The sequence below is a fragment of the Mastigoproctus giganteus genome, chromosome 9, assembly GCF_048544385.1.
Source record: "Mastigoproctus giganteus isolate SK-2022 chromosome 9, ASM4854438v1, whole genome shotgun sequence".
Taxonomy (NCBI): domain Eukaryota; kingdom Metazoa; phylum Arthropoda; class Arachnida; order Uropygi; family Thelyphonidae; genus Mastigoproctus; species Mastigoproctus giganteus.
Window position 1 is genome coordinate 54,520,983 of NC_143583.1, and position 72,089 is coordinate 54,593,071.

Below are 72,089 nucleotides of genomic sequence, written 5' to 3' on the forward strand. Positions count from 1 at the left end.
ACAAGGAACGGGTCTAAAGATCAATAGGAATATTCATTGGGCCTAAAGTTGTTTGTTCATTAAAACTCTTGTTTCTTCAAGCGTGATAGTATCCAAATACTTTTGGTAGTGTAGTGTTTAACCAAGTATAAAAAAAAAAATGCATGTATTTTAATATTTCGATTATCAAACAAATACTAACACGATGGCACAAAATGTATTAAAGGTCATCATGTAAGAATACGTCAATAAACGAAATAAATTTTACTTTAAAAGTGGTGGTAATCATTTAAACTTAATTTTACGTTTTATGTTTTGAATCAGTATTGTAGAATTGTAGCGTTGTCGAATTACATGCAAATCGTGAAATGTCGAGATGGGAGGAAGGAATTCTCCGGATATTCGATTAATCTAATGAAGAAAATGGCAAATTTATTTCTGGATTTCTCCCGTTAGCAGAATAGAGTTGTTGACGACTTCATAATGCAACGCAGCTCCTCTGGCAACGCACGTGTAGTCTTCCGTGCCATTAAATGTCTTCTTCGATGTTGTCGGAACAGACGCACTCAACATTTTCGTCACCAGCGGCTAACGAGTAGTAATGCTTTTAGTCTACGCTTACGTCACCCGTACGAGGCAGTAAAGGTTTTGGCCTTCCTCCTCACTCTGCCTCTTCCCGTTTTTATTTTCTCTCTTTCTCTCCCTCCTCCTCCTTCCTCCCCCTTCCCTTGTCGATCTGTTCTTTACACGTGGCAACTCCTAAGGTGTCTGTTGATGCTCACTTCAAGGATAGGTGGCCAATTGAAAGTTGCTATATTCAGAACTAACGGAAATGAGTTTGCGCCTTTACAAGAAGGGCACGCTAAGGAGGACAGAAAGAAAAGACAAACACACATATTAGATTTGTGTAGTTCAGATAAGAAGTGATCTTTTGGAAAACAGAGGTCGCGGCAGTGCAACGATCAAATATGTTTGCCTCATCCCCATGCGACGTTGTTGTTGAAGGAGTGAAATCCAATAAGGATGATCTCAGGTAATGTACGCGATTACACGGGTGAGAAGAGAACCCTTCGGACTAAATTGCGTCGATGAACACGACTACTGAAGTGGGGGGGAATGTGATTGGATTCATTTTGTAGCAGTGTCAAGTTTTTCCTTCCTGCCTTTTGCCTTTTTTCCCTATATTTTTTCTTTTATCAGTTCTCTCCTCTCAATTCTCCCATTCTATCCCTCATCTCCGTCTTCTACCTCTTTTTAGATAAAGCATCTACCATTCCCCCATGTCCGTCCGTCCGCATGTAACAACTCGACTTCGAATGGATGAATTCACATTAAATTTTATGTTTGGGCCTTTTAAAAAGATATGACCAAACCATCATAAATTGCATTAAAATCGGGCCAATAGAAATTCGCCCTTTTTTTTTAAAAAAAATAAAGTTATCTTATCTTATCTCTGTACATAAAAAAAAAAAAAAACTACATAAATAAAACGTATCTCTGTGCATAAATGGAAATATGTTTCAGATATATATGGGCATTATTACTCGATAAAAAAAATAAACTGTCATATCAGGCAGGCTACCAAAGAGCTACCTTAACTGCCCATGTTTATTATGTCCATAAATTGCGCGTATTCAGCGCTCACGGTTCCCCGGACAGTCACGCAAACGTCCTGGCCATCAATGTGAAACAGCCCCTCACCTTAACCCCACCTCCTCAGAACATTTCTGTTGGCACAATATACAGCAATATCAGACTTTTTCTGGGAATTTTCCAAACCCATACCAGCCTACCTGATCGGAATAGTACAGAAAAGAATACCAAGTACTGTATTCTTTGCACAATGAAAGGTGGAACTGCTAATTGCAGCTGGTGATCTTTGGCTTATGGGCCACCGCTCTCCCATAAAACACCGAGACACATCACAGGTGCGAAACCTGATGAACTTCTAGAACTGAGGATACCTGAACCCGGTGTGTCATGTTCAGTAACCATGGACGCAGTTGTTGAGAGTACCGAGCGGTTGATCTCCAGAATTAATCAGCTCGAAAATGAATTATTAAACTTCAGGACACCCTCATCAGAAGCAATAGCGAAAATAGATCATGGAAATGAAATCTCAAAAGCGCAACTGGCAGAGCTACAAGATGACATCACAGTGCTACACAAAGAAAACAAGGAGATGAAATTTATACTCCTTGATATCTATAATAAGATCGAACTGAATAAGCTAGCAGATCCGAGCAAACTCACTAACCTTCTGAACTCAGACGATCTTCGTAGATTATATAAAAATTACCCAAAGTCCATTACAGTATCAGTCTGCCCCGAATGTACCAAAAAATCAATCCCCAGTCCTCCATCAGAAGCTCCAGGTAGGAACGAATCTGAAAAACGGCCAAACACTGGACATCGTCGAGGGCCATCTCCTTGCTCCAGCCAGCTTCTAAAAACAGATGGGAAAGGGCAAAAACCACCCACAAAAGCCCATCATTCACGTACGCTCAAGAAGAACCTGAAAAGGGCAACTGATGTTAATCATCACTCAACGAAAGAGAGGTTTCCACAATTACAGAAGCAGGCTCCACCAACGGTCAATAGCACCGCATGTAGAAACTCTCTTACTTGCAATAACGAATTCTCTAACTCTATGCCAATGAGGCAAAAGTCATCATTTCCACCTTCACACCCAACTTCTTGCAATGCCTGTCCTGTCATACCTCACTCGCACTTCTCATCTTCACAAGGCCTGGGACTTAGTGTCGGAGCGAATTCAATATTCAAACCAGCGGATTCTTCCACACTACAATTTCCACTCCCAGTTCACCCCACTGCAAATCCATCCTATCCTATGCAACCAGAGGAAAGTACACGTATGAACATCAGAGTGAGCCAACGAACAAGTACAGCTTCACGTGAATGGCTTCGAATTGACACATCGACCAACTCCAAACTGCAGCCTTCCCACACACCTCCCAGACAGCAGAAGTCCAGACCCTCTAGTGGACTTTTCATATCTCGCTTAGTCCCAAATACCACAGCAAATCGTGTTTCTGAGGTTCTACGTGATCAACTAAACCTTCGACTAAAGGTGCAGCAACTTAGCACCAGGAACCCTCGCTGCGCATCGTTCAGGGTTGAATGCGCATAGGACCTGTTCAATTTAATTGGAACCGAATCTATCTGGCCTATTGGCACCATTATTCGACCCTTCTATAATAGGAGAACCAGTCACCTTCCCCAACCTCCACCTCTGCACCAAAACCAAGTCTGCAACATCACCATCCACAGCTGACTGGACTCACTCCCGGACAACTTCCAAAGATCTCAGCAGTCCTCCTTTCATACCACTGCTCTGTCAAGCCCCACAGTTAAAGCACCACCCCGCCATGAAAAGAGTATCCTGAGGCCCCTGTGACGGTCCCCATAAAATACCAGTCCATATTTCGTTAGGAAGTCGTGCCGTTCGCTCGCGAACATGCCAACTCAGAGCACCTCCAATCAGGACGGAAAGTTCGTCGACCACCTGTCATTAGGGTGTACTTCCAAAATATCAGGTCCATCAGGAACAAACTAGACTCAGCAGAACAGATCTTCCTCTCCCAGGTCGCTGACGTGGTCTGCCTCGCAGAAACGTGGCTTCAACCTAATCAAGACACACACTCTTCTGCTCAGCTATTACTGGTTACCACATGCTGTCTGCCTCCAGGGAGCAATCTAGAGGCGGTGGAGTAGCCATACTGTACAACACCTCCCTATTCTCATATGAGAATTCGACCTCAACTACAACTCAAGCTTTCGAAGCGATTATAGTCTCGCTACGCTTCCACTCCAGCCACATTGATATCGCATCTATGTATGGGCCTACAATTGAAATTATTGAAGATCTAGGGAACTGGCTCTTAAACCATCTTCGTCCGTCTGCACAACGCCTTGTTTGTGGTGATTTTAACCTGTCTACAAACCGACATCACCTCTTTATCAGGCTCTGCGAGTTCTTCAAATCCATCAACATGACACGGGTCAATAAGAACCCCACCAATCCAAGTTAACCTACTGGATCTCGCTTTTGCTTCAACACCATGCACAGCTGAGGATGATCCCATCGCATTCTTCCTGTCCGATCACGAGCCCATAGTTTTGACATGGTCATTGCAGGTGCCAAACTTCAACATCCCTGACAACAAAATAGTCAAATACGTTTCAGCACCTAAATACCTTAATCCTCAACTCTGTGTAGAAGCAGCATCCTGCATTCCTTGGGATGTCCTCATTGACTGCGACCTCAGCCTCGCAGTGACACCCTTGTCTAACTGGTTTAAATCTGTCACCGATTATGCTGCCACCAAACGAGTAACAGTAACTCCCCGTTCCAGATCGTGGTGGACTGCTGACCTCAACAACAGCTTCAAAATGAAACAAGTCCTATATAAGAAATGGAAGCTTACGAATAGCAGTCAAGACAGAATCGCCTTTTCCCGCGCCAGGGCCCACTTTAATCGAAAGAAAGCTGCTGCAATCCAAGTAAATCTTAACCGCACTCCGAGGAAAGGAAAGCCATTCTATGCTGCCCCACATGGTGGATTCAGTCATATGCTTGATCCTCAAGAATGGCTCAAATACATCGCCAGGTTTTCAAATACAACCACAGTTCCATCTACAGTTGTCCAGCCTGACTATGAAAACCTTTCAGATGTCCTAGGGACTATCCAGATCACGAAACAGGAACTCATACGTGCCATCAATTCCCTTCCCACAACAGCCACTGTTGGGGAGGATGGAATTCCGTAATTTATGATCAAATGCTTGAGCACATTCATTACAGACCCAGACCCTCTTCTCTCGATCTACAACAGATGCCTCGCTGAGCATTATTTCCCACCCCAGTGGAATAAGTACAGAGTGTACCCCATCCCTAAAAACCAATTTGCCACAAACGTCAGCCAGTTCAGACCCATATCAGTTGCCTCATTTCTGTTAAAAACTCTTGAAAAGGCTTTGATACCCACAATCACTCAACAAATCCTCCAGACGAAACCACCTGAAATCCACTATGCCATCGCAGGAAAATCATCAATCACTAACTTGGCAGCCACCACAGAACCCATTCTCTCAGCATTCGAACAAAGAGCTGAGCTAGCAGTCACATCTCTCGACATAAGCGCAGCCTTTGATGTCGTGTCGATCCCGGCCTTGCTCCTCCTACTTAAGGAGAAATTTCACATTCGAGGTGATATGCTGTGCTTTTTGGAATCTCTTCTCTGTCACAGAATACTTATTCTCCATCGGCAGCAACACACCCTATCCTGCGACATTACTGCTGGAGTACCACAGGGGGGGTCCCATCCGGTGTCCTGTTCACAGCTATCATCGTGCCCATTATTGCCTCAACGAATGGTCTCCTATGCTATGCCGATGACCTCAAACTGATGACTCAAATTAACCCTGGCGACAACCCCGTTCAGCTCAGCAACAGGATCAATTCCCAACTTAAGGATCTAGAATTGTACCTGGCAAACTTCAATCTAAAAATCAACCCACTGAAGTCTGCTCAGGTTATATTCTCCCTTAAATCCATGCCGACAGTACTCAACGTTTCACTCGCAGGGATACGAATACCAAACGTACCCTCGCACACAGACCTTGGCGTTCTGTTTGACCAAAAGATGTTCTTTGTCAACCAGATTGACAAAATCAGTACCAGATTTTCTTGTCTACGGTGGATCTCAAAGCAACAGCTGCTACACGTCCGACAGCCTGTCACTGTTAAAAGGTTTATCACCTCCACCGTCTACCCCGCCATTCTCTATGGTGCAGAAATATGGGCCTCCGCTGCACATACAAACCTCAAGCCGGTGTACACCGCTGAATACTGGCTACTGAAATGGGCCAATAACAAGCTTCGGCTACCTCCTGCTACCACAACCACCATGATGGCACGAGCACTCGACATCCCGAGGATGAAGTTCCTGATCGTGGAAAAGAAGCTGGTCTTCACAACCAAACTCATCACAAGCTAGATATCATCTCCAAATATTTGGAACGCTTGCTCTTGGAGGATTCCACAGCCAAGCCTAAGGTCGGTACCAGCACTCGTGGCTCACCACAACAGGCTTGTACTCACTGAGAGATTTCTTCCCAAGCAGATGCTCGCTGCCCTCAACCGTGTGGACGCCGACATCGACAGCATAATAAGGAACAAGAAGGACAGACACAACTTTATCAAAGCCCTTGAACCTTGATATTTATTTATTTGTATTTCTTATGTATTTATTTCTGTATTTGTGTATAGCTCTGTGTTTTTATGCTGTTTTTGTATTTCTGTTGCATTTGTGATCGGTATTTGTAGCCCTTTTGTATGTGTTCACTGTATTTTGTAGCCTTTTGTATTTGTACGCCGTACTTATCTTATCTATATGTGAACCCTGGCGCTCGTCGCCATGATGGGATATTGTGCTGTGACTCTACTTCACAATAAAGATTTATTTATTTAACTTCTGTAGCTCATACGCGTCTTTATATACCGGTCTGAGTCACTTCTTTATCTAGTACGGATATATTTTTGGAAGGTAGTGTACGTATCTAGAGTTTTTTGATTTTCAGTTCCCTTGGAGCAGGAAAGTTGTTCATTTGCGAATTAACAATGCAAGGACGATCGACATCTTTACATTTCGATTAGCGAAGGAATTAACCGTGCCTTTATTTACGGGTATTTGAGTCATTACTTAAAGTAGCGCGAGCTGCTGAAGGCGTCCTGCCGAGTCAGTCGTTCGCGTCACCGATTACAATCCAACCACCGGAAGTAGTTAGGAAGTAATTTTCTGTCATGCATTTCACACTTCCGGTTTGTGTGCAGGAAGCTTCCGGGGTTGGAAACAAATCCACTAACCACAGTCCCGAGAGGTTGTAAATTTGAACCGAAGGGAGGGATAGAGTCTCTGTCGCCATCCATCACGGAGTCACTTTCCGCTTGCAAGACAACTGGAGGTCACAGGCATCACCCGAAGGACGAATACGTAAGCCATTAGGCGTTTTTTTTTATTATCTCCGAAGAACTTTTGTAGGCCGCCAGTTGGGTGGGGAATTGATATTTCTCTTCTTGAACGTCACTGGGTTAGTTTCCACTGCTGTTCCTTTCTTTTTTCTTTGTCTTCCCCAGTCCTGTGGCTCTGCGCATCTCAGCAGATCAATTTATAACTTGTTAGTTCCGTTCGCCTTTCGAAAAGTACGCGAACATCCCTTTAATGAGTCTCCCAGTCCCCTTGATGAACATCTCTTTTGTTCGACTGTTACTGTACCTGGTATTTCTTTTTTTACCGCACTTCTAGTCACTTTTTTTCCCATTTTCTTTTTCTATTCTTCGCTGTCTATGCCAGTGTACCACACTCACCAAAATAGAATCTGCAAGACGGAACATAGAGACAACACAATGCTTATTTAAAGAAAAAGAAGGAAATCGGGCTGTCCTTGTTCTTATTGTAGTTATCATATATAGAATCATTATAAAAGAATGTCCATATTTCAATGTGCTGTAGTTTATTGACTAAATATGTCTGGCGTAACAGACGCAACAATTTCAGTGATTCACTCCTTTACGAGTTGAAAATTACAGATTTTTACAGATATAAAATCCAAGTCCCGAGGGACTGGATCAGACTTCTAGTCGTCCAGAAGACCGGTCTATCACTTCCAATCCAACGATTTGGAAAATGACTATTTGAGGCTGTTTGGACATGTTCGCTACAATGCAGTGGGACTCCATCTTGTTTAGCGAAAATTGGCATTGTTCTTCAATTGGAGGAAAGACGTATTTGCCCAACTAGTCCAGACAAGTTAGGCTAATTACAAAACTAACGAAAGATCTTCAACAACCTACAGGATTTCTCTCCATAGTAATTTAAGCAGAAACAAAAGCTATTTGTACAGATACTTCGCAATACATCATGATGGCGACCAAAAAATTTGAGGCATTTCTAGAGATTTTCCAGAGATTTCTCTGTATTTTTGGGAATCATCTATAACCTTCGCTTACAATAAAATGAGTAATATAAAATATATAACACAGTTGACATTATAATGTAATTTATTTATGGAGTGAGAAAGTATTTGTTGATGGTTGGAATTCTGTTTCCGTGAAACTAAAAGTGGCTAGAAAAATAACATGCAGCTTTAATTGATTGCGAAAACAAGACATATTTAAGGCTAGTATAAGAACTATTAAAACGAAGTATTTTATGGCATAGCACGTGACATTAAAAGGGATATTTTCAAGAGCAAAGTTTCATAGTCTTCCTTCCTTAACACTTTTATCCACTTCCACCTTATCTGGATTTAGTTTTCGAGGACTGGCGAACAGTACGGTTTGTTAGACCCTTCCTCACACCTGAAGGACTTTTATTACGTTTCGTTCAATCTCTCGCGTGCATGAGCTCCTGTATGAACCTCTCTGCCGTAAAGTAATTTCGGAGGAGATGGCCAAGGAGGTTCGTTAGAAATAAGCCGAGATAAGGTGTTGACTTACCCCACCATTGTTTGAGGAAGAAGTTCTTGTAAAATGATTAACTTCTGCGTGAATGTAAAGGGAGTTAGGTTTCTTATGAAAAACAAAGCGGGGGGATGTGGATGCTGTGTTTATAACCCCCCACCAAGCTTAAGAGGATAATACCGTTGAGAAACACCTTCTCCAATAAGACAAATCCGATTTTAATACGATTAAAATACAGCTCACGATCTGTGGCTGTTCAGGAGCCTTAATGATTAATAGCGTACACAAAGATCATAAATCCTGCTTAAAAATAGATAAGCAGTAAAGATGGAGGTAATCTTATACGAGACGCGATGCCTACGCAAGGAAGCGCCAGGACGTACCCTCTCAGTTGAAATTAAGTCTACCAAGACAGCACTCTTGACAGATGAGGCAGCGGGCGAATTGTTTAACCAACTCAACCAAGTGCAGTGTTGTTTAGTACTTTAAAACATTAAGCAAATTACTTCATGACTGTTCCACTTAATGATAATGAGCGATTCAGAAAGAATCCTTTAATTAATTATATTCTCAAGACAATGGGTGAACGCACCTCGAAATTAAAATGTGGTGGGGACACCTATAAAAGAGGCTATGTGGCCTGCAGTAATTGAGCCAAGTAATTGGAATACAAGTAAAGCTTGTCACAATAGGAATACGCACTTTAAGAGGGAATTATTTGCGCATGCGTATATTAACCAAGTTTAGAAATGTACGACTCGGATATTTGTATTTATGTATCTTGTTTTTATTTTATTATTCATTTATATTTCGTTTATTATTCAATTTGTTTAGGTAACATATTGTAAGGATCCTGGGCTATACCTTGATATGACTTAACCATCGATTTAGCTGATAAACAAATCCCACCCCGTTTCTCTGTGGAAAACAGGGTGGGATTTGTTTATCAGTTGAAACATATTAGATGGCCCACCTTCACGAGGTAGGGGCGGAAACCAGCATTTGGAATTTCTCTGATACATACTGGGCTAAGAGCCGATCATTCAAAACAAAGAATACTACACTGTACTGCAGTACGAGTGCGTTTTGGCTGTTACAAGATTGGACTTTCTGGGTACAGTGTCTTCACACTTACAAGATTGGATTACCATAGTCTGGCCAGAACTGTCCTCACAAAAACCTTAAAAAACGTGCTCAGGATGTAGGGAATGCGACAACCTTAAGTCAAAACTGGCCTTACTAGTCTGAGTCTCTGAGACAGCGACCGCCATGGAAACTAACAAATTGGAGACTATGCAGTAATTCACGTGTCCCTCACTAAGATAAAGGAATGCTCTCCGATAGGATCGGATGTCAGAAACGGATAGGCAGATGGAGAGTACTCCGGTTCCAAGTGAGGTAATATTAGTAGATATTCAACTGTCAAAGGAACTGGAAATGTATTCTGTAATCGCGACAGATGGAACACAACCACGCAGTCTGTACCAAGTGCTGAAATTGATGTTGTTACTGATCAGTTCTTAAGCGAACTAAAGGGTGTATGGCATGTGGGAACTAATTGCTTAAAACAAAAATAAACTGACGACTTGATTAAGAAATATTAGGTCATGATCTCTTGGGAGCTTCTGCAAGGCTTATAAAGGAAAGTTTTTCCCAGCTTAGCCTGCCCTTAACAGAAGGGATTTTCGTAGGGAAGGAATTAACTTGAACAAAAGAGGTACAAGGATCTTTGCTGCTAACATAGAGAAGGCCTTAAAGGTTCAGGGAAACTGCTAATTGGAGGGATAGGAAAGTAATTCACCACTGGAGAGTGACCAAACATAGGTGTCTCTCCAGCGGTGAATGTCACAGAGAAATGCTTGGATAAATAAATAAATATAAGGGACATATTAAAGTAATCAAGTAAAGAACAAGACACTTCCCAGAACCTGATCAAGTTCAGGTAGCCGTCTGATATGAGATGACTAGTTGTAAAGGAAAGATGATAGTAGGGGTGTTACAGGCCTAATGTGTCCAAAGAATACGATGAAAATTGAATGGATAAGAAAGAGCGAGTGAATCATTCAATTGAATGGTGCACCTTGAGAGACAAGAGCCACAGGACACAATTACTTCTAGGAAGTAATAGCAGAATATATTTTATGATGTGTGCACTGGAATGAGCTGTCTGCAAGGGCGACTCAGGTGTCGAAGAATTCAAGGAGGAATTGGACAGGCACTAATTTGACGACGGGAATAATATGAGAGGTTTTTTTGCAGGTGCAGAATAAATTTCGCATTCTTGCAGCATTAACATTTTATTAGTAACTAGGGGGCTTTGCCCCCTGCTCGCTGCCCTCGCTTCTTTTGATAAAATAAAATACTTACAGAAGCTTTCGACACTGTGTGGGTCTCTTCCTCAGCTATGAATTCATAAATGCATCACACATGGAAATCAAGAATGGTACCGCGTGGTCATGCTGAAAACAAAGCGCGTGCACGAGGTTTATCTAGTATGACCACGCTAAAACAGAAGATTGTTGTTTTACCACAGTAAAACAAGCTTCTGTTACGTATTTTAGTATCTGTTACGTATTACCAAGTAACCTCCATCCCTCTGCTCCCATTGGCCGAATAAATATCATTAGGAGGAAAATTATTTTAATGTATAGAAAGATAGTGTTTGTTTTATTTCATTATTAATTTATTCCGTTTTATTTTTGTTTATTTTATTTTATTTACTGCCTTCATGGACGAAGACAACAATCGGACAATATATAAATAAACCAACAGAAGAAAGTGAGATTTTTATTTTATTTTATTTTTAATGTTTTTTTTTTTGTTTTTTTTTTTTGTCCAACTTGACTGTCAGTTCCATTAATTAAATTTGCGGTCTGGTGGTTTGGTCTTTGTTTAGAACCAATACGAGTTCCTGTTTTGTTTCTTTACTTGAAACCGAGTGCTTCACATAATTATCTTGGAATGGTCCTTCCTTTTGCCAATTCTCGTGCTCTGTCAACAGGCTGATTGGAGTGAGAGAGGGAGAAAGTACTCAACAGAACATGATACCGTTAGAAAGAGAGATCAAGAAATGAAAGTCCACATCACTTAGAATTTAATGAATTTCCTCCTATTCTTCGATTGTAGCCTCATAAAAAAATAATCTAGAAATTACACGATATGTTTTTGCGGTTTTGGTGATGGCGAGAAATATATCTGAAGTAGTATTGATAACTTGATTGATATTTGTGTCTTACTTCTTCTGATGCAGCTTCACCTGGGAGACAAAATGCGCTTGAGAAAGAGGAAATTCAATTTTGCATGGAGTAAAATAAAATCGCATAGAAAGAGAAGCATAGCGATATATTAGTAGCGTTAAGATGGAGATAAGATAGGTTTGAATTCTGCACGTTGATTTTATAGTTCAATAAAATCACAATCTCATCCTAAGCCCATTTGTACTCTAAAAGAAATATTCTTTTTTGTTGCCCAACCGTAAAGACGTTATTCTATCACGACAACACGCTTCCTAATACTACATGGATCACGTGTAGAAAAGCAAAGGAGCTTGAGGAAAAAATCCGCAATATTGAGTAGTTAGTTATCTTATTATTGGGAGGCTTGATGGTCACTGCGCAACTTGCTGATTATGTGGGTCTTGCTGCAAGAACTTCAGGAAGGTATAGCGCAGCAGCTTCAAAAGAGTAAAGGACTTGCCCCCATCACCTATGGAAACAGTTCTGATGTGTCCGCAGTGTATTATCAGACTGGAACTGAATTCATACACTGTTAGCCACTGCAGTGGAAAATAGAGCGTGCCATTTCTTTGAGTTTGTAAATGAGTGTTCTTTGTTCTGATCTTTCAAGAAGGAGAAGTTTAGAAGAGAGCAAACTTCTGCCGAAAATTATATCTTAGCGATGAAATACGCGAATGTATTCGTTACGAGGACAGTGCGCCAGTTCATAACATGCTTTCTGTTTTTGGTAAGCAAATGTCGCTTAAATCGAAAGCATCTTTATCGTTGTCCACTATGACTTCTCTTTCCTGAGCTCCGTTGAAAGTACCAAGAGTGGAAATATACGCTGAAGAAAAGTTATTCCCTTTACGAGAAAAACAGAACCAGAAAACAACAAATTAAACACAAGGGATGAAATGCACTTTGCCTTGCATTTCTTCTTGGATATTTTTGAACCGTTCTAGACAATGATGGCTCGTATTTCGACAGTGAGCAATGATCACAGAAAATGGAGTACAAGAAAAACAACCCCGCTAACCTGACACAATACCGGTGACTTTTGTAATATTAATGTGGAAGAGTGTGATGGAGTGCGAAGAACTGAATATTTTTGTCGGGCTCTCGCTGCAGGCTAGCCATCTATTTTTACATTAAAAAGGAGATGCCAACTGAAAAATCATTCGCAGCCTTCTCGCAAGTGTCTAGGGACTCACGTTAACGGAACATAAAGGCATTTCGAGAGAAACCTGGCATCGAATTTCCGAAGGAAAAATTGTTCCTTGTCTGTTTGCTAGACAAATGGCTTCCTCTGGGTCACACTTTTCTTAACTGTTAGCATTACTCCAGAAGCGGCTAGAAAGTGATTTCCAATACCATATAGAACAAGTTCTGTGTCGAAGTTTGTATTCTTGAGTTGTTCATTAAAGGCCAAGGCAAACCGGGATTCAGTACTTTGGCGATACTAGCAATACAAACAAAACAAGTGATTACTACTAATCGGATCCTTTTTTTGGATCAGTAGTAGTTAAATTAAGATGGTTTCCCTCTATCCAACAACATTACCTATATCTAGAAATATACGATACTGCCAAAAGTACCCGGACACTCCTGCGATTTATAAAAGCATTTGCTACAGATTGGCCGAGGCGTTGATCTTAGTGACTTCCAACAGGGAATCTTCATATGATACTGTATTACCAGTCACTCTGTTCGTGCCATTGCAGTCTACAGCATCTTAAATCAACGTGTCAGATATAATCCCCATATGGAAGAGTCACGGTGATTCTACTCCCAGGAAACGTTCGGGTAGAAGGCAAAAATTGACTGGAAGAAACCGGAAGGCTCTCAGAAGTGTGGTTCATAGATTCCGTGAATCCTCATCGAATGTTGTCGACAACTAGGAGTTCAAGGAGCCTAGAGAAACTGATATCAGTATAAGGACGATACGTAGCGAGCTGCATTGCATCACAGGAAGCAGGGAACAGCGCCGATTAGCATGGTGCACAACTCATTGTAATTGGTACCGTGATCTGAATGCTGTATTTGAGGTGATGTATGGTGAAGTTTAGTGGAAGTACTGTCACAATTTGAGGCTCTTTCTCATGGTCTAGGCCTGGACTATTGGTTATTGTTCCATTAAATATCCAACAACAAACACCATGTAGTGTATTGAATTGAAGCAGTAAAGGTACAGGGACTGGTCCTTTACTGCTTCAGCACGACAATGTACTGCAGAAAACAGGGTCTGTGGTCAGTTGTCTGTGCGGCTGGTTTAAACGGTGCTCTGCATTATTGTGAATTTTAGTGGCGATCTCCTGCTCCTAGCTGTGGAATTTTCATACTGAGAGAGCCGAGATATCCCGCTTGGTTCAGTACAAGTTCCTACAGATGTCCAACTAGGCCAGGTAATTTTTTATATCTATATTTGTTTCTAAATTTGCCATTCAAAAGCACGCATTTCTTCACTATGATTACACAGCAGTTGGAATTGCTTAGTACTATAGCAGTTGGAATTCAGGAGTTCACGTGGAAACCTAAACACTCACCGTACGTGTCACGGCTGCAGAGCTTGACCTTCACTTTCCTCTGAAGAGTAAATACTCTTTCCTAGTGGGAATGTGCTACTTAGTTAAGACAATAAGTATCAACTGATAATAGTGCCTTAGGAGTTTTCATGACATCCCCACTAAGAAAACAGAACACTGGACAGTCTTAGTGTGTAATCTGTCTCGGAGCGAAAGACGAAACCGTTACGTACTTGCATACTTCATAGTTGTGACCTAAACTACTGGAACAATCCTGAACATGACAATCGCAGTATTTCTTGGCATATGTGATCTCTGCAATATTTATACAGATGAAACCCTTAATCGCGCTTATCTGTGAACAAGAGGAAAGGGTTCCTGGGAAAATGTTGCTTGAATTGTAAGATAACAGGATCTGCGAGAACCTCCAATAAGAAGCCTGATTCCCCCCCCCCCCCCAGCAGAGTGATAGATATGCGTCGACGGAGGAATACAATTCATCTAAGGAAGCTGCTATGCCAACCCCTCACCCCTCTGATGATGTACAACACAGTGACTTGGGAAACAACGAAGGATGTAATATTCTTGAAAATAATAGACAAGACAAGAAATGTGATGAAAATGAAAATGATGGCTATAAAGAAACAAATGGCTGAACCGTGGGTGGAAATGAGAAATATGAATTCAGAAGCTATACCTGACACTGATATTCTAAACGTCCTTGGTTGTGAGACGCGTCCCGAGGACTGTCTACATGCAAATCGCTCTGCCCGCTCGCAGTCAAACCCTCCTGAGGCTAGGACTGATCACGGGGACACTGCATACCTCAGTGACCCGAAGTATATGCTTAAAAGAGCAGCAGACGATATATTTGCGGAGTTTTTTTAAAGCTGTTGCCATACAGGCTGAGGAATACATGCATAATCTTGAAGAGAAAATTCTTTTTGAATGCTTATCCACCCTTCTCGTTATCAACCAAGAACTCCGTGCGTAGAATGAAGAAATAAAACAGGAAATTTGATCATTGAGAGACCAGATGACTGACCTAAACAGTAGTGTGAATCTGTGGGGTAAGCCAGCTTACCAAACAAGGCCGCGAACGCCTCGATCCCCCTGAACATCGTCGTGAAGATGATGGCGCTAAACTCAATGGATGCGGAGAAGATATTCAAGCTCGTGCACCCTTCCCAGCTATTAATGCTGAACGAGAATTGCGACATAGACAAAAATGCCGTATTAAACATTCCTTCCGTCACTGTCTATCAGCGGAATAGAGAAACAAGAGGAGTCACTGGGCAACCACCTATGACAGATAATCATGAACAAGACTCCCTGGTAGAATATATTCACCAAAGATCCAAGGCCCAAGCACCTCCATTTACCTTACCTCAGGACCTGTCTCTCCCCTATACCCCGGAATTATGTAAGGCTGATAAGGTGTGCCTTGAAAACTCTCTCAGGTCTATTTATGCGGAAATTACAGCAAACATAAACGGGAATACAAGGAAACCGCAGTTCAGAAGACTCACGGGAGCGCCCAGAATCAGGGACTGTCCAAGGCTACCAACCTACTAGCAGCTTCCAATTTAAATGTTAACAATAGCCAGTTTCAGAATAATAACTCTAATCAGTCTGCGCAATTCCCGAACTACACTCTTAATGCAGATGGGACGCATGTAAACCTCTCAGCGGATGGTAGTTTGGTAAGGAGGTTCCATATTACAGCCGTTAGAACACGAGAGAAAGTCTTCGTTTCCGGGCTTGTCCCGAACACACAAGCAAATCATATAAAAGCCATGTTTTCTCAAGGGTACTGGGTCCACACTGAAGTCAGACAGTTAAAAACAAGGCACCCTTCATATTCGCCATTTGTGCTTACATGCTCTCCTGATGACCTAAATCTGATCCTTGAATACAATACCTGGCCACTAGGGGCATTGATTAAAAGATTTCGGGAAAAGAACACACACACCATACGTACGGAGATCAGACAGTGCGCATCGACATAAATAGCAACTAAAGAAAGAGAATGCCCCTTCTGCAGAGAGCCAAGCCATTTGCATTTTTATTCAGAATGTTAGAAGTGTCGCTAACAAACTGCACACATTACAGACCTTGAAGAATACGACTTTATTTGTATAATGGAGACTTGGCTAAATCATAACAGACAATTAGATCTGCTGGTACAATCCTCTTGTTACGAATTTATTGGGAACAGCAGAAACGAAAAGTGGAGTGGAGGAATTTCAATCCTTTATCGTGAAAGTTTACATCTTACAAGAATTAAACCAAGCCAGTCAGAAAACTTTGAGGCTATAACTGCCTCCTTCCGGAAGCAGACTCAAAAAGTTCAAGTCTGTCTTATCTATCTTCCACCGGTGCACAGTGCAGACACTCGGACCGAGCTTCTTGCTTGGATAACAGAGAATCTTGCCACTGATATTCCTATGGTTGTAACTGGAGATTTTAATATGCCTAGCACAAGACACGGTCATCCTAAAGAACATCTGGATGAGGCTTATAATACCGAGATTCCAGTCATTTTTTCCCGTTTTCAAATACCGGTATTGATATAAAAATACCGGTTTTTTGGTACTAATTAAAAAAAAATTAGTTTATAATATTATCACATAAAGGTTATAAAATCACCTTTATGTGTTTATGACGTCATTATCTCTACTAGCAAATGTTCGATAAATCATCGATAGGACACCATGCAACATTGCAACCTGTCCACAATTCTCGGACAACTTCATGTCTGACCGAATCGTAACTTCCAAGTCCCGTTCCTCCACTACTGACTTTAGCTCAACTCCACCAATGTATAAGTTATTTTGGGGTTGCTATTCCCCATGTGTAAGATCTTGCACTTTGCTGAATTAAAGCATATAGCTGCCACTTTACACATCATTAATTGCATTTTTTTTCAACTTCACTTCCATAATATCTTATTGACACAAAGGGTTTTTTATGTAAATATCGATGTAAAGTAACTGTTGAGTTCATCTGCAACTTCAGCTATGTTATCTAATACTGTCCCACGCCCATTACATAGGGTCCAATCTGATTTGTCCTTATTTTCTTTGCATTTATATACGTGAAGAATTCCTTATCCCCACTCTTTGCTCTCTTCTTTATTCCTTATCCTCACTCTTTGTTCTCTCCCAGACTCAGTAAAGATACTATAGTGAAGATTATACTTCGCTGAATAAAACGTCTTTCTCCTTCATAAAATGATGAACATAATTCAACCATAGAAGACCAACATGGAACAAAACAACAGTGTTCCGCAAATTCTTTCCAAAATAAGAAATTGCCTGACTCCAATGAGATTTTAAAAGATGAACTTGACTCGGAAATTAATGAAATACTTTTAACTATTTTTGCTAAAAAAGTTCAAAGCCTAGAAAATATGGACTGAGATCGTCTACGATTATCTCAGTACCAGAATAGAATCTCAAAGGGCGTTTCCTGCCACCAATCAAATATGTACCAAAATTAGATCCATTTTCAACGATCATACTATTGACTGTTTATGTTTCTTAAGAACTCACTTTATTCGGACAGGTAGTGTGGATGCTTAAAACTTGAATTGAAGTAATTACGGTACTTGTTTTTTCCTTACTTTATTGCACCTTACTATCATCAAAATTTATTTAGAAAAACGTTTGTTTTTGGAATACTGGTATTAATACCGGTATCCCGGTTTCATAAATTAAAAATACCGAAATACTGGTATTAAGATTTTGACCAGTATTGTAAGCCCTAATCTGCTTGCAAGCCTCCAAAACTTAGGACTGACCCTACTGGTTACTCTTCTGACTAGGGCAGAGCAGGACTTGGATCTATTGTACCATAGTATGATTAACGTAAAAAACGTCACCCCTCCAACTAAATTCCAGTCAGATCACTGCCCAATATGTTGTGAAATTTCCCCATCCAATTGTGCAGGTGAGCAATATAGCGATGTGCAAACTCGTCAGACCAAGAAAATATACTCCATTACGTTTATTAGACCTGAAATTATTTTAGAACTTCTAAAAACCTACAACTGGATTGATCTGTAAAATAAACAGGTGGAAGAAGTCACCAACTTGATTGAAAAAGAGCTCTTATTTATTGCTGACCTGGGTGCCTCGAAGGAGATAAGGATCATGGACAAACCTGAACCGTGGTTCAACAAGTATTTAAAACAGGTATTTGTGGCCAAGCAAAGGGCTTACAGGAAATGGAGAAATTTAGGATTTAATGAAGACCTCACGGACTATAAGAAAAAAGTCATGAACAAAAGAACGTAGTTTTCTGCGTGCATGTCCTTTCTTTAAAAAGAAAGGACATGCACGCAAAAAACTACGACATTCAAAACGAATTGTGAGCAAAAAGGCTACTAAATTTGAAATGGAGGAAACCATTTAGCTAAGAATAGAATTTCTCAGCCTGGAATACTGGCTGCTGCGGTGGCTAAATAGGATTGCCGGGAAGCCCTTTACAATTTCAAAATCCACTACTGTATACAAACTTAAATGTAGCTCCGTGGATTCAGATGGTCACGTTACGTAACATCTGCACTCTTCTGAACTTCTGACTGGGAGTTTAGATGAACCTCAAATTGAAAATATTGTGGTCAGGCTCCGCCCAGGACCTCGGCTCCACTACCCTCATAGTCTCCTTAGCGCTCTCCATCATTCGGACAGCTAAGGCGGCTGTTTCCTGCCAATATTAGAAATATTTATTGCAATAATAATAATAATAGTAATACAATGGATACATTGCAATAAGCCCTTCACGGCCACAAGGCCAGGGGTTAACAGTAATATTACAATTTATAAGAAAAGAAATTAATAAATTAAATATAAAATGCATATGTGAACGAATAAAAGTAAATACAGCTCAACACTCAAAGTATAATACAATTATAAACATCACAATGTACAAAGAATATATAGGTGGAAAACTGCAAGGTTGGTTGGTAAGCCATCTTCACGTCATATTTCTGGTTGCGGCATTAAGGTGAGCTTCAAGGAGAAGGATCAGGGACAGGGAAGTACAATTTAAGGATGCGGCGTCTATACTCCTTATCAGAAGAAAACTTATTAAGGTCATCATACAAAGACTGGGCACATGAAAGTAGCTGATATGGCAGAAACCTATCGGATAGGTGGAGACGGCTGAGATGTGGGCACAGAGTTGGAGTCGCTCTGAGGGAAGGCTGAGGGACTCTCCAAGAGCACAGGTCCCAGAATGATGGTGCCGAGATGTCGCCAGTGATCATTTTTACAGTTGTGGTAAGGCATTTCATCCTAATCAGCTTGGGAAACCTGTTAATGTTTATCAAACTGGCCTTTTCCGTTGTCCTTAACCGTGGAGGAAGTTTATGTTTGTTTATGGCCCATTTTAAGGGCCAAAACTCAGTAGAAAAGAGTGGTCGAATTGTGCTAGGGGCAGCAGATGCCCGTACTTCTGCAGCATATAGAAGCGGAGAGTATACTGTGCTTTTTTTTATATCTTCTGGTGGTCGTTACTTCATTAATATAATGCAAATACTATTTGGCCATCCATCGGAGTCGAGCTGCCTGTGTGAATAGCTTTTCCATGTGGTTACCAAAGCAGAGCTTAGGATCAAAACCAACCTCCAAATCAGTATGTTTCTTGACGATGGGAATAGGGGAATTGCATAATGTTGGCTGAATATAGGAAGGCGTTTTATTTAATGAGAATATCATAAATTCAGACTTTTCTGGATTTATTTTTAGTCCAAACTGGTTGAGGTAGTTTGCAAATTCCAGGACTATATTGTTAATTGATGCTATTATCATGAGAAGATCATCATGTGGAGGAATCAGTGTGAGAAGTTTCATATCATCAGCATAACATAAGATATCATGCCTGGACTCAACAAGAGGCGAGATAAGCACTGTGAACAACAGCCCAGATAAGACACCACCCTGTGGCACGCCTGAAGAGAGACACATCGCTCGTGTGTTTGGCCGTGGAGCTATTCTGGAGCTCTTTAGTCTTCAAAATAGACCCTGTATGACAGAACTACCATGACAGAACTACAGGCAGCTCATTGCAGCGGATTTGTACACTAAACTACAAATATAATGAAGAATGCATTTAAAGAAAGAAGTGTTTTCAGAGCAAAAGAGTTCAAACGCCCATGAATTTATAAAAACTATAATGGACGCTTTACAGTGTCTTCAAAAGACTCTTATGGGACTGACGATATTCCATTCAGCAGAATAACTATGACATTCAATTCAGGTGTAAAATGACTGTAGTTATTCTTAATTATTTATGTATTTTCTGACATTTTATTTTATGTAACTATATATGTTCCTATGTAATAAGTTATGTTCGATGTATGCATGAGCCACCATCCTAGATAACTTCTCTACAGGGGTGTTTGATTAGTAAACTAATAATATTGCACCGCCTGTAGAGACATCATTTTAAGACATAGGCGTGCAAAAAACCCATTGGCCTACCCAAATCCCCTATATCTTAAACCCTTCGGGATGAACCGGAACACCTGCTTTCAATAGGTGTTCCAGTTCATCTGACCAGTGCATTAAAGGACCAAAATACGGCCTTCCACTTATGAAAATTTGGTCCAGGGTCTATCGACGAGGATGAAGGGTCTAATTAAGGCCAAAGATGGTCCGATGTGTTCTTTGGAGCATGCAGATGTCGGTGGCTTTTGGAAATTCAGTGCATCAAAAAATACCACTCTTCGGTTGAGATTTTGGTTTTGCATTTTTCACCTTTGAAAATAAAAGCGTTTGCAGTGAGCTGGAAATATCAAAAAGCTGTAAACATAATCCTTCTTTTTTTCTTCTGAGGTAAGTATCATTCCCACCTGCTGGTGACAAAGTATTAAAACCTACGGTTCAGTTACGAGTAAGCCTTGATGGAGTATACGCAGCCATTTAGCCATAGAAAATGTCCACTGCAATCTAGAAGGTGTAAACAACAATCCAGATTTGTCTGTTCAGATGCGCAACTAGCGGTGAAAAGTAGGGTTGGAGGAGGTGGGGAGGAAAGAATTCGCTCAGTCGTCTTTAAGATCAATACACAGACTGCAAAAAAAGAAAGAAAAAGCATCTTAGGGTAGTACGTGGAAAAGGTTGTTACACGAAGGATAAAGAATTTGAAAACTCAAAGAATTTCGCAAGAATCTGAGAGGCGATCACGTGAGGGCTGTTTTAAAATAAAAAGGCGAAAAGTATTTTCTAGAAAATTACTTCGAATTCTAAAAGAATTCCATATTTTGAGACTCACATAAGCGGATTTAAAAACAAACAAACAAACAGTGCCTCAGATACTTCGATTGAATCTGACTAGATTCAATCAAACTATAATCACCGATCATGGATATCTTGGCAACATTAACTATCCAACCAACTAATGCTAACTAAAATGCAAATTATTAATAATAACGAGCATAAAAAGAGAAATAATTAACTTAAAGCTTTGTGAGCCGAGATGATCGAGTTAAATTTTCTTCTTGACTCAGAGAATGAAGCTCTCCTGGAAAAAAAAATGAAGTATTTTTCTTCGCAGAGCTGCGAATATCGACTGAAATTTTATTCATTTTTCTTTTATCTTCTTTTAATAACCCTCTTAAAACTTTGTCGATTTTTATGCCGCAGTAAACTGCTTTGAATGCGTCTTTTATATTTTAATCACTGCAGATATTTGGGCATTTTCTTCTTGTTCGCAGAGCGCCGCCATCTGGACCAACCTCTCGTTCCTCCGCTATTTGACAGAAATTTGCATAACGTCTCTCTAGACGAAGTCATAAACTTTCTTTCTCTCACCCCCTCCCCCCGATCGGCCCCGTCTCCAGTTTCACTCTGAATGCTACACATTGGTTCCATCTGTTATCGGAGAGAGCGAAATATTTATTTCTTTCCAAGTGTAGACTCGAGGTGCCATTTCGTGCGACTTCAATCGTAAAAAAAAGGAAACGCTGTTTGCCTTTTCCTCGCCGGCGTGCTGAGATGACTCTTCACTCTTTACATTAATGTTTCACTCTGAGTGCATCTCAACACGTGGCTGAAACTTTAAGGAACATCAAAGGCCGTTTCGAATGTTAATTCCTTTTCTTGCTGCATTCATTGCGAACCAAGTCTAAACCAGCAACTTTAAATTATGTTTGCGAGGAGATTGGAAGTCCGTCAGAGCCCCCTCAGGTATATCATTAACTTTAAATTATGCCGCTGTCTTTAAAGTTTAATTTCCGTTCTTTGCTCTTCTCTTTTATCGTTGATCCTGCTTTAGCACGTGATCGCGATGGAGATGCTGTTTCATCACACCAAACTGTGCTATCGATTCGCTGATCGGAATAAGCAACTTGCCTGTCAAGGACGATTTTCAATTCATACTCTGTATATATACACTGTGTTGTCCAACTCGTACATCAGCTGGGACATTTGCAGTAATAGCTTGTATAATTCGGAAAACCCTTGTTAGTGATGTCTCCAAACGAGCTGATCATTCTTTTTTTTAGCCTTCGTGGTTGGCCCAATGGTTGCATGGCTTTAATTTGTTTCAGACAAAGTATTATAACGCCGAAACTATTTATAACAGAGGATCAAAAGAAATGCGTACGACTGGAAGAATATTCAAGGAAAATATCTGCAATATTAGAGGAAATAGCCCAATTCAAGGTGTGTTGATACAAGTTAAGTTGAGATCGGAATATATGGATGGTCTGTTGACTTTTATCAGTGGCCGGAATATGGACAGAGAGAGAAAGAGGGTTGTTAAAGTAGGTCTACTAGAATATGTGTGTTGAAGATTTGATGAAGTGTTTGAGAGCTTGTAGAGCCCATGGATTTCAAGGGCCTATAGTCAGAAGCAATGGTATAGTTTCTTGTAGAGGATCATACAATAGAACAATGGTCATCTTTTGGCGAACTAATTTATTAAATGTTTTTTGAACGTCTTTCAGTTGCTGTTTCAGATGACTATGGTATGGATTCCAAAGACAAAGAGGAACACATACAAATTCTATGATTGGATCATGAGCTTTGAAATGAAGAATTGAGAAATGCAGTTTTCTGAACATGTATTGTGCTGTATCCTAAACATAGGGCCTTGTGTTCACTCTTATCAGCTGAAAATAAACGGATACATTGGGCACAGGTATTTTTCCTCTCTGACTATACTTACGTCAGGAGTGGAAAAATACCTCCTTGTCCGACGGATTGCAGCTCACAGTATGACCAGGGCATGGCGAAAGCGAGATGCTTTAGGAAGTATTTTCGTGGTACTGAGGTTTCTCAATACCGGTGGTTCAAATCTGAATATTACAGGTTGCTTGAAACTGGTCAAGTGTGTCCCTTCATACTCACAGTTTTTAGCAGGATCATATCAAGAGGCACGGATCGTTCAGGAATGGTTTTAGGATCATGAGGAGGGCGATTTTACAGTATTTCATTAGCCTTCTTAGGCACGTATAATTCTGAAAGCTAAAGAAAGGGCTGCTCGCTATTAAGTCGGTGTTCCTAATAAAATGATTACTGGGTGTGTGATCAATGCTTAATGCTTTAAGCATCAATCACAAGATGCTTAAACTTACTGCTGTTCGAAAGAAAATCATGAAATTTCTAACGTCTGAGACTATGGCGAGATTTGAACCATCAATTATATAGTTGAAAGCGAAGGAGTCGGTCTTCTAGGACAGCGAATGAGAGAAAGTAGGGTTTACGTGAGTTTATATAGAGCCTTTGTTGGATCACCAATGTCAAACTAAGGTGTAGGGACCTTTTATATATGAAAGCTAAATATTTCTATGATGATGGGAATATCTAATTATTCATGAAACTGCAAGTGCAATAAAAGTTTTATTTTTATTAAAAGTAATGAGAATTTTTATTCTTGTTTAATCAATTTCTAGTACCTATTTGTTGCCTTTAGAATTCTTACATTTAATATACATTTCGGCATCCTGCGGTTGGGAGGATTATTCCTTAGGAGAACACGTCTTTTAAGTCGAATTCTATTAGCGTACAATTCAATCACAAAAACTGAGAAACACCGCGATTGTATACAATAACTCTTTGACCAAATATCCACCTTGTAAACTTCCCCCCCTCCCCAAATGCTATTCCTTCTCTTTTCATGGTTCTGCAAAAGCCATCATTAAGTGCAATGATTGTCACAAGCTTGCCAAATTATGAAACGGTAGATATCTCTTCGACAATTACCGAAAACGTTGGGTAACTATGACAACGGTAGCATCCATGCTGGAGTTCCAGTAATGTTCCTGTTAGCGAGTGGAAAATTGATTGCCCAAACCGCTTATATTACCTTTTCATTATAACAGAAGTGTGTGTGCCAGTAACAAACCTTGCAATTTTATGGAGAACTCGTTGGAGAAAATGATGGCGGTGCATTGTTAGTCTAGCAGCTGTAAATTCTTAGTTAAAAAACCAGACAACCATGCGGGGAAGACACTAAAGTCCAACTATGTTAAGAATGGGCAATTTTATACAGACTTTGGGACGCCAAGTCGACTAAGATGCCCACATCGTTCAGAGGAGCATCTTTCCTTCCCACTGCACTTTCCCAAGTTGTGGCTCTTCCCCTCTTTTGCTTCGGCGTGCATTTAGAGTGATTTATAAGTCTCTCGTTCCCGTTAAATGGATTGCTAAGGAAATCTCGTTGCACAGATGGGTTATTGAGGTCGTAAAGAAACGTTTGCTTAATCTTCACAGATTACTTCGTACTCGGCTTTACCGAGCCTAAAAGGTTGGTGAAAGTTCGGTGTCAACTGGAAATAAAAAACACCACTAGATGGCGTCAGATAACAAGGGTTAAAGATATATCTTCAGGATAGAGACCCATGTCTTTGATACACAACAATATGGACGTAGCTTCCTTGTTTGTTTTTAAAATTACCAATCAGATGGCGTCAACAGCTATAACATTTAATAATAATGGAAGCCTTGTTAGTGTTTTAGTATGTGTTTGGTTTTTGATCTGCAATAGAAACTTCCTCTCCTTCTTAGGAGTTGACTGGGTGTAAGTTAATTTCCATTAATTACGAAAAACGCCAGATAAATACGAAAGTAAAGAGGGCTCTGAAACTGGAATTACTTCTGCGGCACGGCTTAAAAAATCAACTGGAGAAGTGCCTTCAGAACTTTGAGGCATACTGGTTTCAAGACTGTTTGGGATTCTTCGGATTTCTTTCTGTCAAAAAATGAAAGAGGGCATTAAGAGGGATGGGGATGGTTGGGTGCATGAGTAAGAATTGTTCGGGTTGATCCCAGGAATGGATGAAGATAAAATAGAAAATAAAAAGGGTTTCAAAGGGTTTTAGAAAATAAAATTGGTTTTAAAAGAGGTGGAAATACGGATGGACTGAAGTTACCTCATTGGGCTTAGTAACGGATATAAAGCACAGCCATCATTTGGGCTGGAGATAAGTTTTCTCTTCTTGGAATTTTCAACTTTGAATTTTGAAGTTTAGAACGCTAGTGGCTTCAAAATTGCACAACGAGAAAAGCAGTTGAAATGCTATTTCAATTGTACTTAATCGAAATAGTATTTCAACGTATTAATCACCTAATAAATGCAAATCTGCTTTGTTTTGATTTCGAAATCTAAAGAATTTTTAGGATTAAATGATACGAAGAAGGATTAAGTCCTTCTTCGTTGAAGCGCTTTCCTGCATAGTGGTAAACAATAGTGGGAATATTTTTTGATATTCATTCAATTCAATTTCTTGACCACTTTAAGCTTTGACCACTTCTTTCATTTTTGGGACTTTTTATTCTCGGAAATTCAGTGATCGAGCTATATTGGGACAGTCGAAATTAGAAGGAGGAAAAACAAAGACGGTTTCTTTCAAAAACTCATCGCGTATTTCAGACTACCAGCATAAAATGCCAATTAAGGTGATGGAGATGTGTGGCAATCTCGTGAAAATGCCATTTACTGTTGGCCTGAGAATACAGTCAATATTTACAGATGTAAGATTTTACAAATTTTCCATCATTGTCGCTTCTTCAAAGACTCATCACTATCGGCGAGAGAGGTGCTGATTTCCACTTATATTTTTTATCTCATCCAACCTCTGTTTGCATATCGGTAGGCACTTTTTATCTCTCTGATTGCATCATTATACTGTCGCTAAAATGTCTTCTTAGTAACTGGAATGAATAAATTATCTTTAGAAATGGAAAACTTAAAACAGTTAAATTCCTTTAGTTACAGACTGGAATTCATTATTCATGGAACAGTATGGAAATATTGACTTGAAATTCTTCTGGAAAAGATCAAGGAGTTCTAGTTAAAAAAATATGCTACCGATAACATAAATATACATGAAAATAATTGGGTTAATTATAATTCCAAGTCTTATCTTTTGATATCTCATCTAATATGCGACATTCTGATTAATATGAGTGTTCCAATATATAAAAAGGATTACAAAATGGATTTTTTGCCTTTCTCTCTCTCTGACTCCATTATAAATTCATGGCATAATATTTTTTAGCATTAGTATTACCTCATACAGTGCGCAGCAAAACCCAAGGCTTTTGCTGCGTCAACTAAGAGAAATGTTTATTGCAACACAGAGAGTGATGTACATAGTGGTGCAGTTGCAACTGCACATCGCGGCACAGTGGCCAGGGGTTAACAATGTGATGTAAAGACAAATTTGCCTGAAAAAAGCCAAAAAAAAAAAAAAGAAAATTGAAAAATATAGAAATGAATTGGGTATACTAAACATTAAATGAGTGTAGAACATTAGTCACAAAATACATAACATAGGAATATACTGTACATCGAAAAGCATAATTATATACATTGAATTGAATAAGAGAATACATCGGGGCTCAGGTTATAATATTGGAGGCCTTGGCCAATCACTACGGAGTATTCTTTTTCTGTAATGTTGATTCTGACTAAACTTGTTGAAATCTACATCTAGATCTTGCACGCGTAATAACATCTGCTGAGGAAGGAACCGGCCCGACAGGTGAAGGCACTGGGATCCTCCATTCACAGTTATCCCAGAAGGAGGGAGAGGAAATGAGACCAGTCATAAGTTTTACTGTATTGACGATTCTTCTTTCATCAATGAGCCACATGAGCCTTGGGATGTCGAGTTGCTGGCCATAGCGGTGGTTCGGAGCTGGGAAGATAGACTGAGTTTGTGGCAAGCCCATTTCAGGAGCCAATACTCGGAGGAGAACACTGGTTTGGTGGTAGAGGGAGATGCGGAAGCCCAGATCTCTGCAGCATAGAGAAGTGGGGGATAAATAATTGTTGAAATGTATCTGGTAATGGTGGATTTGTCTCTCACATGTTGGAGATGCTGCTTGCATAACCATCTGTCTAGCCGCTTTCGTGACAAGCATGTCTACATGTTGGCTGAACAGAAGCTTTGGGTCGAACCTGATCCCTAGATCAATGTGATTTTGAACAAGCGGGATAGAAGCTCCATTGAGGGCTGGATAGATTTTTGTTTGATTTTGTTTTCGCGAGAAAACCATGGTTTCTGATTTCTCTGGGTTGATGCACAGACCAAATTACTTGAGGTAGGTAGATATTGCTGGGAGATGGATGTAGCTCTTCCGAGATTTGGTGAGGGTTTTGTTTTGTCTTAATTGACGTGAGTATCTTTAGGTCGTCGGAATATATTAGGGTATTCAGCTCTCCGGTTACCAGTGCAGCAATGAGGGCGGTGAAGAGGAGGCCAGACAGTATTTCCCCTTGCGGGACTCCAACCGAGATTACTTTGCAGTATTGGGAGTTCGCATTAGCATTAGCATTAGCATTAGCATTAGTAGAGGCATTTGATGCAAGAAAGCAAGCTTATGCAGCATTAGCCAAAAAAAAAAAAAAAAATAAAGTAAAATAAATAAATAAAAAATAACCACTTCCACCTCACCCCTCTGTTCGTTCGAAATACCTGTCCAGCTGAGCCTTAAACTTATTTAGGCTATCAACTTCCACTACAAGGGATGGAAGTCTGTTCCACCTACCAACCACCCGCTGGCTAAAGGCAAATTTCCGCACATCTATCCTACATCTGTCTTTCCTCAATTTGAATTTATGCCCTCTCAGGTGATTATTCTGAGAAAGAGGAAGAATCCCATCAGCATTGAGCATGCTCAAACCATTCAAGGCTTTGTACACCTCTATCAGATCACCTCGCTGGTGCCTAGTCTCCAGACACCGTAATTCGCAAAACTTAAGCCTTTCTTCGTAAGAGCACCCCTTTGTTCCATTCACTAATCTTGTTGCCCTTCTCTGTACTCGTTCCAGCAGCTCTACATCCTTCTTGAAATGAGGCCTCCAGGCCTGTATACAGTACTCTAGGTGTGGCCTGACCATTGCCTTATACAAGGGAATAATCAACTCCTTATCCCTGCTAGAAAAATTCCTATATATCATTGACAATACACCATGAGCTACTCTTGCAGCCCGTCAGCACTGCTCAGAGAACTTCATATCTGCCTACACAACCACCCCCAGGTCCCTTTCATTCTCTACCACTGTCAGTGTAGTACCACAGAGTTGATACGTTGCTCTGGGGTTGCTGTTTCCCATATGTAGTACTTTACATTTGTCAATGTTAAACTTCATTTGCCACCTCTCAGCCCATCTGCTCAACCTTTCCAGATCTTGTTGCAGCAGCATAGTATCAGTAGTGTCCTTGACAACCCTGCCAACCTTCGTATCGTCTGCAAACTTGGACATTAAGCTTGATATACCATCATCAATATCATTTATAAATACAGAAAACAATAAAGGACCCAATACTGAACCCTGAGGGACTCCACTAATAACATTAGTCCACGACAAAGGCCGCTGTAGCCTAGTGGTCAGGCGCGCGAGTGCATAAGTACACGTGCCTTGAGTGACCGGGGTTCAAGCCCGTGACTGCTGAATACGGTGCTGTTTCTTGTATTCTGTGTATCTTGTAAACTCCTCTGATCGTTTGGTCGTCCCGGAGTATAAAGAGAAAATTTATTTATTTATTTATTTATTTATGAGCAGTGTCCATTGATTACCACTCTCTGTCTTCTCCCCCTCAACCACCCCTTTATCCATAGCAGCAATTTGCCTCCAATGCCACACTGCTCCAATTTGTGCAGCACTCTTCCATGTGCAACAGTATCAAAAGCCTTTCTAAGATCCAAGTATATAATATCAAAGTTATTCCCTGCATCCAGTTCTTTTGTGACTGCATCATAGTATCCAATGAAATTGGTCAGGCAAGACTTCCCCTTAACAAAACCACGCTGTGTCCGAGCTATAACTGAAGTTTTGTCTAGATAATCCTGCAGTGCTTCTTTAACCAGTGCCTCCATTAATTTTCCGGGAACAGAAGTTAAACTCACAGGTCTATAATTACTTGTGTCAGCTTTTGATCCTCCCTTGTGAATTGGGGTCATATTTGCACATCTCTAGTCCATGGGTACCTCCCCCTGAGTCCAAGGAAGCTCTCATAATTATGGCTAAGGGTTTGCTTACTTCCTTTGCTGCCTCCTTTAATATAACTGGATAGATCCCATCCACCCCAGGTGCCTTTCTTGTGTTTATCTTCAACAATTTCTCCTCCACTTTACTCTCAGTTATTACAAGATTATGTAGCTTACTGCCAGAGTTGAATACATCTCTGGCATTCCCCTCGCTGAATAACCCCTCATGTGTGAATGTCGATGCAAAATATTCATTTAGTTTGTTAGCTACCTGAGCAGGGTCATCAACAGTTGACCCATCGATATCAAGTGGACCAATCTGATTCATCCCCTTCCTTCTAGAGTTTACATAAGTAAAGAACTCTTTGCTGTTTTTCTTCGCATCCCTTGCCAAGGATCTCTCGTAATCTGCCTTCGCCTGCCTAACCTCCTTTGTAACTTGGTTACAGATCAACTTGTATCTATCATAGGCGTCCGTGTCACGTGTTAATTTGTATGTATCCCATGCATTTTTCTTCTCTGCCATATGCCTCATTAGTTCATCTGACATCCATTTAGGCCTAAACTTTGAACAATATTTCTTAGTTGGTATGTAAAGCCTAGTAGCTTCCAAGATAAGTTCTTTGAATGCTTCCCATTTTGAATTTGCTGTTGGTAACATCATCAGTTGGTCCCACTGTATAGAATTTAAATACTGTCTCAGTCCATCGTAGTCGCCTTTACGGAAGCAATAACCCTTCCCTTTACCCCTAATGGTAGTTACCTCTTTGAGTAAATCCCACTTCAGCACACTGTGATCTCTGCCACCTAATGGTTCGTTTATCTGCAGATTCTTAATGCATGAAGAATCACTACTGATAATCAGATCAAAGTATTACTCCCTCTAGTTGCCTCCCGAACATGCTGATGTAGAAAACAATCATCCAATAAATCCACAAAAGCCTTGCTAGTGTGTGAGTGACCAGCCCCCAAATTCCAGTCAATATCTGGGAAATTAAAATCCCCCATTATAAGACTCTCTGATTTACTGGCCCACTCTATTTCTCTGTACAGTTTCTTATTATACTCATCAGAGTCATTAGGCCTATAGCACACTCCTACTCTCAATTTTGATCTCCCAATGCTTATGTCACACCAAACCGACTCGACACTGCACTGTCCAGCGATGTCCACTGGCTTCACTTCCTTGGATTTTATGTGTTTCTTAACTAATAGCATAACCCCTCCTCCCTTCCTATCCTGTCTATCCTTTCTGTAGACATTGTATTCCCGAAATTCCAGTTCCGCATTACTTATATCTGTGTGACACCACGTCTCTGAAATCCCAACAATATCTGCCTTTGATGTTTTGAGCAATACCTCAAATTCATCAAATTTATTTACTAAACTCCTAGCATTGGTGTACACGCAAGTATACATGCACCTGCTCTTCCTCTTAGCCACCCTAACACAACCCATGTGTTTACTTGTACCCCCATGATTCCCAGCAGTCTCTGAAATATCCTGCATCTTATTTTCCCGGCTGCTGCTCATTCCAATAGAAGCAGTGCAAGAATCACTTTCTCCTCTGCCAGTGGCTACTGTTAATCTATTAGTCCTTGTATCCCCCCAATCTAGCAGTTTTCCGAATCACCTAACACTGCGTCGATAGCATCAGCAAACATTCTTGCATCCTTTCTATTTAAGTGTATCCCATCCCTGTAGAAGCAATCTCTCCTGTTAACAAGTACAGACCAGGCTGAAAAAAATTCTACCCCTTGAGCCTTGCACAATCTCTCCAGTGCCAAATTGATCGACAAGGCTCTCATCATATACTCCCTCCTATCGTGTCTGGGCAGAATTGTAGACACTTTCAAATTCAACCCTAATTCACCGCTCTTTTTCATCAGTGACCTGTACTTGTTAAGTAATTCGCCGGTCTCCTACTCTTAATATCATTAGTAATCTACAGTTATCTACAGACAGTTGGTGCATAACCGCATCTGCTGCATAACCGCATAGAAACTATGCGGTTATGCAGCAGAGATGTCAGTAAAGCTAAGATGTCACCACCTATCTGATAGTGGTTCTCTAGTAGCTTTAGAAGAAATGGGATATGCACGGCATCGAATGCAGATTCGATATCTACGTAGGCGGCTGCTAGTTCTCTATTCTCAAAGGTTGTGATGATTCTGTTGGTAGTTCCTAGAATATTTGTCACAGTTACGGTTAGTTAACGTTTTCCAGTAATTACCATCTCGCAGGCTAAAAGAAAACTTCCAGCAATCCCGTCTGATTCTGCCTTCCCCATAATTTGAATTTATGGCCCGTAGTTTTGGAATAATGTATAACAGTGAAAATTTCACAATCGTTCGTTTTCTGTTTCTTTTCAAAGCCTGCCTTATAGACATTAATCAGTTCTCTGCTAAGGTGCCTCATTGCCAAGCTCATTCATTAGAACACACCAATCTAAAGTAGGGCGCTCTTTTGCAGATTCCACCAAGCAGGTTGCCCGTCTTTGGACTCTTTCAAGAATCTTTAGGTTCAGCGTCAATATTTGACAAGCATTTCCAGTGCAGGCTTACAGTTGCCTTGTAAGACAGATAAATCATAAGTCTGTCAGTTGATAAATCATCGATAGGACATCGTGGGTCTTCCTTGCCACCTGCCGATATCTACATTGCACGGGAAACTTTAAATGTCCGTCCATGTTGTTACTACCAGATATTTCTGCATCTACTTTTTTAATTCAATCCTGTTTATTGTAACGTTCAAGCTGTTAAAGTTACCCACCTGGCTTTTTCACTCGGGGGGGGGGACATATTGGATTACATATTTTGCAATTTTGCTTTCCAAAAACCAAACTTCGTATGGTCTTTTCAATTTTCTTTTCCAAAAAGGAAAAAAACAAGTATTCCCCAAAAATTAAACTTCATCAGATGTTTACAACTTGGAATCTCCAAATGATATGTCTTGTATCTATGCAAAATGACAAGAAATAAAACACAAAAAAACAGCATCCATTTTGTTGTCATGTATTTGCATATATCATGCTGTGGTGTTAAGCGCAAACTACCATTCCATCTAATAGATCATTTTGCCTTCAAAGTGTTACGCATCTCTAACCCCATCCCCTCAGGGATATTTATTATCATTAAAAGATCAGCGCCTTTGACAAAACAAAAAAAAAGCAGTCTCACTATTTGGTGGTATTTGCCTCCTACAACCAGCAAGAGACAGATGATACCTGTGATGCCAGTAAATCACATGCAAACGAATGAACACATTCTATCTCTCACGGAATCCATTTTAAGCGTGCTTCCATCCTTGTATAACCCAAGACTACTATAAATCTTGGTTACTTCCAGTACACGACGTATTACAGAAAATCTAAAGCACAACTGACAGTATCTCTTGCCACCTATCACAGGATAAATTGGTTGCAAGTGAATAACACTATCAGTTGTTCAACGACCAACCAAGGACAACTGCTTTGTTTTGATTTAAGATTAAAAAACGGTAGGGATGTTTAAATATATTATGTCTGAAAGCTATTAATGGCAAAGGCTGTTGTAATTTGCTTATATTTGATTTCAATCTTTGTTCTATTTACAGTTAAAATTTCAGTTATATGTTTTAGTGTTATTTTAATTTAAAACTAAAATTATATAAATTTATATTTAAGATCAATTATACGTGTTATTAAGTACACTAAATCAATTTATATCAAAATGAAATAAAATTTATTTTTTACACATAATTAAAAATTATATAATATTTTAATATATATAAATAAATATAAATTTGTATATAAATTAAATATCATTATTGTTATAAGTAATTATATAGTAATATAAAATACTATTATTAATATAAAACTGCTAATAAACGCAAGTAATAAATTCATTTATAATTTTATTATCGCATTTATTACAAATATTATATTTGTAATAAACCTATTTTTCTTCTATATAATTCTCCTTTATAAAACGCCTATTTTTGAAAAAGGAGAATTAATTGGTTGAGGATTGCGAAAATGGAAGATACTCATTTACACAGAAACAACAGGAAAGGAAAGGAAAGTTATTAAAGGTAGGTTCTTTTTTCTTTTAAGGACATTCTGTGATTTCTGTGTATTTACACATAAACCACATTTGAATGTGTTCTGGTTTCGCACCCTCAATCCACGCTATTAGAACAGCATAGGCCTGCACACCCTCAAAAAAACACCGATCATTTTTGCTTAATTTATTTTTCTGTTCTCTGGTACGTCGTGTTTCTTTTAACACAGAAATTTTTCTGTGTTAAAAGTTTCTTATGCCTTCCCAACCATAAACCAATCTATGTTGCTAAATTAGCATATGACTTGAGCAAAAATTTCACAGTGGCTATCTTCATTTCTTCGTTCCCTTGCTTTAATTTTCTTTAGGTTACAAACAGTCAAAAAATAAACTCTCATCATCTATTTCCTTTTCTTTCAGGTTCAGTATCAGTAAGTCTATTCTAGCTTCACAAACCTCATCCAATGAATGTTACTAAAACTGTTTATGCTTTCAACAACTTTTAGAGGGCTCGTTGTCATTTCTCTTTCTTTCTTTCTCCTGGTTTCTGTGGGTGTAAGTTGCTTTTGGTTTCCCAACCCTCAAACAATCCATCATTCTAGAACAACATGGGCTTCGAAAGCCTAAAAATAAGACCGCTAATCTTAATTTTTTTCCTTTCCTTCTAGATTTCTTCCTCGTCTTTCTAAATCTGCAACTAACCAATCCAGATAGCTGAAAAACATTGAATTCAAAAGCCCTCTTCCTCCAAAAAAGTATTTTAAAAGTATTTCTTTACATGTTGTCTCCACACTAACGTCCTTTCAAGTAGCAATGTAGTAGTAGTAGTGGCATATGATACAAGACAGCAAGTGTATGAGCTTATGCAGCATCAGCCAAAAAAAAAAAAAAATTACCAAACAATTCCCTCTAATTTGTCCAGTTCCTCCTAAAATTTATTTAACCTATCAACTTTCACAATGACAGATGGAAGTTTGTTCCAGCAATTAACCACCAGCTGGCTAAAGGCAAATTTCCGCACATCTAGTCTCCAGCCGCTGCAATTTGTAGAATTAAGCCTCTCTTGTTAAGAGGATCCCTTCATTCCCCTCACCAATATTGTTGCCCCTCTCTGTACACGCTCAAGCAAATCTACATCCTTCCTAAAATCAGGCCTGCCCTGGCAGCCTGTCTGCATTGCTCAGAAAATTTCATATCTGACTGCACAATTACTCCCAGGTCTTTTTCATTTTCTGCCACCTTAAGTGTAGAACCACACAGTTGGCACGTTTCTCTGGGGTTACTTCTACCCATATGTATTACTTTGCATTTGTCAAGGTTAAATTTCAGTTGCCATTTCTCAGCCCATCTGCCCAAATTTTCTAGACCCTGTTGCAGTAGCGCACTGCCATTACTGACATTAACAACCCTGCCAACCTTTGTATCATCTGCAAACCTTCATCAATATCATTGATAAATATACAAAACAACAGTGGACCCAACACCGAACCCTGTGGGACTCCACTAATAACATTAGTCCACGAAGAGCAGCACCCATTGATTACCACCCTCTGTCTTCTCCCACTCAACCATCCTTTTATCCATCGTAGCAACTTACCCTTAATACCATTCTGCTCCAATTTGTACAATAGTTTTCTATGTGCAACATTGTCAAAAGCTTTCCTGAAATTAAAATATATGATATCAAAATTATTTTTTGCATCCAGTTCCTTTGTAACCACATCATAATATCCTATCAATTTTTTCAGACAAGACTTTCCCTTAACAAACCCATGCTGTGTCTGAATTATTACTGCAGTCTTGTCTAGATTATTCCTGCAATGCATCTTTAACCAGCGACTCCATTATTTTACCCGGAACAGAAGTTAAACTAACTGGTCTGTAATTACTCGTGTCACCCTTCGATCCTCTTTGTGAATTGGGGATACATTTGCACAGGATCCATGCCGTTTGGAAAATGAGGTGGTTTGAATCCCATAACAAAGGAGGAATTTTTATTGGTGGTTGCTTAGTTCACTCCACCATTCTGGTTTTTTATGAACCAAACAAGGGAAATGGACGATAAAATATATGCAATTCACAGACATTATATAAAAACTCCTCACGACCTTAATCACAAAAATAAACCGCCTTTTGACTGCTGTCCTCCATGATAATTAAGTATCTTTTATCGTAGCATCCCTAAATCAGGAATCTAGAGACCTTCCAAGGGTCTTGGTGAAACGCTCCACTGTACCAGAGCGCTTTTCCATGTAGGGGACCCGGACTCCAATTCTGAACACTATACCATCTCCAGAGAAGCTTATTCGCCTACCCTTAAACCGAATGATTGGAAAAGACCTGAGCTCGAGCTCCATCGATGATGGAATTGTTATGGGCCTTTTTCTTAACGTGGCTGAGTTAGTCGGTCTCAGGAGAGGGTAACATGGTTTTATCTCTCAGAAACTCAAGTTTTTCATCCAGCAAACAGAACACACGCAATTTACAGACGGTATACACGGAGCAATATGGCCTTAGTCACCGATGCTCTTAAAAACCCTATTATAACAACACGTAACATGTTTTGCATTTGCAACGCATTGATGAGATCCCTATATTTCGTCATTTATATTTATAACATATTCATTACTTTATTATTTATAATTATGTTATTTAATATTAATTTTATTATTTGTAATTATTTTATTTATTACTAATTTTAATATATTTGTTTATATAAATTTATTTAGTATAAGGAATAACTGTTTAAATGATTTTAAAATGTATTCTTATAGTTCTGTTTAATAATTTAAAAACTCCAAAAAATGCATTTGGCTAAAATTATCCTTTGACGTATTTGAGTATATTAAGGGAAAAGGCTTAACTTTTCTTGAGATGTGCATTCTTAGTTGGTCCATGCCAAGGAATAACCTGAAAGGACATCCGATCAAGCATCTACCGCTGTGCAAATACCGTAACTCTACAAGTTCAACAAAACGACGTGTGGTAATCTTAGAATCGAAGGCCAGGGATCATTAATGTTGACAATGGATGAACCGTTAACGGCTGGAGATGCTCCTGGAGATGATTGCATGAAACTTTTTTTTTTTGTACACGTGAAACAAAACTTTTGATCTTATGTAAAACGTATATATAGATATTAATACTTTTAATGCATTTTGAAAGGAACAATACGTAGTTCGTTCACTAAGAACAACAAAGGCGAAATTCCTGCTCAGAAAATTTTAGAGAAAAAGAAGAAGAATGAAACATACTAAAGGTTGCCCATAAATCATTTGTTGAATTTCTTGGTCATAATAGCACCACCTAGATAGCGAAAAAGAAGTGGAAATTCAATATTGCTTCTTTTAGAGATAGCTCTGACAGCTGGCTTTTGACTTATTTCGTAATGTCAGAGCAGAGAGAGAAAATATTTTCTTTGCTTGGCTGAATGTAGACTTCAGTTTCGTGTGGGATGGATACAAAGATAAAATTCTATAGCCCACACCCTACTGAGTATCTAATACCAGCTTTAATATTAGAAGGAAGAATGCTCGCAGTATCAATAGACATCAGAAATAGCCGAAAGTTCGATATTTTTTTATTACACGGTATTTTATTTAATATATCCTCAAGAGCTAAACCAACGGGTGATCAGATCAAAGATGGGTATATAAATACTATAAAAGGAACTGAAAGATAGATAAATAGGCTAGAAAACTAAACCTGCTACGAAGACGTTTTCCTCATGTGTAACTTCATTTTAACTCTCCGGCTCTGCTGGCAAATTGCTTTTCCGACGGTGATTGATTCGCCAATCAATTTGATGAGCGATTGAGCGATGATCGCTTTGATGAATGATTTTATTCTTTGACGTTACTCTCAGGACTGCTTGGGAATAGATGAATTTACCTGCTTCACTCATAGTAAAGAATAAACAGTATTCAAAGTAAATAAAACGTGAAGGATGCCCAGGTTTTCAGACTTTATTTGCTACGTTATTAATATTGCATTCATCCTCACTTATCTCTAACTCTTATTAAATCTATAAAAGTGGTTTTGATTTCCCCGTGCTGTTAAACTTGAAATAATTCGTTGCACTTCAACAGCTCTTTCTAACCCACCCACCCACCTTTTTTTCTGCTTCAGCTCTTCTAAGCTTCTAATTACTAAACTTGCCAGAGATTACGACGCAAACAGATGCTTAACAAGAGCTTCATTAGTGCCAAACTAATCTTCTTATCTTGCCATAATTTAGAATCCAGTATCGAAGTCGATCGCATTTTACGTCTCAGCATCCTGAGACCACCTCCTCTCCTCATCCCAAGGTGGTCTCAAACTGACAAAGTGTGCGTGAAGGTTACGGCCACACACACACACACAGCTTCTTGATTATCATCTTTTCTTATTCAACTCTGCAGAGAAATCTAATTAGTGTTTCTAGAATAATCCTACTTTAAAGACGAGAGTTCCACAATTCTTAATTAAAAGGCCACTCGACTGTTTGGAATCGTAAAGGTGGGGAGATGGATGTCGAATGTCCTGTGTTCACCTCGCGTTACGTAAGCTCAAGAAGTTCTAAGCCTCTTATCGCAATCTGCCAAGAGATTTGCTGGGTGATCCAGAGTTCGCTTTAAAATTTCAGTATCGTAAATCTTGCGCTTCTTCTTCTGATTTTCTAAACAAATCCGACTTTCCACATTGCCAAAACAATATATCAGAAAATCGATATCTAAATGCCTAATATAAGTGGACTGGGTTATCTCACTTACAAGAGAAGTCTAGGTTTCAGAAACCAGTTTGCCTAAATATCTGTCTCTGGTTACTACAAACATTTAGGAGAATATTTAATTTGAAACCTTTAGCATCTCATACATTCATCTGTAAGTTTAAATGAGTCAACAGTAACTTTTTACAATTGTGAAGCCTATTTTGTAGTATATAATTGTGAAGCCTATTTTGTGGAAAATATTACTCAGATGAAACAGATTGGGATTCAAATTTAAAGCGCTTGTTCAGAAGGAACGTTGACGGAGAAGGGACAAAGAAGGTTGAGATAGTGTCCGTCAAACTCGTTAATCCGGGACTTACATTTATACAATTCAAATCTTCAAGAACCAAGTGGAATCTTTGTGGTCCTAAAGTGACATCAGGATTTGTGAACTTGTTAAAAAATTTAAAAAAATTGAAACTCTCTGGTCACATTAATATGAGGAGGCTTTTATGGTTTAAATTTGGCTATATAGAGGATCGCCTGGGTGGATTTGAAAAGCCAATGACCTTTTGTCATAACAAGTTCGGCTGTCAACACAGCATTTCCCCGATGCTCCTAGTATTAGGAATATCTATGCTACCAGCATAAATCGCCTTTTTTGTATTGCAGTCTATAACGTTTGCAATTTTCTTGTGACCAAGTATGCGTCTATAATCGTCAGCCCATAAACCTACGTATAGGTACTTAGGTACAAAAGTTCTATTGAAAAAAATACCCACGAAAATTCTCCTGAGGCAAAGATTACCTCCGTTGTCAGTTTAATTCCCACGCAAGGACTTATGGAACACACTGAATATAAACCAAGCTTAACTCTTCGAACTAGACCGTATTACCTTTTTATGTCCATTCTTGAAGTATTCCTCGAGAATACCTCAGTATATCAGTGGCATGTATCGATTCCTCTCTCCCTCTCTTTTCTGTGGCAGGTATCGATTCCTCTCTCCCTTTCTCAAGACAAAAACGAAAGGATAAGTTTTTAAATTCCCGAAGACTCTTCTCACATTATTTGGTTAAATGTTTCTCTAAGCGTAATTTTCTTATCAATAATCTTCACATATATTTTTCTAATCCATGCAGACTTTGAACAAAAAGTTCAAATCCTTAGCTACATATTTTAAATTTATGTTGGTAATTTTGAAGTTGCGTCATTTGAATCCGAACTCGAAGAAGTTCGAAACAGGTAAGTGTTAAAGTGCATAACTATTGGTGAACTTGTCACGTATGGAGTTAGGATATCAGTTGATAAGTTGAAGAAAAAGAAGAAGAAGAACGTGGAAAATTATGAAACAATATTGAGAAATATTACAACTGAGAGAAGAAAAAGCCTGGTCAGAATTAGAAGACGTATTCAAGGAATCATCTCACTTCGTTGCAAGACAATTCGTTTTACGACTGGTTAAGGGTAGGCGGGTCAGCCTACCTAAAAAGAGATAAGGTTGCCTAAAAAAATAATAAATAATATTATCTGGATTAAAGTTGCTGCAATTTGAATGGAGTCATGCTGGAATAGGCACATGCTCACTTTTCAGCCTTTCTGTGAGAAGCAATGACATGAATCCTTTTGTACAAAATAAATGGATAAAAAATATATTATTCTCACTTTTCAAAATTTCTGCATTCCACCTTTCTAATTTGCCAAAATTTCTCTTGTGATACTCACCGGCTTGTGAGTACCGCAAGAATTGTCTTGCAACGAATTGAAGTGGATCCCGCATTCAGTCCAAGAACTGGTATTATTTGTTAAATAAATAAAATGATCATTTACTAATAAAAAAAAAAAAAACAGTTTTATGTTCTTCCAAAAGTTAAAGAAAGGGTAAGCCAAGAACGTAAGCTTCAAAGATTACCAGTTCCACGTACGTAGCCACAAGTAATTACAAGGTGCATATTTTAGTACGAATCTCCTATCTGAATACAAATAATAAACTAAAATTTTCGAAGTCCCCAAAAAATGTAATTTGAGAAGTTGCGAACTTTTAAAGAGAAGCACTCATAGTGATTGACTTTTTTTATTGCTGCTTTCGCTGGTTGCTAGTCTACACACCTTATGCTTCTACATAAAAACACCAGAGGATTATACGACTAGATAATTGAAAAAAACAACAACAAAAGAACTAATTCCTTAATAATTCTTTAATCCCTTCGCAATCTTTAGCTCTTGAAAAATAAGCAGAAATAGGACGATATAATTGTAACAAATTGATATATGTTTTTTTGTTTTTTATAAACGTATTACACCACTAGATGCAAAGAATAATTCAATGCAGTTGCGCTGTTGGTACCTTTACCAATCCCTCGCATGGAAAAGACGTAGACTCTGAACTTTGGAGTTTAAGAGATTCTTTAAAACGCCAGTATTATTGTAAGTGGTGGCTACAGCTAAAGTAACTTTACCACTTATTCTCTCTTCGGCAGGATTCCGGTTTTCTTAACGGTGAGTGCTTAAGCATTCCTGTTTTTCAGTAACTGCATCAGGGATTCCGCGTTGTGATATTATTGCTTCGGCGTGCTGGCATTTCAGTGAATGTTTGTTGCTGTCCTTTGCGGTACATATATGTATGTAGGGAAAAGTTTTCTGAGTTGGACCGGCACCAAACAACCAAGAAATTTCATATAAAATAAAATTTTAGTAATGTAGTCATCTGCTAACGAGAGTGTGTTACTTTTTCAACTTAACCACTTATTGCAACGATCTCATACTGTGAAGAAACCCATTCTTCCACCAGCGCAGACCTTAGCTCACCAAGTGATCGAGGAGTTGGCTATCGGCGTGCAATGCGACGCCCACGGGCTTCCCACACATGTTTGATCAGATTTACGTCTGGTGATCGTGCTCGCCACGCTAGTCGTTAGATGTCTTCAGTTTCAAAATATTCCTTCCCAACAGGCATATCCAGTTACAAATTTTGGCGAGCTCTGCGGTGGTTTGCGGTTCATGAGCTACAAACAGCTGGCTTCCTTGCGATAAGTCCACTTGAACTGAGTCTTCTTAACACAATCCGATTGAAAATGTTTTCACCTGTGGCCGCAGCAACCTCAAGAGACAGGTCGTCGTAAGTTCAGTCTTGCTATTAGAGTCAGATAGCAGTCTGTTCTGGTTGACATAGCCCTCGGGCGACCTTGGCCAACTCTTCTTGTAATGGTTCCTGTCTCCTGAAACTGCTTCCATAGTGCCGAGACGACATTGCGTGACACAAAGATGAAACAAAGGAAAGAAGTGGACCTCAGTAGGAGATATGGCCACCCCTAATGTCGATGCAGGCTTTGCACCCTCATATCCAAACTTAGAACAATGTTGTTGATAAGTTCTTGCGGTAACATCGTCCATTCCTCTGTCAGCGCCATCTTTGGCTGGTGAACATTTTCTGGTGGGTGTGGACGTACCGCTAGACCTCTCCCCAGAGCATTCCATATGTGTTCGATGGGATTTCGATCGATCGGTGGAACGGGCAGGTCAATCCATGCTAACAATTCCTCACTTTCCAAAAGAATATCAACAGCTGCAGTGCGATGGAGTGTGGCGTTATCATCCATAAACACGGACTAGGGACCCATGGTACCTCAGAACAGACGCACATGGGGAAGAATTACCTCAGTACAGTAGCGTGCACTGGTTATAGCATCTCCTTCCAGTATCTGGAGTTGTGTACGTCCATCCAAGATAACGCCTCCACAGACGAGAACACCTGGACCGCCATATCGATCCCTTCCCTTTCAGTGATGTTTGCGGGGTGATACCGTTTGCCAACCTCTCGCCAGATTAGCTGATGTCCAGAATCACTGCTGAGACTGAATCTACTCTCATCACTAAAGAGTACCTTAAGTAAAGATTTTGTGGTTGTAACTTTTAGAAATAGTGTTGGTACTTAAGTTTTGCACACCAGTGTATTTCATTTCTATACGCATGAATAATTTGCATAATGTGCGGCTCTGTAAGGTGGTAGATCGATTTCTATTGGATACTAGGAATGCGCATGCCTATTATATTAAATATTATATATTTGCCTTCAGCGCCACTGTTTACAAAAAATATTGATGAAAAACATTTTGTTCTGTTAATTTTGGCGAGCAGTGTATTTTGCCAATCTGTGTTTTGTCTTTCCATGAAACGTTTCAACACAGATGAAACTTTATCTTTCTAAAATATTTTCTTTTGTTTAGGCTTAGAGGAGTGAAATGAATTAGTTTCGCAACAGTTGCAGAATATATTTTATATCCGTGTTTGCTGGTCGAGATTTTTTTTGGTGGAGGGATTCAGCGAAAGTTACTTCTGACAACCGAATTTAATACACAACTGGGATTAATATTTCACGTGTGACAATTTGTTGGGAAACCAAAGAAAAACATGAAACCGTCTGTGTAATTTAAAAATTTTTTTGAAGTCAAGTTGAGGTCAAGCAAACTTTTTCTTATTTGCTATTTTTTGAGATATCCAATCCAATCAGTAGCTAGCCTTGGAATGATTTCTTTCTTTTTAGTTTTTTTGTTTGAAAGAGCTAGGATGATTGCTTCTTTTAAAGAGGAAAACAAAATCTAGTATTCGAATAAGTGACTACAGCAGAGAAAAAAAGCTGTAGAATGTGCAGCAGAAATGAACGTCTCATTATGCAAAGTATGCACATGCGCAGAAATATCATCAAAGTTTTAATCGGAATAAACAAGTTATGGCAATCAATATACAGTGATTAAACATTCCTATAATTAACTTGGAGAATAAAAGCAAGAAACGTGTAAAATTATTAAAGTATACTTTTAATAACTTATATATTATGTATTTATGCATATATTTACTTTTATATTTATGAATGCTAACAAATAATTTGCCTTCTTCTTCTTCTTCAGGTTCCGTGTTCAATTTGAACGTTGAAGACCAACATTTTCCAGCCAGCTCTGTCTCTTGCTTTGCGAAATAGCTCTTGTGTTTTAAGATCCCCTGTTCATTCTTTGATGTTATCAAGCCATTTTATTGATATTCCTTTTGCTCTTTTGCCTTTAATCTTCCCTTTTATGATTAGTCTCTGCATATTGTGGGCCTCTTGTAATATGCCCCAGGTAGGCGGTCTTTCTCTTTGCAATTGTAGTTAATTTCGTTTTAATTGATAATAAAATGCATCAACGTACATAAAGTGATAGGGGGTATCTAGCTATTTATGTCTCTGTTTTGTTACCAAGAACCCCGACAAGCAGCGCTTCTAATGGTGAATCGTGAAAAGATGTAGCTAATATTCTATAAAAACATATAAATAAATAATGGCATTTTATTATTCATTTTCTTTTCAGGCTCTCTTGTTATAATGGTTTAGTATTTTGAACATTGCTCTCTTATTCTACTAATAACAAATTAAAATTAAAAATGAATAGTAATTGAAGTTGTAATCGGCTGAAATCTTGCACAAATTACATTTCCTGAAGTTATTTCATATTTAAGGTCACTTAAGGAGTATTTTCTTTTATTCCAAATAGTTCGCCTGCCTTAGAAGAACCCTAGAGATCCTCGAAAGAAATCCCTCGCCTGATTTAGCGGCGCTCAAAGGCCGCATGACGAATGGTTTCACAGATAAGTACAGAATTCGACACGATACCCATGAACATGGGATAATACTAAAAGTGACGTGGGATTTTGGAGAGCTTTTTCAAATTTATAACGCAATCTCTATTCAGCGCACACACAACTCGTGCATCATCTTCTCATTCGGAAAAAATAAGAGATATTTTGCAGACCAGAATCTCTACTTCTCGGTGGTTTAATTTTCTTAATGCGTGAGTTCAACTTTGAAACAAATGAGATATCCACTCCATTTGTTTCAATTGGTTGAGGAAGACCATTAGATAATGTATTTGTGTAACATAAATTGTTTTATATAGTATGATAAATGGATGTACCATGACGCGCATCCTAGCAACAATAATAAATAACAGATGGCCAAACCGTAATCTATATTTGATCCGAAAAGAATTCTTTATTTTTTGTAATAAAAATGATAAAAGTTAGGTCTACTTGTTTCAGGCTTCTAATACAATGAATCTTGACGAGTTAGTTTATTAGGAAAGCATAGAATAAGATAACTACGCCAAGAATCTATTATGTATTTTCGAGAAGTCAACTAAGAAGTGTCGTAAATGGGAAACTATTCTTTATTTCACAAATAAAGAATTACTGAGCAGTAGGAGCTAGGAGGGCAAGGCTCAGAAGTTATAATAGACCATGTGCAAAGATGCCTCATAGAGACAGAAGAAACAAAGACAGAAAAATGGGCGAAGAAGACACACCATAGCAGACATTATAATGACCTCCATCAAGGATACATAGATATTCACAACAAGGTCTGCCGATCCAGATGGCTTGTCAAACAACACTTCCTTCATGTCACAGAGTTCCAGAACATCCTTCAATATATTTACCGGTTTATTCAGCCAGTCATCGCCCACGCATCTGAAATCTGGGCGTCGGCAGCGAAAACCACGCTACAAACCATTTTATCTGATGAATACTGCTTCTTCGTTTAGTGCTCTTCAAGCACAAACTTCCACCCCTCACACACACACTTCATAAATGCCCAAACTTCTTTTTTTTTTTTTTTTTTTTGATTTGGTAGTTGTTGGCGCATCGGCTTCTGTGGCCATATTGCACCTCCCAAGGTTTTTGCAGTACTTTGATCCAAGCCCGAGGCGAGAATCGAACCCGCGACCTTTGGGTTGCCGGGCAGGTACTTTACCCACTCGGCTAGCCCGGTCGGCCGACCAAACTTCTAAATTACAGAAAATTCTCAGAACGGATCATCACCCTCCACTTGCTCGTCACCATTAAAATGATAGCGAGTAAAATCAATACGCCAAGTTTTTGTCAGATATGTAATTGGAGAATTCCCCCGAAACCCTTAAGAGCCCCTCTCTTCTTTACAGTCCCTGGCGCCGAGGCTCAGGAAGAGCGACAGATTCCGGCCAATGGAGATGCTCCAAAAACGTCCAATAGATGGATGCTGACGGCAAGAAATTCATCGAGGACAAAGCCTACAGAAGACGTATCATCAAGGGAGCAGCTCTCGTCTTCAGCCGAGTGACTATCATTGTTTTTCCTTGATCTGTATGTTCGCTATTGTGAAAAAAAAACAGTTTTCACTTGTTTAGAACTTGTTTTTTATATTTTTCCTGTTTTAATTCCTTTCTATGTTAAACCCCTAGCATTTTTGCTGTTATGGGCATTGCATCAGACATGCATGTAAAATATTCACTTATTTTCACTGATTGCAATAAAGATTTCATATATAGATAAAATGGCTTCCAATTTTGGCTCATGAAAGGAAAGCTTTTTCCCGAAACTAAAGGGATTCATGCTCGCCATTTAAGATCAGTTAATCAACACAAGGAACGTACAACAAGAAATATACGTACAAGAAGTGAATATAAAGGCACTGTATAACCCGTCTTATTCCGACCCCCACAGGCAAACCATCGTCAAGAGAACGCCTAAAATACAAGCGGTTTTAATTCTTCACAGAAAAGTAATTAGTCGGACAATTTTTCAACCTAAAGGCTATGGCAGAATCAGAAATTTTGACAAGCAACCCCACGTGCTTCCGTTGTAAAGTAGATCATCAGGAAGCAGTAATCCAATGTACGTCATGTCGGCAAATTTACTGCGCGGCCTGCACCAAATGCGATATAAAGCGGTTCAACAAGCAGCGACGTCAAAAGTACATCTGCCCATTCTGCAAAGAAAGTAAAGAACAAATAACAAATGCAACGGAATATGTGGATATCCAGAATGACACGGAGGTCGAAAATAACCAAACAAAGGTCCAAACATCAAACTTTAGTCAGACTCACGCTGCAAGTCAAACTGACTCAGTAGCGGTTAACCCGCAGTGTGAAATGGACTCAGAGGTCTGCAGTCAACAACCAATCATCGCGACACATGAAAATCCTGTGGAATGCAGGAAAGAAAGCCAAGGGGAAAGTAACCTCCTTAATGATGAGCAAAACCGGTTCCTGAAATACATTGATGGCATCTGTACAGAACACATGAAATTGTTCCACATGCAAACTGCAGAATTTCTGGAAAACATAATGTGGAAACTCACATCAATCTCTGACAGTCTGCAGAATTTATCTGAAGAGAACCGGCAGATTCGTGTACAGAACAATGACATGAAACAAGAAATAGGTCTCTTAACCAATGAAGTGCGTCAACTAGCAACCTTATCTTTGCCCAATGAAAATAGTATATCCAACAACGTGGCTCAGGGAACCTTGGAAAACAAGCCACAAGAAGTAGAATTGATACATGATTCCAACGCTAAAAGGAATTATAATCCCCAATTTTTGTATAATGCAATGCCTCATATGCCTGTCACCCTTAGCCCAATGGCAGCCGTAACACAAGGAGATAACAAACAGCTTAATAGCAGAGATGCAGGGCTGAATGACTGTAGCTCACCCAAACCTGCATCTAACAACACTGGGGGTAGCCACTCAAAGACCTCTCAGGTGGCCCTCTCCACAATACCGACTCAAAAGACTACTAAACCTAAAAGGTTAAAGGGGATACATACTGGAAAGGGTGCATCAAGACCCACATTTGCAGAAGTAGTCACCGGCAAAAAAGATGCTGAGAATAACCAAAATATCCCACCAGCAGGACTTATGGGCAACCTCTACTCCCTGGCATCTCTCACCGATCAACATGTTCACTCAAAAGAAACCAGGATGACATATTCAACATATCAGGAAACTGAACATGGAAGACAACAGGGCAATAGAGATGCCACAGAACTTTCCTCGAAGGGAACTCGTTCTAATTCGTACAACATCACAGCAGTTCAGACTCGTGGTCGAATCTTTATATCTCGACTGGAACCGACTACTAAACCAGACAGCATTAAGGCCATGTTTACAGAAGTACATGGGATGAATATTGATGTGAGACAGAGAAGAACCAGGTATCCAACCTATGCCTCTTTCATCCTTACCTGCCACCCAGAGAAGATGAGCTTCGTACTGGATCCAAGGCTGTGGCCCCCTGGAACCCTCATCAAACCCTTCCTAGATCAGCAGCCAAGAACTGCAATAAACCACCGACATCAAACGCAATAGCAATTAAAGCTACCAAGCTCCCAAGCCAACAAAACGCATGAGAAATCAAATAACTTCACTGAGAACAAACTTACCATAGGAAACAAACTGTCCACATATCGTTCAATCCAACTCTCAGCAGATTATAACGATAATCCCCAGAGCTTCAGACCGGTAAAGAATATCCCTGTACACATCGCAATGCACAGTAGACCAGTGCGAACCTTAAAAAGAGACCTGCCACCTGTACGAACTCCAGTTATTATGGCTACCACAATTCGAATTGTCTATCAAAATGCAAGGAATATTTGTAACAAGCTAGACACTGTCGAACAGCTTCTCCTCTCTAAAACCTTTGATATTCTCTGCATTGCCGAAACGTGGCTTGGAAACGGGCGGGACTCCGTTGCCTGTGCTCCTCAGGCTGGGTACCAGATGCTCAGTTCCCCAGAGAGGATCGTAGAGGCGGGGGAGTTGCAATATTCTATAATACCACTATCTTCTCATTGGCACATTCTGTAGTAACCCAATCCCTTGCATTTGAAGCTGCTATGGTGTCCCTCAAGCTCAATGCCAACCTGATAGACATAGCAACAGTATACATTCCACCAGGCCCAAACAGTGACATCATTGAAGATGTTATCCACTGGCTGGTAAATCACCTCCATGCCTCTGCTAAGCACATTGTTTGTGGAGATTTCAATCTTCCACCTACTCTCACACATCTTAGTAGGAAACTCATTAGCAGTATGGATTCATTGGGTATCAGCCTACTTAATTGCCACCCCACGAGAGGATCTAATCTCTTGGATCTGATGTTCTCTTCAGCACCATGCGACCTCGAAGACAGTCCTCAAAACCTATTTCAATCCGATCACGAACCCATTGCCATACTCCTGCACTTAGCCGCACCTAACTTTGATATCCAAGGCCCAAAAAAGAAAAAAGACATCACAGCACCCAAATTCATTGATCCATCACGATGTCTCGAAGCTGCATCCTCGATACCTTGGGAGGCTCTCAATAATTGTGATCTCAAGCTAGCTGTGGACCTCATGACCAGATGGATTCGAACCATTGCAAGTTATGGTGCTACAAAGACTGTCTGCATCACTCCCCGTTCGAGAGCTTGGTGGACACCAGCACTGAACAACAGCTTTCAACAAAAGCAAAATCTGCATAAGAGATGGAAAGATTCAGGCGCTATACAAGATCGTATTGCCTTCTCCAGAGCCCGGGCAGTTTTCAACCGTCAGAAAATATTTGCAATTAAAAAGCATTTAAATTCAACCCTACGAAAAGGCAAATCGTTTTATGACTTTCAGCACACAGGATTACCTAAAGCACTGGACCTTGAACTGTGGATGGACCACATTGCACGGTTCTCAAAAACTGTGGCCCCGATGCACCTAGGCAACTTACCATCAACAACGTCCCTACTGATATGCTCGCCACCGTTCGCATCACCAGGAAGCAGCTTATAACTGCTATAAATGGATTGCCACCCACTGCAACTGCAGGCTCCGATCTTGTGCCACAATTCATGATTAAATGTCTTAGCTCGTTTATAATCGGTCCTCTACTATCAATTTTTAACCGTGTCTTAACGCAGCAATACTTTCCCCCTCTTTGGAACAGATATACTGTGAGGCCACACCCTAAATGCCAATCTGCAACCCTAATTAAACAGTTCAGACCAATTTCTCATTCTTCCAGCCTCCTGAAGCTCATGGAGAAGACATTACTTTCCACCATCATCAATCAAATCATGCCTCAGAAACCCCCACAGATTCACTATGGCATTCCAGGTAGATCCACAGTCACCAATTTAACATCGATAACCAACACCATTCTCAGTGCACTAGAAGCTAAAGCAGAGGTTTCTGTCACCTACATCGACCTGGAAGCTGCTTTCGACTCCATCAGTATCCCCTCACTTGTTCACCTCCTAGAAAACTACTTCTACATAAAAGGTGACATGTTGTGGTTTATCACAGCCCTGCTCTCTGACAGAACCATTCTTCTGAAAGCGGATCAACACACAATCCGGAGAAAGATCACTGCGGGAGTTCCCCAAGGCGGAGTTCTCTACGGAGCATTATTCGCCGCTGTTATTATTCCGTTTGTGCAACAGAGAGAAGACATACCCTGCTATGCCGATGATATTAAAATATATACTCAGATTAACCCTGGCGAACATCTCTCAAACATCAATAAAAAGATCTGTGAAAAGTTACACGACTTAGGATCTCCATCAATTTGGCCTCCTCATTAACCCTGCCAAATCAGCCCAAATTGTCTTTTCTCTGAAGCGCCAACCCACTGAAATCCAAACTTCTCTAGACGGCATTCCCTTCCCAGTGGTCAAGATGCATACAGACTTGGGAGTCGTCTTCGACTATAAACTGAGCTTCAACCCCCACATTGACAAGCTCATAGCAAAATTCTGTCAAATGCGCTGGACCACAAAACAACAACTGTTCCACGTTAGGGATCTGGATGTGACTCGACGGTACATATACACCTCAGTATACTCCGTCGTACTGTATGCCTCGGAAATTTGGGGGTCCGCGGCCCCTACCAACATCAAGCGCGTGTACTCCGCTGAATACTGGCTCCTTCGTTGGATCACGCAAAAACATCGTCGTCCACCCCAGCAAAGGACAACTGCGATGGCGACGTCACTTCACTTTTCCCGGCTTCCAGATCTTGTATTTGAAAAACGCCTTGTTCTCACTGTCAAGATGACAACCGGAATGGTCTCGGAGCCAAGCATCTGGGAACTGTGTGGCTGGAGGATCCCTCTACCCGGACTGAGGTCAGCTCCCACGCTCACAGCTCACTACAACAGACTATCACTCAGTGACCGCTTTCTCCCCAGGGAGATGCTCCCCACAATCCTTTCAATAGACGGCGACTTCTGTAGGTTTGTGAAGGATTGGAGGTACCGAAGAGAGATCCTTAAGAGCCTGACCTTGGCCAGGCAAAGTGCACATTGATAAGGGCAGCATAATAATGCCCAATATATTGTAAATAATGTTCAAAGCACGATGTCTTTATGAATATGTTGTAAATAAAGTCAATAATATCTTTATGAATATAAATATAACATAATGTAAATCTGAATATCTTTATTATTTCAGTGTAAATACTGTGAAAAGCATAATATCCTGTAAATAATCTGACACTGATTCTATTTTATTGTTGGCTCTGGTGGATGAGCCCGAACTTCGATGTGGGCCCCGTCTCCCCAAGGCTATTATTGTCCACCATCCTATGTATAACCCCTGGCATTGCTGCTGTGAAGGGTCTATTGTATATATCACGTTTGTATACAATAAAGTTTATATATATATATATCGCCAAGAACCACTGGAATAACAGATGGCATATGTCTTCAAAGCCACCTAGCCCTAGAAACAACCCAGAATATCACCGCAGGATGTGGGATAATCACCCAGAAGGAGTACACTCACAAACACAACCAGGTGGCCAGGATAATACATCAGAAGCTAGTCAAAAGTGCCATCTGATCAAAGAAAGGTTACCGTATTACAAGTACGAGCCGCAGGCCATACTAGAGACCTCTACTTACAGGCTATACTGTGACTGTGCTATAATAAAGGACAAAACGATACCACACAACAAACCAGACATAACCCCCATCGATAAGAAGGAAATGGCTACATACCTCATCAACAGCGCGTACAACCCACCAACTTCCAGAAAACATACGACGAAAGATCAGGAAGTAAAAGATATATGGCATATGGAACAAGTACGCCAAGTACTTGTTCCATGTGCCATATATATCACTGTGTCAACCACCAAACAGCCTCCATAAGAACCAAGTAGCAATAGGCCTCCCACAGAACACTTACATGGAACTCCACAAAAGCCGCGATCCTGAAAACCTGTAGGATAGTCAGAGACTTCCTCGGCCAGCAGTAATAATAATAGCAACCGGATTCGATAAATTATTCTACTGGACACACCCGTGCATTTGGTACGAGCACGATAATGGGGTGGACAAACTCCCATAAGGAGAAAAATTCATAATAATAATCATAGAATTCCTTTCCTATTTTTTTTTCTTTGTTTACCGATCTCTGTAATCGTTTATAAGATTTCACCGGCAGCCACCATCAATAGCTGGACACAAAGCGACCTTGGTTATGCACAAAGGTACGTTGAATATCAGATGACTACCTATGCGACACTGCAGACATCAATGCGATTGGATAACATTTTCTTTCAGCGAAAGAGAAACGCAAGCTACGTCCCTTCTGAGACTTCCATTTGAAATTTCCATTTTTCTTCTTGAGGTGAACCAGCAGAGCATGTAAGTGACGCTGTCACTTTCTGTTTTTCCAAGAGGAGAAGTGAAACGAGTGATACCGAACGTGCTTATGGATTTTCCTGTCATCTTCATCGGACTGTTGCGAAACTTCGGCAGATAGTAAACAGTCCTGAAAGCTGAGAATAAATACGTTTAGCATCTCATTGAACAGTCACTTCACCAGTTCTCTGTCATTTATTATCAGCAGTCAGCACAGATACTCTGCATGTGTTGTAGGGTGTGTGTTTGTAAGCTCTTAATAGAAGTTGATAAGCGCATTGGAATGCGCTTTGCAAAAGTTAATTTAGAGAAATGTAACTCCACTCGACACAATTGAAAGTTTGATGTCGACAGATGCAAATAAGATTTCTTCAAGTAGACAAATGCACACATTACTCTAACAAGTTTATAGAAATGGAAGTAGAATAATCTCTACTGGAGTATTCACTGAGCAGACAGTCGAATTATCTCGATTTATAAAGGTGGTAGGCAGCATCTTTATTAATTCACGCAGACATCCAAATCCATCTACAGATTATGCATAACCTGATGATAGGATAGAAAACAATGCTGCAAAGAAAATGGCGTTAAATATTTTATCAGGGTCGTTCGGAAAGTAATGGCGAAATGGCAACAGTGCCACTATTGTTTGAATGAGCGTGTACACGCGTTCATGAGCATGAATCATAGGGTACATAGAAAAGGAAAGGATAGTTGTACAGCAGCGGCAGTTTACTAAGTGTACAATTGGAAACGTTGGATCACTGGATGGAAAATTGTAAGCTTGTGTTGAGGGTGCGCTGACGGAAGGGATGTGGAGAATGAAAAAGAATATATGATTTTTTAGATGATGAAAACAGACCGTCATGAAGATTCTTGTCTTTTAGAACACATAGATCCAACCAAGGGCATAAATAATAATTTATTCTGAGCTACCAGATGTTCTCAAAGGATGGATTAAGCTTGTATAAATTAAAGTAAATCACTTGCTGTTGTTATTAGGAGCATCGGTGACTAAGACCATGTTGCTCCGTGTATAAAGTCTGTAAATTTCGTGTGTTCTGAGGTCGATTTTCTGTTTTGTTGCACGAAAAACCCAAGTTTCCCGGAGGAAAAACCATGATGCCCTCGCCTGAGACCGATTAACTCAGCCACTTTGTGAAAAAGACCCATAAAAATTCCTCCCGTCATCGACGGGATTCGAACTCATGTCTTCTCCACCCGATGTGGGGAGGACGGCGATTCTTCCAAATGTACTACTCACGAGGGATTAAATTACTTGCAAGATCTCTCTTAGAGCCGTTGAAATCATACATTTGAATGATCGCAACCGAATCATTGTCGTATCAGCGTGGAACAAGAAATAGTCCAGGAGGGAAATAAATCAGAATAAAAGTGTGTGGGGGGGAGGAATAAGGTGCTCTATCTCACTTCGTCTAAAACTCGATATAAAGAAAATCAGATGGCAGAAATTAAAAACGCATTAATCTTTAATGCAATAATCAGCGCAAAATGCAGCCAGGTGATGTCGTGCAACAGAAATCAGCTCCCTTATTCACAAGGATTTTTTCCCAGGTAAGATTACGAATAAGGAATACTAATTACAAGTTTTGGGCCTCTTGAATAAAAGAATTCATTAGGTAAGGAGGCCTCAGTCTCGAGAATATTTCTTCCTTTTATGTAGGAGAAAGCATTCGATATCACTTTGGTTTTTGAAGTGAAACTTCTTTAGGCACCCTCCCGGTAGTTTTCAGATGGGAGTAGCTAGCGTTCGTGGATTGACAAAAAAACACAACGAAAATGCGACCGTTGCCATAAGTAAACGCATTACAGGCATTCTGAACAGCCAACTATCGTACTAGGATAAATAACCTGGTTTTCATACGATCATCGAAGTCATACAGCGTTAGGCTTGGTTAGTAATTGGGAGGATGATACCGGAGAATACACAGTTTAGTTGCTTTCCTTCCTTTCTTTTTTTTTTTTTTTTTTTGCTTTTGATAATCTGTGGAAAATATTCTTCCGAATTTCACGTATCATTTAATTTTGTTAATTGGTAAGGTAATAAAGTGTAAATCTGTGCTTTTTATCTTTGCCTTTATAGCCTGTGGATAATATTCCTCCTCCTATTTTCATTTATTAGAATCGCTGTTAATAGAATTAAAATTCAATTCGTAAGCGTTATCACAATGACCAACGCTTACTACATATCATACAGTGAACTGTGTTTTGTTATGGGGCGTCCGTCGTAAAGTGATTTGATCGTAAAGTGAACCAATTGTAAAGCGGGGTTCGCTGTAATGAACGTTGTAAGGCATATAGCGCATGTGCACGTGCAATGCGTCCGTGGATTGACAAAAATCGCCAAGAAAACGACACGAAACGATTCATCCCCCCCCCTCACCATTGTACCACTCCGTACCAGTCACGAGCGACGCATGACCCAGTCAGTACCCCTACTGATTGCGTCATGTTATTTCTTTCGTCGTTCTCCACCGTATTTAATAAAAATTTTCAACGTAAAAAAATTATAATTCAACGTGTCGAAGACTAATAGTGAGCGTGGTAAGGCGTATGGTGTACGTGCAATGAGACCACCGAAACCATCTCCATTGAGTACAAAGCAGAGATCTAAGCTATTTGTACAGCAGAAGAAATTACTGCGTGCGATGGAGTTGAACAAAGAAGCCGAAGAAGATCTATCCACATCTTCAGAGTGTTACATCTCCCCAGAAATATTAGAAGTGAATTTGGAAGAAGAAGTCATCGAAGTTGATACTGCAAATGAAAATGAAGAACCTTCGAAGCCCAGTCGTAAACGAAAAGCGAAGAAGCCAAAAGTGACTGCCACGAGTACTCCATAAAATCGTTTTCAATATACGTAGCTCCTGCTGCGTTGGAGCTACGTATATACTGATTCAAGATTGAATCAGTATATTCTTAGTTTATGCAACAAAATTTGAGACTAGCTAACTCATTTGCTGTCTGAAAAGGCCTTCAGAAAATTTATGATAAAGAGAGTCGCAATTCCTTCGCTTTCTTCTATCGATTTTCCTTTTAATGAAACCAATAAGTTCTTGTTTGCTTGTATGAAGCTCAAGAGAAAGAGAGAGAGGGAGAGAGCGGTCATTACAGATGAAGTGCATAAAGATAAAAAATTAGTTACCTTCGTTTCATCCCTAGGGTATCCAGCAGCAAGCGTCCCAATTAAAGACCTTCTTCAAGCAATTCCGAAGGGAAAAATATAATCAATTAACTCTTAAGTGAAAATAAGGAAAAGTTTCTTAAAAGTTTCTTTTTGGTGATATCAGCGCTTTTGAAATTGAATTTTTTGACTTCGACACAGTTTGAAGAATGACGACAGAAGTGGATTCTAGTGGGGATGAAAAAAAAGCATAACATCCCCTTTGATATACTGTATCCGAACATCAAAGGGAAAGTTGATTTTCTTCGGTTCAAAGGTAGACAGAAATCTAGAACGCGCTGATATTAATTTGCTTAATGGCCATAATGTCAGAAACTTTTGCTTTTTACCATCAAGTTGAAACTGCCTTGGAATAAATATAAAGATCTCTGGAGGATATTTCATCGCATAATTGGTCATCTTTGTTTTAAAAAAAATGAGAAACCAATGTTACGGATCGCACGGTGCATTACCAGTGGAGCTTTTATTAGAATAACTCCAGGGCATCAGCAGCATTAAGAGAATGTTGTCAGGTGAAAGTTGCAGCGAGGTCCCGTGTTTGTGGTGTTAGGAAAATGGTGAAGTTGATAGATGTGCTTTTCTTCCTACACTAGAATATGCGGTAGAGGTTTTTGCTGTAGAAATAGAGTGTGCAATGACTGGGTACGCAATAAATTCCAGGCTATTATCTAAGTTGTATCTGCTCAGAAGCGTTCACAGGCGATTTGATAGTTTGAATGACAACTGAGATGCAGTTTCTTGAGAGAACTGATTTTGAACATGGACAGTCGTGGAGTCTTTTACTGAAGGATGTAAGTTTTCCACTTGAATATCGTACCCGATGGTTGGAGAACAAGATATAATAGAAGGATACAAAATTTATTGTACTATTCTCTCTGGGGCAGAATGGTTGGTATAATCACCGTTCTTCCCCAACCCGGTGGAAGAGACCTTAGTTATAATCCTGTCAATGACGCGAGGAATCTTTTCATTGGGCCTTTTTCACAAAGTTTCTGAGTTAGTCGGTCTCGGGGGATGGTAGCATGGTGTTTTGTCACGGATATTTTGGTTTCTCGTCTATAAAACTGCAAATCGACTACAGAATACACGAAATTTACAAACGTATTTACAACTTCTTTTAAGTTGCTGAAGCGCCTAAACCCTACACCAACCATCCATCCTTGCATTATAATAATTCAGCCACTGAGCATAGCTTAACACACCGAGCTTAATCAATGATCTGCTGAAAGGTCATGAGTAGGAATTCAAACAGTTAGCATCATTTATGTCTCAAAGAACAAGAGGAGCGAGGTGACGTATTTCCATTCAAGTTATTTAACAGGCACGAATTCCTATTAAGTAACTTGACAGCATTATATATCTAAGTGGCAAAATATTTCCATTATACGCACATCCTTAAGCCTACACACACAGAATTCGTGGAGGGGGTTATGAACGCACGGGATTTATTATTCAGTGTCACACCTCTATTCTCCAGGAGAAACTGAAACTTCAAATTTCCAAGCTACGTTTCATGCATAATTTCAATTATCCACCTAATTCCATTGAAACTAAATCTCTCTCTGCTAACTCAGCCAGCTACTCACTTATTCCCTTGCCGAGGTATTCCTAAGGGTAATCAGAGAGGAGTAAGACGCTACAGACAATGGAAAGGTTACGTGCTTTTCTAGTTTGCATAAAGGTTATACCACACCTGGATTACCACTTTAAAATCCACTGTTTTAGCGAAAAAACGAGACACGCTTTCTGCTTTGCTTTGTGGCTCATTTTAATACTTCAAAACTTCAGTTACTATAGCAACACCTTCGTCCTAAGACTACGATTGGGTCAACGAACTATATTTCAGTCGTTGCTATGGGATCGAACAAAAATAGCTGAAACCTTAAGTGTTTTACCTGGTCGCTGCAAATAAGTCCCAGAGTGGTGGAAAGGGATGGATTCAGTCCCTCGGTTAAATCGGGATGCTGCTAAGTATTTGATGCTGTTCTACCATGAGACTAAACCAGAACACAAGGATTTGCGGGTTGTGTTGATATACTGTTGATTCAGTTTTTGTTGGTAAGTATATTTTCTATTATAATTTGTTACGGTAAGCTGGAATTTCGTTAGTCCCACATATGTTCGATCGGATTTAAGTTTGATGATCGTGCTGGTCATGGCAGTCTTCACTTTCAAGATATTCCTTCACCACTTCAGCTCCTTGTACTGTGGTTTTATCTATATTAAAAGAAAATCTGGACCAATCGCACCCCTAAAAAGTCGCACACAGGGTTCGAGGATCTATTCTCGCTACCTCTGCGCAGTTACGGTACCCATACCTTTAAAAAAACATGAAGGGTTGTGGCCACTGATCATTATTTCGCCCCACACGAGAACGCCGCCTCCACCTTAAGTGTGCCTTTCTCTGATGTTGGGGGGATGTACCACATTCCGCGTTGTCTCCAGATGAAACAGCCTCTAGAATATGTTTGTAGGCTAAAATTGGACTCAACAGAGAACAGAACGTTACCCCATTTGTATTGGTTCCAAGTCATGTGTTCATGGTACCAGTTTCGACGAGCTCTGAGGTGGTTTCGGGTTAATGGGGTCAAACCATTGGCTTCCTTGCTTAGAGTCCACTTGAATTAAACCTTCTTAACCCAGTCCAGTTGGAAATGTTTTCACCTGTGGCTGCAGTAACCTCAAGAGACAGTTGGTAACAGGACATAGCAGGTTTTAGATTTTTGTCTTGCTGTCAGAGCCAGAAAGCGATTATTGTGGTTGACATACCCCTCGGGCGACATTGGCCAGCTATTCTTGTAATGGTTCCTGTCTCCTAAAACTGCTTCCATGTGCCGAGATGAAACTCATTTCACATTAAGATAATGTAGCACCACTGACTGCGACTGTCCGGCTTCAAGTCGTCCATCGGCACGTCATCTCAAAGAATCATCTAAACGACGATGACTTGCCATCCTGAGTACTGGAGACGTGGCCATCCCACTGAGCAAGCCAAAAAACGGGAATGAAGTGATGAGTGACAACCCGTGTTTTTATAGGCATGAATAATTTGCCTAATGTGCAGCCCTAAGGTGGTAGATCGATTTTTATTGGATACTCGGATTTTACATGCCAGAATGTCAATTATATCAAATACTCGCCTTCGGCAGCACTTTTCGCAATAAAAAAATATTAATGGAAAAATCATTTTGTTGTGAGACACTTTTTGTCACAGGTATTAAAACTGGAGATGATCCACAACTCCATATTCACCACCTGAATACTACTCTCTATGAATTGGCTCAACATTTGTCTCGCTTTGGTCTTAGCTTAAACCCTACTAAATCAACTGATTTAGTAGTACTTTCAACCAACCGTACTAGGCAAACCCATTCCACAAGTTTTTTCTCACACTGACTTGGAAACTATCTTCGATCCCAAGTGGACCTTTAATGATAATGTGACTCATCTACATACAAATATATCCATAATGAGATGGCGACAAAAACAGCACTTCATGTCTCTGATTCTTAAACTAAAACAATTAAATATGTTAACAGACTTATCTACTCAGCAACCCTGTATGCAACCGAAATTTGAGCTTCCGCTGCTCTCACAACTATTGACAGAATGTTCGCGGATGAATACTGGTTGTTGAAGTGGATTGCTTACAAACGTCATTTCCATTCCGAACTTTGAACATCACAATTTGCAAGACATCTTAACTATCAGACGTTATTGTCAATGATGATGATAATGCATGGCGGCTGGTCGCAACCATTATAATGCTCATTGGTGATCTCAATTTTCTTGATGCTTAAGAAACCACTGAGAGGAGGATACCTCAGCCAGCTCTTCTGTCAAAACTCTTCTGTCGAGCTACCTAGCAATGGCTTCAGCTGGAGAATATTTATCCAACACACCTGCAGCCGAAGCTCTCCACCGGATCTTTCATAGATTATCTAGGGATAAAGTCTACAAGAGAGAGAGGTGCTCGTAGCCCCCGCAACCAGTGATTTTAAATGAAGCATGACACATCCATACTCCCCACCTCCTCCCATAAATCGTTCTCGAAACACCGGGTGGAAAAGTCCTGGGTTCGAATCCCATCAATGACGCGAGGAAGTTTTGTGGCATTTTCACAATGTGGCTGTGGTCAGTCTTAGGCAAGGGTTTCATGTTTTTTTTTTTTTTTTTTTTTTCGTCCAGGAAGCTCCAGTATTTCATCCAGCAAACAGGCAAAATCAACCACATAATACACGCAATTTAAAGACATATTATGTACGCTACAATATGACCACAAATAAACAGCTGATGCGCCTAAAATCCCACAACAACAACGACAACAACAACCAGATACGACCATCCAGTTATCGAATCCAGCACTAAATTACGAATGGATAATCTCTATTAACTGCTTTGCCAATCATTTTATTTTCAATACGATCATAACATTCTAAACAGTTATGAAAGCGTTATCCAAAGAGCTAAAAAGGTTCTTTTTCTCAGCTTCGCAGAAGAAAATGTCCCATACTCGTTGCATGGTACTACAAGAAGCAACAGGTTGCCATTCGTAGAGAGATGTAATGAATTTATAGTGCCACTGGTTCCTTGCAGCATGGTCTAACGGGCGTTGCTAAGTGATTTCGCTGAGTCCGATTTATTTTTTTAAACGATTGCAAAGTTCATATGTATAAGCAAATTGAAAAGTTCAGAAGAATTGAAAGAAAGAATCAAATAAATAATTTTCTAACTTATGTTTTTATTCTGCTGGGCATTTAACTATGGCGAATAATATATTTGCCATAGTTAAATTCCCAGTGTCACGTGGAAATTATATAAATCATGCAATTGTCACTAACGATGAATAATGATACAATACTAATTCTCTGAGAGAATCCTACATCGTGTCAGTTTATGTGGAAATTTACTTTACTGTATGGTATTTATTCTCCGCAGTTTAGGCAGATAGAAGTCAAAAACACCCCCCCCCCCTTCTCTACGATCAATTTGGGGTCTCCTGTTTATTTTTGTATATATAATGGCAAGATAGAGTCAATGTTTTTTACCTTCCTTTCATGAAAACGGCTTCCGCCCGATTGGGGGACACAAAACACAGTTCTCACTGCTTATGTCACAGAATTCCAGGCTCCAGGATGTATGAATGAAACGGCTAGTTGGCAGAACATTGAGATTCTCTCCATTGAACCACATATAATCAACATTTCTGTAACAAACATAAAAGAAATTTGTTTCCTGACAGCCTAATGCCATAAATCTTATTCATTTCTCTTATTGGCCCTTTCACTCAAAATATATATTACCTTTACTTCTTATATACATAATTATATTTATATATGCAAAACTTTCAGGTATACAATTACGTGTATCATTTCTAAATGTAATTTTAATGTCCTCCCGTACCAAAGTAAAAGATCTGAGTGCAAGTCCCGTTCATGGAGGAATTAAATCCAAACACTGGAAGAATAGTTTCCTAACAAATTAATCTTCAGAATTGTGTAATGTAATTTTGACTTGGATCAAACCTGGCCCAAAGCCAACGACTATACTAAAATTTCCAGCTCATATTTACCTTAAGTTGGCAACATTTCCAATCCAAAAATTTTCTTCCACTCGCTGCTCTCTTCGATCTCTGCTGATGGCTCTGCCTCTTTTTTTTTTCATTTGTTTTCTTTGCCCTCCCAGCAACAGTTTCCATATTGTCCCCCATTGAGACAAAAACATAACTTAAATAGGGCAAGGTTACATGAGATGATGATCGCCTCTATTGTCTTCATTGATGGCGTCAGTCTACTTTTGTCTAAACGCTCGCCTGATCCGATGTTTAGTTTATGAATTCCATATTGATTCTTAAAGTTCTTGGGTGAGTTGTATCAGGCGATGAGCATCTCCTCTAAACTAATTATTTTCCTCATTGCTTGAGCTTAAGGCATTATTGCCCTTTTGTTTCAACCGATACGGGAAAAGAATTCACTTACCACCAATGTGGGATTATCTTCCGCTCCAAGTACATTTTCCTATATTAAAACAGTTTTTCTAATTCAATAATATTAAATTTTTACTGCTTCTCCGAATTATTTATAATTAATTATAAAAAATATATTTTAAATTTCAATGTACTGTTTGGCAAAGTTATAGCAAATGTTTTGTTAATTTATGTTTTTAAATATATTTATAATTATAAACTTATAGCAAAATCTACAGTCGTAGCATGGCCCTAGGATAAATAAATAAAAGTAAAAAAATAAGAAAAGTTCTGGAATTTAATTTCATTCTCTGTCATGGCCCCATGATGTTTCTTTAAATTATAAGCAGCAGGGAATTTTAAAGAGTGAAACGGTTTCCTCTGTGGATCACTCATAGTTCAGCGAGAGGAATGCCTCTAGGTTGGGGAACCATGAAGATTTCACGCTTCTAGCAGCGGCACTGGAGAAGAAATGATGGATAATCCATGATTTACAGTTTCTCTGAAAAAGGACATTGCAGTACTTTTCGAAATTGAAAAATAGATTAATTATGGTGTTTTGAAAAGCTTTCCTCCTGGAGCAGAGCTTTTATTTCAGTCTCATGGTATTCTATATGACAAATTTACATATATAAAAATAAGGCTTTCTGAGTGCTGCGTTTTCTCAAAGCCAAATTGAAATGATAAAACATTGTTATGATATTAAAGAATTTGAGTCAATCTTATGCCAAATTAAAATGTATATTTAGATTGATTTAAATTTTATTTAATTTATTTGATGGAGTAATAAATTCGTTTATACACAAAATCAATTTAAAGTAACAAAATTATAGTTCTTCGATTTATATTTAAAAATAAAGATGAATTAGCATAATATCTGGTTCAAAAAATTCCCAGGTTATCGATATAATAATAAGACCAGGTTTCTTATGTCTGAGGACGGCATTCCGTAGTTTGCCATAAAAGTTGCGAGCGAGCCTTGTTCAATAACTGCCTAAATCCCACTTTTCCCCTCAGTACGTGGCTAGGATATATATCACTAGATCTGTGCCACAAAAGGAAAAAAATCTCATCACCGTCTGACATCAGACCAATATCAGTCTTCTCTGCCTTATTAAAAGTTATCGAGAAACTTTTATTCAATGCCCTATCTAAATTATTCTTACTTTACTGACCTACTTTCTTTATTCCTTGGAGAGAAAACCGACAAATATCAAGCTACTCAATTTAATACTTCAAATTCAAAAGGACTTCCAGCAAAAGGTGCATCTCAATATCATCTCTCTTTAAAAGTCACGGCTCTTTTGACTCCACTGGTAGTAAAGCATTTCTAGACATAATATTATGAGATCGGTAGAAACATTTTATGCCTTTCTGGTATTCGTTTACTAAGCAGAAGGCGACTTCTCCTCTATCCACATAAGGGAAGGCCCACATTAACGTGAGCTGAGATAACGGAGTTGCTCTGCTGATATTTCCTTTTTATATCACCGACTGTAACTGCTATATTTATTACGAACATCCTCTCTCATACGAAAATGGCAATTTAAAATTCAAATTTCTTCATTTTGAAAACATCAGTAAAGGAAGCTGTTACTTCGAGACTTTACAATGTTTATGGAATACATATAGTATGATATATTGATGTATTTTTAATAATGTTCGCCGATAAATACGATTCCACTGGCGTTGGACCTCAGGAAATTTTCGCTTTCGCTAATTTCAACATATTTAATTAATAAAAAAAAAGTAAAGTGCAGCCATTATCAACCCACTGCAGGATGGAAGCCTCCTCAACAATTCATGTTGAAGGAAATGGACCATAGTCTACCACGCTGGTCCAGCGTAGGTTGACAGATCGACCGTATTCAGCAGTCAGGGGCTTGAACCCCGGTCTACTCAAAGAGCGTGTGCAACTGCACTCCCGCTCCGGCCCACTCGGCTACTCTGTATTAATAAAAAAAATGAATGGACCTGGGAATCTTTTTTTTTTTTTCAACACTGCTCTCTCTGATTGCTGAGTGATTATGCTCCCAGCGTACACAGTAAGAATAATTAGATAGTATGAATCACAACTGTAATACTCAATACGTTCTACGTTGATAATAATAAATTTGTAAAATAATATGAGGAGTTTCCCTCAATATAGTACGTAGAACACTTCTGTATGAAAGAAAGGAGGGTATCATACGGAAGTGTTCTACATACTATATTGAGGTAAACTCCTCTTATTATTTTACAGTAAGAATAATACAAAATTGCTTCGGATTGAGTGGATACATTTTGTATGTTGCTATGCGTGGGTTCTATGCAAATAGCATTACGTATTAAAGACAAGAAGAAAGACTTACAACATGACAGATAAGTAATGTGGCGAACCAACGTTTGCAGGGGCAATGTTTCCTATTCCTATATTAAAAACAGGTAGAAAGATTTACAACATGACAGCTAAGTACTATGGGGAAACCACTTTTACAGGGGTAACGTTTCATATACGTTACGATCAACCTACATCTTATTACATGCCGATATTGAGAAAGATAAAATGTTCTACATTATCATAACAGTGTTATCACTTAATGATGCTGACATTGCTGGTGCACTGACATCAAATTCACTAATGAAAATTTGACTAGAACTTTTATTGAAAGGTTAGAAGTTATCTTGAGTTTAAAATCGGCTGTTATGTTATAAATGTTATAACATAATAAGAAAATATATGTATATATTAAATAATATTATTTACATAGGATGATTTTCAGCTTAGATTGCGATCACTCTGTACCGTACAGTTAAGTAGGGGAGGATTAGCGTAACAACGGGGGGTAGCTGGACAGGGCACAAAAGTACAATGGGAGCAACGTAAGTGCAGTTCAAGTCGGTATAAACAGAAAGTGGGCAGCTCTTTGGAAGAAAAGAACAAGGGAACTGACTCCCCCTTGTGGAGAGGAAGAATTTTAAAGACTAAGAGGGTGGAGGGAACCCTGGATGCGGCATACACCTGTGGTAATGGCTAGCCGCTAGATAAAACTAACCGACTCCTTGAGCACTTACTGATTTCAAGGAGTGGTAGAGAAAAAACAGAGTGGACTAATAGCGGTAAGTGAATGGGAATGATCACAAAGAAATATCTAGAAATTTCTAGACTTCCGGAAGTTTATCAAAGCTTCTAGAAATTTCGAGAAATCGGATGTTTCCCCAGGAAAGAGAAGGGCCAGGAAAACGGAGGAAGTGGGAGAGAGCAAATGAGAATATAGAGATGATGAAGAACGAACTGCGATTGGATCAGAATAGAAGGGGGTGGCTGAAACAAAAGGAGACGCAACATAAGAGACAGAGTTCCACTTTTGATAGTTTGGGCAGTTTTTTTGGGAGTTTTTGAGAGTTCCTGTGGGTGTGCCTGAGTGATGTGCAGCCGGAAAGAAATCCCGAGAAGTGCCGGGAGAATCGCTGGAATGTGGTAGTGGAAATTGAAGCAGTTTGTCGCAGAGACAATTCGTTAAGTAAGTTCTGGGAGAGGTCAACCGCAACGTAGAAATAGAAAGGAGATGCCCAATGAAAGATGGAAACACATATGCTGGAGCTGAGTGATAAGGACCGAAAAGTCTCGGTATAGAAAGATAAGGAAGAGTTATACAGTCTGGCTTCTCGATAAAGCAGTAAGGAGAGTCTTGATAATTTTATTATGCACCCCAGTATCGTCGAGCTGATCAGACGCTCAAAGCGGGCCAGAGCAACCCATTTATGGAGAAAAGAGTGAGTTCCTGAACGAAGGAGAATTCCTGTAGATGAGCAGCAGTTCCTTAGCCGATGACTAATTCCAGTAGGAGTCTGATGATGCCCTATATTGATAATGATGGCCGCCCCTGACCTGAGAAAAAGGTTGTGTAAAGAGTGATCCCCTAAATTGTTATGTAAGTACCAGATAATAGTTTTAAGCTTGAATTGAGGGAAAGGACTTTAGGAAATGTCTTTATTTAGTTGATAGTAGATTTGGTATTGTTTAGCATAAAAGGAAGGAAAAAGTTCATAAGATATAGATATATGTACTTCATCACAAAGATAAGTTTATTAAGCAAGGAAGATTTAGATGTATGTACTCGAGACTTGTGTGTTTTACGTTGAGATTTTGTTCTATGCACATGTAATTATTTTGGAAGGGATAATTATAGAAAGATTATAGAGAGGATTTATAAATCTGGGAAAATACACATATAGGTGTTATGCTCACTGTTGTAATCCCAGTTGGGAAGTTTAAATTGTTAGAAGACAAGAGAATGTTATAAGATGTAAACTAAACCAGAAGAAGAAAGGGCAGAAAGACATGAAGATATATGAGTTGTGATTATCTATACATCTTAGCACACATATAATTCTAGTAATTAACATTTTACCCAATTGATGATGTATGATATATTCTTTTAATGTATATACTGTGAATAAACAATATTGTATATGTTTATCAAGTGTAGTATGAGTCATTCTGAATACTCAGCCAGTCCAGAGGAGACATACACGAACTTCTATTCCCCCAGACTCTGTGATCTTCTGTGCAGTATACAAGTCAGGTGTTAATGTGGGAGGGGGTAAATTAGGGGGAAAATAAACGGGGAAATACAAATTTAAGAGAGGTGGGTCTGAAAGCTATAACGAGATTTATTAATTATAAATAAATACAAAAAATAATAATAAATAAAGAATTCTATTCCCCCAGTAAATAAGTATATAATAAAAAAATTGAATTTTTTCATCCACCTCCCCCCACAATTATACTCTTCAAGATAATGTCTGGCACTATATATATAGACATCAAATTTCTAAAATGTAGAAGGTGCTTTACTACATGATATCCTTAAATGAAACTATTATCTTGGCATGCTTCAATCTCTCTATTTTTATAAATGTTTGTACAAATATAAACATTTTAAACACATTTTAAAGTGAAGGAGGTAATTCGATTTCTATAATTTTTGAAAAACATCGAATAATGATAACGGGTATTTATGGTTTGTTTTTAAATGTCTTCTTGGTAGCATTTACTAAGAGGAACTTTTAGCTTTTGCCACTTTTTATTTTTTCCTTTTACGGAATTCATGTCTCTTTCAAAGTTTTGCTAACTTCACAAGTTTGTAAAGTCTCCTTCCGAAGTTAACTAGGCGTCCAATATTTTACTTCCTAAAAGGAGACTGCGAAATGATCCGTGCCCACATTTATCCTCACCATCGTATGGCAGGAGAGATATGAGGATGGTATGTAAAGTAGCATAATTTATTGAAATACAAATAGAAAGATCTACAACATGACAGCTAAGTAATATTGCAAAACTACGAGTATATTTACGAGGGTAACGCATAACGATGATGGATTTCATCAGAGAACTCTCAAATGATGGATTCATCCTATCCTAGAAATCTCATTAATCTGCTGTTGCTAATAATGGACTGCGCAGATGCTATAAACTGAGTGGAAAGTGCCCATTTATAGGAGCATCATTGCCACAATGTGATTATCAGTTGCTACTCTAAAACATCCTAGAAGTGTTCAAATAGATTAAGATACAACTCGGTGGTGGACAACGCACTCTTTAACTCATACTGCCTACAAATTACGTTTATACTTAAGTGATTAGAGCGAGTCTGAGAAAGCGAGATTTGAACTCTTCCTTTTCATTCTCTGTATACATCCCAACATTAATGTTTTTCTGAAAGTATTTATAATGCCGGAACGCTCGACAAAATGTTTTTAAAATATTTTGAGAAGAACCTCGAAGAATAAAAACACATCCACCAATGTTCTTTGTTTCTAAAGTTTGACATTCAACACAGACAAACAAACAAACTCGGAAAGCAGTCAGGATAAAGTATTCATTCAGAATAGCATTAGTGTGTTGTTACTGTTTCCTTGGATGAAATTCTCAAGCGATTTCTTCTTATTCCCATCGATGTGAGCCTGTCTATTATAACTGTCGGATGTTGTGTTTCTTTGTGACAGCGAAAAAGTTGAAAGTTGTGGACTGAATTTTAACTACTTCACCTTTCTCTCTTGACACAAAGAGGAAATAATAAAGCACCGCCAAAAATTTAAATATATTGATTGTTTTGGTAAGTTTACTGGAAAATTTTTGTTCTAGTACAGTTAAAGGTATTCCCATCTGTTACAAGTCGTTGATTTTAACTGAAAATAAAATTTAAAGGAAATGTCATAATTTCATAGCAGCCAATAAGAAAGATTTCATCGTTAAAAACAGGATTTTATACGGCTTTGTTTTATGACTGTATAAACACTACCAGAGTTGTGTTTTTATAAAAAAATTCCTAAAAAAACCTGTGCGCTGTGGAGATACTTTTCATTGACCCATCGATTATTGTTGAAGTGCAATGAATAGGTTGTCCTACTGCGATATCTCAAACATTTCTGCACGTCCTACATTCATGGAATATTACTGTGAAGGTTCGTGAACATTTCAGAAGTACAGTTCTTGTTGATGGCAGTGCAAGCGTGGTGATCTGCTTTTAAGAGAACAATGCTTCCACTGGAATGGCCGGCTGGAACGTTTGATAAGTATTGGGATACCAATATTTATCAAAACTATTGGTTGTACAGTTAAATTGATTCTACTGATTTTGATTTAGATCTTAAAGGTGTAGTTTATAGAAGAACGATTAAAATGAGAAACATGTCTGGATATCATAACCACACTGATCTAATAAAGAAAAAAAAAAAGAAAAAGAAATTAGATTGAAAAAAAAAATCATCACTGCAGCCAGCACTGACAATATTTAAAATGTGGGACGCCTTATAAATTATCGCAATATTATTGGTGACAAAACCACTCATGTAGTGGTGGTCCATCATCTTTTAACTGATTTCAGCAGCGAACTATTTCGTATCTTCAATTCATATCGGGTGGCGACAACCCGTAGACAAAGGATCAAAAGGAAACAGACAAACAATTGCTACCATTACCGATCTGAAGACTTTCGAAGCATCGCAAAGCTTCGGAAACAAGGGAAATTACTTTGATGTTTTTTCTCTTGTTGCGGTTGGCTGCGAGTTTTTGTTTTTGCAGTCACAATGCTGCGTGACCTGGCAACACCCCGAAGTAACAAACAGATGGAGAGTGTCTCGTGGGGATTATTCACCCCTAAAAGCTTTAACCGTTACAAAGCTAAAACTTTCTAGAGAAGCAGAACGGTTGGCAGAATAGATTTTCCTGTGTGGGAGAGTGCTGTTCATTCTTAAGAACAATAAAGTCACGTTGGGAAAAAAAAGTTTTTTTTTCTAGAAAAATCGATGATGTTGTTAAGACTTTAGCTGATATCACGTAGTGGGCTGTATCCAAACGTCACGCAATAGTATGGACACTAATTGGACGACGTAATAAACCTTAAATGGTCAACAGTTTGCGGTGCTTTAAAACATCAGGTAATATAATATCTTTATCGTTGTTCATCATGCAAACTTCAAATCCCCAACCGATATATACTTAAATACGCCTCTTAACTTCCACTCCTACTCACGTTCTCTCCATCTGCTGATAACTTTGAACCGAAAAGTGTTCTGATCTGTGTCATAACTCTTTTCGGTTCACATTAATTGAGAATGCGTGGCAGGGTAATGCGAACCTATCACGCTTGTCAACTTATTATTTTTTGTTTTGCCTTTCGGTCAAGAAAATTAAGTATTGGAGAATCTCAAGTATTTAAGTACCCGAAGTTTTTGCGTGCCTCTTTTCTGGACTAAAATCCGAGTTTACAGCAGATAAAACAGCCCAAGGAACATCTGGCCAGTCAGCAATTCACATTTCAAGATGGCAACGCCTGAACGTTTTATCTGAGTCTAAAGAATGAGATTGTGCTCGGCCCTTAGTCCTTGAAGCAGTATAAAATGTTGTTTAGAGAGAGAAAGAAGAGGGATGCAATCAGTCCCTTTTATTTATAATGGCAGTTCTCTTGCAGACAATTCTTAGACATTTGTAGCCTTTTAATTACACAAGAGGTCCAATTAAATTGCTTTTTCTTTTCTTTTCTTTCTTTGGAATAGTTGTGCCAGAACAAGTTCCATCCTAGTCTCCGCTTGTGTATCCTAGGCAGCAATTAGTAACTTCTTATAATTAAATCAGCCTAGTTTTACGCTACATGATAATGAAATTTCAATATTTTTTCATTCGTGAATGCTTAAAACAATTTCTAACCCTTGCTCAACTATTTTCGCTCGTTTCATAACAAATGGATTTAACTATTACTGCGTCGTCAGCGTACCCTCCCTGGCAACGATAAAAATGTTCATTTATAGTTCTTATAATAATGCTGCTGTACGTCATCCCTTCGTTTTAATTTTCTCTAAAAAATGTAGAAAGAAGAGCGACCAATTTAACTCTGCTTTGATTATGCATTGTGGAGTAAGAGGAAGACAGTTTCAGATTCGCTGCCAATCAAATCGATGGTGTTACCTCATTCATCTTCATTTTGATCGCTGATGTGCTGACATAATTTATTTCTGGTATCTTCGCGAGAAATAATCGAATGTAAAACGACATGTTCTTATTAATGATGAACATATTGATAGCCCTGATAAGATACGCATTCCTGTCTGTTTTCAGCAGATTTAAAATCGCTATCGTGGGTTTTGAGATGATTAATGATATCCATGAATAGATAATGAAGTTTGTTTTTCCCAAATTTTTCTAAGGTCATTTGCTTTCTTTCATTTATTACTTATTGTTGTTCTTTGAAATTTTGGCGCAATGGATCGATTTACGTGTTGCTTGAAATGAAAGCCTATAGTATAAAGAGATGAGAGCCTGAAGGAGAACCTTGGGGGACTTAAAATTGAAACGAATTGAAAACTCCCTTTCAATGACTACACATTTAAACTATAATGTGACCCACTATGCAAGGTTTTATCAAACAATTCGGTGAATGCTGCAAAAAATTAATTTCGTTTAATAATAAATGTTTACTTTTTTTCAGCTTCCTCAAATCACCAGATCATAATTTGTTCCAACAATCAACTACTCTCTGGCTGAAAGCAGGTTTCGAACATCCATCTTGCAGCCATCCCTTTTCAATTTAAATATGTCCCCTTGTGTGTGTTGTCTGGGAATAGGAGTAAGTATGCCTTCAGCATTTAGTTTACTCAATTCATTTAAATCCTTAAACCTTACGCAGGTGCCCAATTTGCAGATGCTGCAATTTTCCGAACTGAAGCCTTTCTTAGAAAGAGTGCCCTTTTGTGTTCTTGGCAAATTTGGTTACTTTTCTCTGTAGTCATTCCAACAGATCAATATCCTTCTTAAAATGAGAATGCAGTACTTAAGACGCAGCCTAACCACTTCCTTATGTAGTATGATAAGAATATACGAGTATAAAGGGGATTTTCTTACTAGTGAGTTAAAAACTCCTTTGTTCCGATTTCTATATTAATTTGAAATGCACTGATTCGCAATGTCATTTCTCAATCCAAGTTGCGTTACCAGACAAGTATATGATGAAAGGAAAAATTAAATTTTTTTTTTACTCCACAGGGATTTAACTTTCCTCTTATCAATGTCATGCGATGATGAAACCTTGCACGATTCAATTTGTCATCCTCCGTACCATAGAAGAATTTCAATCAGACGAAGTAAACAATCTTTGCTCTTACTGATTGCTGGTCTATCTTCCATTCCCAAGTGGGATGCAGTCTTGACGGTACCTTGCTGATGGATGTTACTTTTGGGTGCCATTTATTGTCAAGAATTTGAACATCCAGTGGTTGAATTTAGCAGATATTAGTAAAGAAAAGCTGGTTTTTAGAATAAAGGAACGATTGGACCAGATATCTGAACTAATTCCTTGGTTGTGTCTGAAGTGTGTCAGAAAGTTTAGCAACAGAGAAAGGTTTTCCAATAACTTCTAAATGCATCAAAATAACAAATATAAATGCTTATTCTCAAATGTATATAAAAATGGTCTTTTGAAATGGATTCTTTCTGATTTTAATATTTTTCAATTTCTGTAAAGTTCACACATGCGCAATGATTTCTTGAATTAACCCAGGCACTCAAATTTTGTTATCGTTTTTAACAAATGCGAAGAGTTTCAGTCAGTAACCGATTTCTCATTAGCTGGAACTAAGAACTTCTACAAAAGGAGAAAAAATTAACGAATCTCATCATCTTTCGATAATTCTTTAAAGGAGCATTGTGTGCAATAAAAACTGGAGAAGACAGATAAAGTGGGTAATCTTGAGTGCATTACTTTCCCCTCGATCAATACGTCAATATACGGCTGTTGGTTAGCATCTGGAAGTGAAAGATACATTCACAGATGCGTGCCAAAGATAGGTAACTGTTCCATTGGATTTTCTTCAATATTTTTAAGTTTCTTAAGTGGTAAGAAAAATATGCGCTTCTAAAAGAGACGAGAGTAAATTAAAATATTGTCTTTAGAGGTTTAGTGGATTCGTTGAGAATAATAGAAGAGGGAATTCTACTCTAGGAAGTCACAATTTCCATCTTTATTTTGAGACTGAATAATGTCTTTGTTCGGTAATCTCTTTAAATATATTCTTTGACGATATTATTGTTATTCATCGAAGCCTTTAGAGCTTTGAAAGGATTTCTTTATTTTCGTTTCCCGATGAAGTCTGTAGCTGCTTCCAATCACTTAAACTCAGCACGCTTCCTTTCCACAGTGCAGTGAAAGACAATGCAATGGATGGAGGGTAACAGACACAAACAATGCTCCTTTGAATATGCACACAAAATGCTACTGTAATCCTGAAAGGTAAAGCTGGGATGAGCAGGAAGGCAAAGAGTAAGAGAAGCATATTTTGAGTTAGCCACAATGCAACTAAATCTGAGACGCATCTGGATATCACGTCCGGTGAACAGCTTATGACTGTGGTCGTTTTGCTGTTTTGTGGGATGAAAAACCGAAGTTTTCGAGAAGAAAGAATTCTCTCTCTTTTCCCCCTTCCTTCTTTCTTTCGGCTGTCTTTTTTCACTGTCTTTCTTTTTTTTTAAATCTTTCACCAAGTCTTTCTTTATTTGTCAGTTTCTTTCTCTCTATGTCTATCC